The following is a 72,089-nucleotide window of genomic DNA, read 5'->3' on the forward strand; positions in this document are numbered from 1 at the left end:
GGACAAAACGCGATCGGATTGAATCTGGCCCCAAGGCTTCACAACAAGCACACCATTCACTGAGGTAAAAGGTATGAGACTTCATGAGTTGAATACTTAAACCCAAGACACTTTAAAAATAATTGTGACAGTCACAGCACATAGATACCAGTAGCAGAACTATTGAGAGGTCTATTGAAAGTTGACTTACAGTTTGACTAATTCCCATGAAGAGTGGAGGAATTAAACAGATTAGACAACTCTTGATAGTAAAAATGGGGTAAATAACTTATTTTTTCCATCATCAGTTGAACATAGCCAAGTATACCATACCACAGCAGATAGTCTTCAATTGAACCTACAGATGAAGAACCACAAAAGGCCAACGTGCATTTTATGAAATCTAGATAAACATGCATCATTACATCATTATTAAAAATGAATTAAACAAATATGTTAGTGTAATAATTGGCAACTATCTTTCAACTATGCTGATGGGGTATACAAAAATGGAACAATATGCACATTGGCCTTATATGGTTCTTCGCTGCAAGGATTCAATTAGGCAACATGAATTATAGCTTCAAACTATCTTCTTTCTCGTGACCTTCGACACCACAAAAATCACCAACGGTACTCACCGTGACATCAAAGTAAAAACAGAGGGTGCTCAAAACCTGCTAATATAAAATCAAAGACCATAAAATCAAACTTTATATAAAATAATGTCACAGTGACAGCATCCATAGCGCTTCCAAAATCTCAGAATCTTCATTTCCGGTCATCTAAAGAATTTAACCAGAAATCCATTTCATCCACTCAGGCACACGATCCAACGAAAAGACAGCCGAAAGTTGCCTCGGGACGTAGATCCAGGTATCCGGCCCAAAGGACCACGCCGGCACCCCAGTTAGCATTGTAAGTTAAGAGAATGAAACATTTAAGATGCGGTTTGTGCACGTTTCCAGAGGGGCTGGAGGCTGGGGTTTTGGGGTTAGAGGTTGGAGTGAGCTGAGGGGGTCTTATGAAGTCTGGCACTGACCCCGCCAGCAGACGGGTAGTCATCCTCCTCCATGTAGTGGTATTGGCTGCGTCTTACTCTGGCCGGGTCACAGTCCTCCAGGTCGGGCGAGATGTAGAGGTCGTCGTCCATGCTCTCGGGCTGCTCCACCTCCCTCTTGGCAGGAAGGTAGTGCTCTAGCTCCTTCAGCTTGTGCTTGGGGAGGAAGTTGGCCTCTGGGAATACCACCTTTCGCAAAAAACAAAACGAAAAAGCACTTATTTCTACACCCTACATTTTTTCTTTAAATGTCATATGAAATTAAGAACCAACTGAAACAGTAATAAAGCAAACACATTACGAAAGTTACACAGGCTACAAAGTGCAGACTTGTGTCAATTACATAATCACAATAAACGTGCTACTACAAAATGGCCACTGGTCATATGGTTGGTATTTGGTATGGTTGACTTTGTAAGTCTCCAGTAGTTTTCCAGTGGTTTAATAAAACATAAATACTGTCTGCAGCAGTAGTTAGTCAATCAATTTAATACAACATTTAAACTGAGGGAATGACTTAGGACACTATTTACTTTTCTTATATATTTTTAAGCTTACGGCACCTGGTATTCCCAGGCGGTCTCCTATCCCAGTCCTCTGTAGCTCAGCTGGTAGAGCACGGCGCTTGTAACGCTAAGGTAGTGGGTTCGATCCCCGGGACCACCCATACACAAAAAAAATGTATGCACGCATGACTGTAAGTCGCTTTGGATAAAAGCGTCTGCAAATGGCATATATTATTATTATTATTACTAACCAGGCCCGACCCTGAACAGGCGTGTTCAGGGTGGTATGGCCATAAGCTTTTTTTTTCTTTTTCTGTTTTCTTCCTGAATTAGGTCCCTTGGCTCATCTCTGCAACGGGCTTGGGAGAGGCGAATGTCGAGTCAAGCATCCTCTGAAATATGTCCCGCCGGCCGCCACTTATCACACTGCTCGCTTGACCCGATTGTCAGCCACACCAATGTGTCGGAGGAAACACTGTTCGACTGAAGACTGACCGAAGTCAGCTTGCAGGCGCCCGGCCCTGTCACAAGGAGTTGCTAGAGCACGGTGAGCCAAGGAAAGAAAGCCCCACCAGCCAAACCCTCCCCTACCCCGGACGCGCTGGGCCAATTGTGCGCCATCCTGTGGGGGTCACGGCTGAATTAGGACACAATTTCAATAAGATAAAAACCCAATGAATACGCCGCACAAAAATATTAACGCAACAAGCAACAATTTAAACGATCTTACTGAATTACAGTTCATAGGAAATCAGTCAATTAAAATAAATATGGATTTTACATGACTGTCACGGATACCAAAAAAAAAAAAAAAAGTAGGGCCGTGGATCAGAAAACCAGTCAGTATCTGGTGTCACCACTTGCTTCATGTCGCACGACACATCTCCTTCGCATAGAGTTGATCAGGCTGTTGATTGTGGCTTGTGGAATGTAGTCCCACTCTTCAATGGCTGTGCGAAGTTGCTGGATATTGGCAAGAACTGGAACATGCTGTCGTACACGTCGATTCAGAGCATCCAAACATGCTCAATGGGTGACATGTCTGGTGAGTATGCAGGCCATGGAAGAACTGGGACATTTTCAGCTTACAGGAATTGTGTACAGATCCTTGCGACATGGGGGCCGTGCATTATCATGCTGAAACATGAGGTGATGGCAGCAGATGAATGGCATGACAATGAGCCTCAGGATCTTCCATTCCATAACCCTACCGCCACCATGGGGCACTATGTTCACAACGTTGACATCAGCAAACCGCACGCCCACACACGCTGTCTGCCATCTGCCCGGTACAGTTGAAACCGGATTCATCTGTGAAAAGCACACTTCTCCAGCGTGCCAGTGGTGATCGAAGGTGAGCATTTGCCCACTTAAGTCGGTTACGACGTCGAACTGCAGTCAGGTCAAAACCCTGGTGAGGACGACGAGCACGCAGATGAGCTTCCCTGAGATGGTTTCTGACAGTTTGTGCAGAAATTCTTCGTTGGCACAGTTTCATCAGCTGTCCGGGTGGCCCGCCTCAGACAATCCCACATGTGAAGAAGAGATGTGGAAGTCATGGGCTGGCGGGGTTACACCTGGTCTGCGATTGAGGCCAGTTGGAAGTACTGCCCCATTCTCTAAAACGATGTTGGAGGTGGATTATGGTAGAGAAATGAACATTAAATTATTTGGCAACAGCTATGGTGGACATTCCTGCAGTCACCATGCCAATTGCACACTCCCTCAAAACTTGAGACAAATGTGGCATTGTGTGACAAAACTGCATATTTTAGAGCGGCCTTATATATTGTCCCCAGCACAAGGTACACCGTGTAATGATCATGCTTCTTGATATGCCACACCTGTCAGGTGGATGGATTATCATGGGAAATGCCCACTAACAGGAATGTAAACAGATTTGTGCACAAAATTTGAGAGAAATTAGTTTTGTGCGTATGGAACATTTCTGGGAACTTTTATTTCAGCTCATGAAACATGGGACCAACACTTTATAGTTATGTTTATATTTTTGTTTAGAATAAATACAAATATAGTTAACATCTACAGTAATCTACAGTATCACGTCCTGAATGGTGGAACACATTGAATGGTGTGTGTGTTTTTTACAGAACATACCGAAAAGAGGATAATGAGGTGTCCCTTTTTCAAACGCCGGGGTGCATGGGCATCCCCCCATTCAGGAACATTGTCGCCAGGTTTGATCAATTCCCCTGCCAAGGTAAAAATGCAACTGTAAAACACGATCAACCAGCGCTGTCACGATACCAACATTTTACTAAGCCAAGTATACGATCTCATGGTATCGCGACACTACTCGGGTAAAGAAAATCTAGTGGCCTAGCGCCCTGTTCGCCCCCAGACACTTGTTCCCTTTCTAAACATTATGCGCATGTGCTACCCAAAAACCCTGTCACTGATATTCACAATTATACTTAATAAACACATATTGAATTAACTTCACACTGTATAATAGAATATTGCGAGACTTATTTGCTCATATTTGCAAAGGCCTACCTCTAATTTGGCTGGAGCAATGGAAGGAAGGAATATACTGTACATGCATAATGATCTGCATGTCATTGTGGCAGTAAGGGGAAAACACTGCATGAAACCTCTCCCCCCCCCCCGCCGCTCTCCCAAACACATATGCACACTGCTTCCAACTTTAAAAACATTAGGCACCAAGTCTCCTTTTAGGGGAGGTTCCGGTACCGACCAATATTTTCGCTTAAAATCGGGACACCATAGATCGAAATGGCTTGCATTGAGCGCTCTTTCGACACAGGAAGCTAGAGCTCGGAGACGCTCACAGCGATGGGGGCAGATATTTTGATCTTTAGAAAATATGCACATTTTCTAACACTAAATATACAAATATGTATTTGACAGTTATAAGGAAGGAGAAATCTTATAGTTGGTATTTTATAAATTGATTATACTATATTTAGAAAGAATATAATTTCAAGCATTATTATATAGTTTTGTCGAATAGGAACCAAATTTATTTTTATTTTTGTAAATATTTTAAATATTTCATATTTTCATACTTATCATTTGTACTTGAGCTTGTGTCCTCAAGTACTACACCTCAGCAATTTATAGATTTTTTTTACAGAAAGGTGAGATTAACCTTTTTTTGGAGTATGCAGCATTACTAGTTATTGTTTATGGCCCTCTCATGATAAACACTTACTTTTGGGGATTACGAGATTACATTTACTTACATTTGAGGTTAATGAGCACCAGAAATATTGTTTTATATAGTTTAGGCTTACATTATGAATCCTACCTTTTGAAGCACGTGATTAGCATCATGATTAGCAGAGCCTTTTCCTTTCTTCCTGCGCCAAGCAAATTTGCCCAGACCTACTGTCAACATGAGCAGGTTGTTAGCTAGCTAGGTAACATGACTGAACGTTGTTTGTATCAAACCAATAAGTAACGTCGGATTAGTTTAAAAGCCCGCAACATGGTTGAGAAATTATTCCAAATGCGCGCAAATTGACACAGGAAGAAAAAAAAAAAAAAAACGAGCTCGGGTCATTTCTTTTTAACCATTTGAGGTAGAGACACACCGTTTTTTTGCTGTAATGCTCCAAAAATGCCTGTCATGAAGCGGTGCATTTCCTCTGTCACTCAGAGGCTGCTTGACCGCAAACTTGCAATTGCAAAGTCTACTTAGACTGACCTGTGCTCTTGGTTATACCAGGCAATAAAATGCTCCAATGTATGAACTTTGCTCGCTCTGCTCCAATGTATCAAATGTAACAGAAGATTCATCAGGGTCTGCGTCCCCGCTCGCCATTACCGAAAATTCTATTTTTTAAAACTGATGGAGGAATAGATGTGCAGGAAGAGTGGACAGAGAGAAGCAGGTAATGGCTGGTTGATCACAGCTGCCACACGTGAGATGCGCTTGAAAGTGAAGTGGACATTATTGGACTAGCGCATACAAGAGACTAGTTGCTGTTGTTAATTTTTTTACTGATTTTATAAAACAGGCGCCAGCAGGTTCTTTAGATTGGTAGGGCTGACAAATTGGGTAGCATCATATGAAACGGTCCTACAGGATTCTGAAATGTTGGTATAAGTATCAGGATGTTTTGGTACCGTTATATTACAATGGTACCGGTATACCTGCAACACTACGATCAACAAAAAAATAAAATGCATAAAAAAAAATTTACAAATTGCCCAGTGTTGTTGTAAAAGGTTTCTGTTAAATGAAATAATCTAGGAAGTGTACCTGGGTGGCAGGTGATGAGGAGGCTTCGGTTGTCCAGAGTTTGAACAGGCTTGGAAACCACACAGGGCTCCACCAGCTGCAGCTCCATAGTCATGGTCAGATTTTCCCCTTGTCTGTAGAATAGAGCACAGTCAATACCAATCAAAGCCAACAAGGCTGCGATTGATTGCATTTCAAGCCAAGAAGTGAAAATCAAGAACTGAGAAGTGATTGGCTCTCAATGGCGATTTTTTTGTTGTTGAAGAAAATGAATTTAAATTAAGTTCTTGAATGGCCAAATTTTTGTTTTGCTAGATATATAGACCTTTTTCCAGTACATGACACACTGACGCCACACACAGATGCGTGCGACCTTAGCGGCAGTAAGAAAGCAATCGCCATCTGTGCCTTTTTTCAACATAGAAGTAATAACTTAAATCTAGGCTAAACAAAATAACTGTTTTAGGTTCTCATACGCTTACAATTATGTTTTGATTCTTGCTTGAACAGCTGCAAAGATTTATTTTTTGCTGCCGTTCTATAAGAACCCCCCTTGTTCTGCCACCAACCTCCACGCACGCCCTCATGTGGCAATGTTTGCAAACACAGAAAGGGGTCTATAGGCTAGTACAGAATACAGACCAATACAATACTGAAGAATATAAAAAGGTCTCGTTTGGAACAATGGAACTGCCAAATTTGTGCACAAACCATTTGTTGGTCCAATCAGACAATGTGATATAGACATAGGGTAGAGGCCGGTAGTGAATAAGGACTGGCATGAGGTTTAATCTTTTACCTGGTGAAGACGGGATGGACTCTCTGATCCAGGACAATGATGATGTCACCAGGCTCTAGTCCTGGCTCCTGATCTCCCTCCCCGTGGAAAACTAGCTTCTGCCCATCCTTCATACCTGCAACAATAATTTAGGATTGATTTAACTCAACTGGCCCGTATTTAACTGCATTAAGACAGATCAGAATTATCTGGCAACGCCATTCACACGCAACCATGCCTTGGGGAACATTTAGGGCACTTCCACATATCCGTAGATGATTTGGATCCTGGAGCGTTTGGTAACCTGATCCATGCTATAAAGCAGATGTGGAAGTGCTAACTAATCCTGGCGCAAAATAATCCTGGTCCTTGGTCCAGGACCAGAGATATTGTAATGCAGTAGTGTTAGTCGCATGAAACTTTGTTACAGAAATTATATCCGGAATCTGTTATTCCATTCTTGTTTTATGGAATTCTCAAAAACGCTCCAGGGTACCAAATTCATATGCGAAAAAGCCCTGTGAGTTGGACCAAACCAACTTTCCCTGACGTTGCCTTGGATAACCAGGCCATAGAGCCAAAGAATAGGGGAACAACCAACCACAACAGGAATCACAGTACACACACACTACAGTTTGCTTCAGTATAGGGATTTCACTATGGTGTCCATTGGATAAATTCACAAAGGCTTTAGTAGCACAACTCAAGGATACACCAAGTGAAATAGCTGAGTGAGCTTTCTTAAAGAAGGGCAATTCCAACCCTTTTGACCTCATTTTGATAATCTCCAGCACAATACCAGTGTCTACATGTGAAAACGGCACATTTCTACATTTTGTAGAGAAAATAAAATACTGTATTTTCCGCACTATAAGGCGCACCGGAGTATAAGCCGCAGCAGCTAAATTGAATGATATTGAATGATGTGTACATATATAAGCCGCACGACTATAAGCCGCATGTGTTTTAATGTTTAATTACCATATGTAAGGGTTCGTGCACAGAGGGGATTGTCGGGAAAGAGATGGCTGCTTGAGGAAGCTCCCATTTATTAACATTTCAACAAACAAGTTGCATATTTGCATAACGTATTCAAGTGTTACCATTTAGTGCAATAGTAGCTACAGAACATATACTGTGCTGTGTAAACTGTACTGTATCACATAGCGTTTCAGACACACAAACTTTTCAACTTTCAAACTTAAACGGTGCGCCTCCCAGCGCACATACCGGCAGTGATCTACAGCAGTGGTTTTCAACCAGTGGTCCTTGAGGGAGTGCTAGGGGTTCCCAGCAAAATTAGTTAATAGCGCACAATCATTTAACCACTTAACTTTAGTTATTTTTGAAAAACCTTGAAAAAGTGTGCGATCTTTGAATATTTATCTACATTATAGCCTACAGTAGTACCATAACAAAAAACAAAGCTTACAGCGCTTGACGGCAATATCTGCTTAAAATATACGGTAATCAGCCTACCAGAAAAGTTATTAATCCTCGTCTTCATCTTTTTAGGCTAAGGTGCAGTACACGGCTGTAACCAGAAAAGTCAAGTCATTAATCCTCATCTCCGCCTTCTTCCTGCGTACTAAAACCACCAAAGTCCTCATCTTCAGTGTCGGAAACGAACAGGCTCAGGGTGGCTTCGCCAGCCACTCTCCTCTCTCCTTCGGTCGCTCTCAAAACCAACAAACTCCTCTTCGCCACTGTCGGAATCGAACAGCCTCTGAAGGGCCTCAGCTGGCGGCGCCCCTCCTCTTCATCACGCAGCAGTCCAGCCTTTCGGAACCCGTAATGATCGTGGATGTTTTGACAGCCAGATTGACTGCCTTTAACTTAAAAGCTGCATCACATGCATTTCTACGTTTGTTTTCCATAATGAGGGTTTGTGCATGAAAACTTCCTTTGCACAAACTGTCTCGCTGTCGTTCTATCTCTCGTACCACTCTCGGTTCCACTTTTACTTTTGCGCGCTACCTGTCTCACTCTTTTCCGGCCTCCAGCTTTTCCTGCTGGAGCCCGCCGCTTAAAGGTGGGGGGCGCGGACCGGTCATAGAGCCCATAGAGTTAAAGTTGGTGGACTGTAACCTGTAAAATCCATAGATTTAGGAGGTCTTCTAGTGGCCGTTAGCTGTAAAAATCCATAGATTAGCCGCACCGTTATATAAGCCGCAGGGTCGAAAAATTTGAAAAAAGGCGCGGCTTATAGTCCGAAAATTACGGTAGTTTAAAAGTTATACCACATGACAAAGGTTAAAATTGATTTTCAAACAGATTCGTGGGGAGCAAGAAAATAACATTCTCCTGGCTAGAAACTTGTTGCAGGTTTTGAAAATCAACATTTGTATTACTTTTAATCCCACCCTGCAATGTCACAGAAGCATTTTTTGGGACTTTTATCTTTTTAACTACAGATCATAGAAATGCACCGTTTCCACATACAGGTGACTACCAAAATAAAATGGCAACATAAAAAGTGTCTTAATAGGACGTTGGGCCACCCGAGCCGCCAGAACAGCTTCAATGCACGTTGGCATAGATTCTACAAGTGTCTGGAACTCTATTGGAGGGATAGAGTTCCAGACCATTCTTCCATAAAAAATTCCATAATTTGGTGTTTTGTTGATGGTGGTGACAAACGCCGTCTCAGGCACGGCTACAGAATCTCCCATAAGTGTTTAATTGGATTGAGATCTAGTGACTGACACACACACATTAAACCCCCTAGGCTCCTTTGAGACCCGTCTTTTAAAGTCACAGATCTTTTCTCGCCATGGTAGGCAAAAATAACATGCAAGATGGGATGTTTTAATTGTTTAACTAACTCAGGAACAACACCCTGTGGAAGCACCTGCTTTTAATACACTGACTCCCTAATTTAATATAATATAATATACAGGTAACTGCCAAAATAAAATAAACACTTTATTAAGTGGTCCTCTGTAGCTCAAGGAGAGCACGGCGCTTATAACGCCAGGGTAGTGAGTTCGATCCCGGGACCCCATACACAAAAAATGTATGCACGATGACTGTAAGTCGCTTTGGATAAAGCGTCTGCTAAATGGCATATTATTATTATATAATAATATGCCATTTAGCAGACGCTTTTATCAAAAGCGACTTACAGTCATGCGTGCATACATTTTTGTGTATGGGTGGTCCCGGGGATCGAACCCACTACCTTGGCGTTACAAGCGCCGTGCTCTACCAGCTGAGCTACAGAGGACCACTTAATAAAGTGTTCATTTTATTTAGGCAGTTACCTGTATGTAGACACTGATATGGTGCTGGAGATAAATGAATAGGAGGTTGAAAAGTGGCAGAACTGCCCTTTAAGCTGTGTGTGTGTGTACGTACAGTGCATTCTGAAAATAATCAGACCCCTTGACTTTTTCCACATTTTGTTATGTTAAAGCCTTATTCTAAAATGGATTAAATAGTTGTTTCCCCTCATCAATCTACACACAATTCCCCAAAATGACAAAGCAAAAACAGGTTTTTAGATATGTAGAAAAAAATGAAACATCACATTTACATTAGTATTCAGACCCTTTACTCAGTACTTTGTTGAAGCACCCAAGAGTCTTCTTGGGTATGACGCTACAAGCTTGGCACACCTGTATTTGGGGAGTTTCTCCCATTCTTCTCTGCAGATCCTCTCAAGCTCTGTCAGGTTGGATGGGGAGCGTCGCTGAACAGCTATTTTCAGGTCTCTACAGTGATGTTCGATCAGGTTCAAAGCCGGGCTCTGGCTGGGCCACTCAAGGACATTGAAATTTGTCCCGAAGCCACTCCTGCGTTGACTTGGCTGTGTGCTTAGGGTCATCCTGTTGGAAGGTGAACCTTCACCCCAGTCTGAGGTCCTGAGCAGGTTTTCGTCAAGGATCTCTCTGTACTTTGCTCCGTTTATCTTTCCCTCAATGCTGACTAGTCTCCCAGTCCCTGCCACTAAAAAACATCCCCACATCATGATGCTGTCACTACCATGCTTCACTGTAGGGATGGTGCCAGGTTTCCTCCAGACGTGACCCTTGGCATTCAGGCCAAAGAGTTCAATCTCGGTTTCATCAGACCAGAGAATCTTGTTTGTCATGGTCTGAGAGTGCTTAAGTGTCTTTCGGCAAACTACAAGCGGCTGTAATGTGCCTTTTACTGAGGAGTGGCTTCCGTCTGGCCACCTTACCATAAAGGCCTGATTGGTAGAGTGCTGCAGAGAGGGTTATCCTTGTAGAAGGGTCTCCCATCTCCACAGAAGAACTGTCAGCATGACCATTGGGTTCTTGGTCACCTCCTGACCAAGGCCCTTCTCCCCGATTGCTCAGTTTGGTCGGGCAGCCAGCTCTAGGAAGAGACTTGGTGGTTCCAAACTTCTTCCATTTAAGAATGATGGAGGCCACCGTGTTCTTGGGGACCTTCAATGCTGCAGAAATGTTTTGGTACCCATCCCCAGATCTGCGCCTCGACACAATCCTGTCTCTGAGCTCTACGGACAATTCGTTGGACCTCATGGCTTGGTTTTTGCTCTGACATGCACTGTCAACTGTGGGACCTTATATAGACAGGTGTGTGCCTTTCCAAATCATGTCCAATCAATTGAATTTACCATAGGTGGACTCTAATTAAGTTGTAGAAACATCTCCAGGATGATCAATGGAAACAGGATGCACCTGAGCTCAATTTTGAGTCTCATAGCAAAGGGTCTGAATACTTATGTAAATAAGGTTTATGTTTTTTTATTTGTAATACATTTGCAAACATTTCTAAAAACATGTTTTCGCTTTGTCATTGTGGGGTATTGTGTGTAGATTGATTAGGGAAAAAATGTATTTAATACATTTTAGAAGGCTGTAATGTAACAAAATGTTGAAAAAGTGAAGGGGTCTGAATACTTTCCGAATGCACTGTATGTATGCACACAGAGTGGACAAAAAAATTCCATAACAGACTGACCAGGTGAAAACGATGATCCCTTATTGATGTCACTGGTTAAATCCACTTCAAATCAGCGTAGATGAAGGGGATGAGACAGGTTTAAGAAGGATTTTTAAGCCTTGAGATAATTGAGACATGGAGTGTGTGTGTGTGCCATTCAGAGGGTGAATAGGCAAGACAAAATATTTAAGTGGTTTTGAACTGAGTATGCCTGGTGCACCGGTTTGAGTGTCAAGAACTGCAATGCTGTTGGGTTTTTCGTGTGTATCAAGAATGATCCACCACCCAAATGACATCCAACCAACTTGACAACTGTGGGAAGCATTGGAGTCAAATTGGACACCTTGTAGAGTCCATGCCCTGACAAATTGAGGCTGTTCTGAGGGCAAAAGGGGTGCAACTCAATATTAGGAAGGTGTTCCTAATGTTTTGTACACAAGTTGATATGTAGGGTGCATTTTGTCAATTGACTGCCATTCTACACTATAGGGTCAAACTGAGCTGTACTGGGCTGGCCAGGTTACAGATCCTGTAAACGTTTTGGAAAGGACAATGTGAAAAGGAAATAGCAGTATGTTTTGGCCCTGTATAGTGTGAATATGTCACTCACTATGTCATCTTATATCACAATGCTCTTCATTCCTGGTTCCAGAAGACTGCAGTGTGTTGCTTGCCTTTGTCTCTGCCCAGCACTAGAAATACCGATCCAACTAATCATCAAGACTACATTGATCAGGTGTATTAGCCAGGACCAGAAGTGAAGAAAATGTAGGTTGTATCACATAACAGACATCCAAACCTCCTACATCCTCAAAATGGAGGAAGAAAATGTTCACACTTTTACCTTGTAAATTGGCAGTCGCTCTGCTAGCATTCCCATCCACAGGTAGCTTGGTCTGTCAGCTAACGGTGTCAACAGGGCCATGGCGTATCCCGTGTCAACATGCTTAACCCATCCCCCCATCCCACCCGCGTCGCTAGACAAACATACAGTGAACAATTTAGGCAGAGTCTATGCTCTTGACAATTTCTCCTCCACACAAATCAAAGGAGTCAAATAACTGATGGACCTCATAGCAAAAAATAAATAAATAAAAATCCAGGGTAGAACATTTTTTATTTATTGTTCTATATACTAACTATAAATACGTCTATGTAAATTGTGAGCTGTGGAAAGACTTCTCTTGATGGACAACAATTAAATCAACCACCTCACCTTTGTCAATGTGGACCTCCAGGATCTTCTTCTGCCGCAGAATCTTGCGTCCGCCGCAGGCCTTGCAGCGGTCCTTGTGGCTGATGCGCTGGCCCTGGCCCTGGCAGCCCCCGCACACGGCGGACACCTGCTGCACCATGCCTGGCCCCAGCTGGTGGAGGCGCACCTGCATGCCCGTGCCGCGACAGGACATGCACATCTCCACCGCGCCCTTCCTTCCCCCGCGACCTACCCCAAAACACAGCCATATCAGTTCACATCACCCTAGTCGTTTGCAGCAATAACTATTATCACATCACCATTTAAACAGAATGCCTCATGCGGTGTTTGACAGGGCGGTAAATGCTAGTCAACAGATAGCGATTCTGTGGCATAACGATCCGCTGTAAAATGTTACTGTGAGATAAGCAAGAACATTTATGTATGCATTTTATAATCAGAGCAACAAAAAAGGAACCAAACAATAGTTTGGGCCTTGTCCGACGATAATCTCGGAAATGTTTTATCCTAGCAGAGGCATTTACCTCCCTCTAACAGTTAATTGTTTATAATGTGATGTTGGCTTTTACAAGACAATGTAGAATGACATCCAATCCATGCATGATCACACAGGGCTATTCAACCTGATGACTTTAGGGTCACCACACTGGTCATTTTCATCCTTCTCTTTTAATGAGGGACTGATCAAGACCAAGGTTAACCAACAATGTAACATGTGTAGTAATGTAGCACCTTCACATCGCTCGCAAATAACATTCTTCTGGACAGCAAGTTTCCTCGTGGCTCCATTGAAGAGGTCTTCCAAAGAGACTGTGAGCTGATGAACGACATTCTTTCCTAGGTTTGGAGAGCACATTGGGTCAAAGCATTCGCTTAAGAGAAGTTAAGAAGAACCACAGAAGACCAAAGGTCAGAATTTGAAGTCTGACTTCTGTTGAATGTAATATTTGTCTCTGTACTACGTTTTACCTCTCCTCTCCCGGTGCATTCGGCCACCTCCTCCAAAGAACATGTCAAAGATGTCCATGGGGGATCCAAAACCCCCGCCACCTCCACTGCCCCCTCCTTCTTTTATGGCTTTCTCCCCTCCCCGGTCATACACCTCTCTCTTCTGGGAGTCCGACAGCACCTCATATGCCTGAGAGATCTGCTTAAACTGGGAAGAAAAAAACTGAATGATCAATTCTCAGAGCGCAAACTACTAATAGAAATCTCAACTAGTACTTAAAAATATTAAACAACTTACTAAAAATGTCTGACAGAACTGTAGAAACAATTTATGTATTTTCCATATTCATCTCTTAAATTAACCTGGCATAACCGGCGTCAGTGTGCTGGATTAGCATATATCGCTGCCTCCCTGAACTTGCCTCTGACTGGGCTTGAACCAGGGTCCTCTACCTTGCCAACACACGTGACCACCCGCTCTATAACTAGCAAACCGTTTGAGCTATACAAAAGGTACCAATTGGATAGCTCCATCTGCGACATTTCAAGCTAGCTGGGGAGTGAGCTTACTGTACATTCTTAACTCCGCTACACTAGCATGCATAACTTATCTCCACTCAACCAATGGTCATAAATCAGAACCTATTCATAGAAGCAGTCTCACACTGCCTTAATTTTGCCAGACCCCAGGAAGGGTATGGGGATCCATAATAAATACAAATACATGGTTTATAACATACACTGCTCAGCAAAGATAAAGGTGGTACGGCAAAAATTAACTGTGACTGTCACGGATGCAAAGTGGTTTTCTGAATACTTCCACTCACTTTCTCTCCCTCCGTAGGGTTCTTGTCAGGGTGGTACTTCAAGGCCAGCTTACGATAAGCCTTTTTCAACTCATCTGGAGTGGCATTGGGCTTAACACCCAACATGTCATAAAAGCCGGTTTCCTTCACCATGGTTGTTGGTTACAGTCTGCAGAAGAAAACAAATGCTGTTCACACAAGTTTCCATTTCTCTTCCTGTATGTCATATAGTGCTGAGCGATGTGCTTTTTTAGGTCGATTCGGGTTCGATGACTTTTAAAAAAATCACATTTTCTATCTCTCTTTTTTTGGTGGGGGCCTATTCAGTCTTACAAAATCACTATTTTAGTAGTTCTTCAAAAGTAAATATGGCATACTTTTAGGACTGCTGAATACCAACTATCAATCTTAGATGATGTGTTTTCAGGTAGAGATACCTCACAAAGCAATTGCTCTCTATCCCGCGTTCTTGTCTCTGTCTCTGACCGGACAAGTAGGCGCGCAATGGATTATATTCATTGCAGTTAATTACCACGTTTTCTGCTCTAAACTATGTAGAATATTGGCCTGCTGTAAACGTCGCACAGTTCGGGCTTGATCTGATCTAGAGAAACTGCGCATTGCACTCACAGAAAAAGAAAAAAAAATGAACTAAATGGAAAATCTAATAATTGGTCAATTAGTTGTTTATAAAACAAAAAAATAAACATCTGTTATTCGCTCAGCACTAATTACATTCTATTTGCATTTGAAACCAGATAGCAAAACTTGGTGAATAGCAACATTTATTTCAACATGAGGGGATAGCTCCATCTGATCTAACCAATACCACAGAGTTTCTGAACCCAGAAGCGCAACATTGTGAGACTTCTGAGAACGTTTGCGAAACAGACCAGAGGGGTGTCCTACAAAGCAAGCTAGATCTACTCAGGGTTTTCGAAAGCTAACCAGCTTCAGTTAACTTCACATTCCAGCTCAGGCTTCAGTCATCCTACAACTGTATTTATTGCTTGTCCACCTGCCACTAACTCTAGCAGGCTTGTAAGTGCACATGGCTAGTCGAACACCGAACTCTTCATTGAGACAATGCTGAAACAATACACGGGGAAGTCCGTGCCACATTCATTTGTGCCAAAACCAAAATGAAAGAAAATGTCTTGCAAATTCGGCAGGCTATGGTGTGAAATGGAAGTGCAGTCTTTATTTTCTTTCTTATCATTAATGCAGACTTGTGTGCTTTTCAATGCACAACAAGTATCTTTCCCCCCCACTCCTATCGATAAAATAATTGTATTGTCAAACAAAAGTATTACTGTACGTGAAGTTTAAAATGCATTTTCATTGCTAAATGTGTAATGTGATATTTTTTAACACAAACATTTGATTTCTCCCTACAGTTTTCAGCCGTCAGCTTCGCCCATGACTGGCTCATATGAACTACAATCCTGACCGCTGTGTTTTAACATCAATAATCATCGCTTGGGATATGGCTTTCAAAACATATGGCTCTTCTTTTTCATCAGCAAGAAATAATCTTTAAATAAAGAGTTACAAACGTTATGCACTTACAGTAGCAGTTTTGCAAAGATCCATACAGCTATGGTAGGCCAATATTGGACTAAAGGAGCCTAACGTTACTCCTCTGTTTATATGGCGAATTGGCTCTGGAAGACAAAACAAACCAAATAAGCCATCTAAATGTGAATCGATTCTCAATTGCGGTACGGTTCTAGAAACATAAATCCCTTTACTTTCATATCACAACAAAATAATTTCACAAATGCTAAACACAATTACTGTACCCTGTTTTAACCGGTTTTAACACAGTTGCAGAGGACAGTATTTTTCAGTGACACATTTGTGGCGTTTGTCTTCTGTTTACACACAGGTAGGTGTTCTGGGCATCTCCGGCGCGGCTCACTCCTGGATTGCGTCCTACCTGACCGGTCGCTCCTACCAAGTGGCGTGGCGAGAAGCTGTCTCCGCACCACGTGCTCTCACCACTGGTGTCCCCCAGGGCTCAGTTCTAGGCCCTCTCCTTTTCTCCCTATACACCAAGTCACTTGGCTCTGTCATATCCTCACATGGCCTCTCCTATCATTGCTACGCTGACGATACACAACTAATCTTCTCCTTTCCCCCTTCTGATAACCAGGTGGCGAATCGCATCTCTGCATGTCTGGCAGACATATCAGTATGGATGACGGATCACCACCTCAAGCTGAACCCTGGCAAGACGGAGCTGCTCTTCCTCCCGGGGAAGGACTGCCCGTTCCATGATCTAGCCATCACGGTTGACAACTCCGCTGTGTCCTCCTCCCAGAGTGCGAAGAGCCTAGGCGTGACCCTGGACAACACCCTGTCGTTCTCCGCCAACATCAAGGCGGTGACCCGCTCCTGCAGGTTCATGCTCTACAACATTCGGAGAGTACGACCCTGCCTTACACAGGAAGCGGCACAGGTCCTAATCCAGGCACTTGTCATCTCCCGTCTGGACTACTGCAACTCGCTGTTGGCTGGCCTCCCTGCCTGTGCCATTAAACCCCTACAACTCATCCAGAATGCCGCAGCCCGTCTGGTGTTCAACCTTCCCAAGTTCTCTCACGTCACCCCCCTCCTCCGCACACTCCACTGGCTTCCAGTTGAAGCTCGCATCCGCTACAAGACCATGGTGCTTGCCTATGGAGCAGTGAGGGGAACTGTACCTCCGGGCTCTGATCAGTCCCTACACCCAAACGAGGGCATTGCGTTCATCCACCTCTGGCCTGCTGGCTCCCCTTCCTCTGCGGAAGCATAGTTCCCGCTCAGCCCAGTCTAAACTGTTCGCTGCTCTGGCACCCCAATGGTGGAACAAGCTCCCTCACGACGCCAGGACAGCGGAGTCACTCACCACCTTCCGGAGACATTTGAAACCCCACCTCTTTAAGGAATACCTGGGATAGGATAAAGTAATCCTTCTACCCCCCCCCAAAAAAAATTGTAAAGTGGTTATCCCACTGGCTATAGGGTGAACGCACCAATTGGTGAGTCGCTCTGGATAAGAGCGTCTGCTAAATGACGTAAATGTGCCCTTGAGCAAGGCACTTAACCCTAATTGCTCCTGTAAGTCGCTCTGGATAAGAGCGTCTGCTAAATGACTAAAATGTAAATGTAAATGTGTTCAGAGACGCAGATAGCTAATTAGCACAGGTAGTCCACTGGCTTCTGTCTGTAAACAAGCGCTGTAACATGAATATATGGCCGTGTGGGAATCTTAACCCTATAAAAAGGTGTGTATCAATTTAACCTTTTTTTTTTTTTACAATTAGTAAGTCCTTATGCTTCCATAGCAAGCATGCTTCCATCTCAAGCAACGCGTGTTAATGTTCAGACCGAGCGTCGCGGTGCTTAAGAAAACATCCCTGTACAGAAGACTAATTCTTCCAATCTTCATGCTGTAACGTTAACGTTACTGTCTTTGCCAATACTCTAGAAGCGCTAGCTAGCGTCGAACGTTAGCTACATTAATGTTAGCTAGCTAGATTATTACTAAAGGCTTAAAAGGACAGCAGAGACCCATCTAGCTAGCTAGCTACCTACAATGTGGTTAGGTGTTATCTATTAATTTTTACTTACAGACGTTATGCATCTTCTTCACTAGAAAGCACAAAGTAGCTAGCTAGTTACCCGTATCCAACATGATAACGTTAAATTAGCTAGCTAATTTACCTAGGTTTGGTAGCTAGCTAGGCTAATGTTAGCTGGCTAGCTATCCCCGACCTAGCTAACTGATAGTGATAGTAGTAGCTTAGTTAGTAGTTTGTTACCAATTAGGAACATACTTTTTTTGCAGAGTGAAAATACCATTAAATTGTGGTTAACTACCTGTTAAAGTAGACGTCCGTAGAGAGAAATGACCTTTTTAACTTGGAATCCCCCTCCTCTTCCTGGCGATGAACTTCCAGAACCTTCTACTTGCACCGCCTACTTTGATGGTGCTTTCATGACAACTCGGAAATAAACGAGGTCAAACCATGACGTCGGACCTATAGAAAGATTCCGGAGTTTTCGACTTGCTATTCCGAGTTTGATGGCCATTCAAAACGATTTTTTCCAGAGTTCACAGTTGTCGGGAACGCACTGAAGTCGGAGATTTCCCAGTTGTTCTGAACGCGGCATTATTGATAGTGGCGTATATTCATGGCTGCCAAAGGAAGCCAAGCCTCCCAAAAACATTGACCAAGAAAAAAAGATAAAATTGTGTTATTATTTGTGTTTCATAATTTTCCTTAAATTCACAAGAGGCTGAATGTATCTCACCGGAGAAAGCATCCGAGCGAGCGAAACAGCGCCCCTCTGTATGTGTAGGCCATCTATCTGATGCTGTCTGGTCCAAAAGAGCATGACATTGTTGCCAACCCTTGCCCAGCAAGCATTGGCCTTCCTTAAAAAAAATAAAAAATAATAATAGCCAATCAGCGTTGAGCTAAACTGAACGAGCTCAAATGTGAGTCATCCTGGAGCACCAAAAAAAAGTGTCAAGGGAAGCCAGTTTGGATTTGGCCTCACTCCTATCAAATCGCATTGAGACCATACTTAATTGACAGAAACAACTTGAATTGTTGCATCTTGTTGTGTTGTTGTCCTCAGGTGGCTAGCTAGCCAGGTAATGAGTGGTGAACAGGATGGCTTCTTAAAGAAAAACTAACAGGTCTGTGAGAACCGGAATTCTTACTGGTTGGTAGGTGATCAAATACTTATGTCATGCAATAAAATGCTAATTAATTACTTAAAAATCATACAATGTGATTTTCTGGATTTTTGTTTTAGATTACGTCTCTCACAGTTGAAGTGTACCTATGATACAAATTACAGACCGCTACATGCTTTGTAAGTAGGAAAACCTGCAAAATCGGCAGTGTATAAAATACTTGTTCTCCCCACTGTAGGTCCTGGATGGCAAGAAGCTTGACCCCAGTGATGTACTGGGCCGTACGCACTACCCTCTGTAGCGCCTTACAGTCTGATGCTGAGCAGTTGCCATACCAGGCGGTGATGCAACCGGTCAGGATGCTCTCGATGGTGCAGCTATATAACTTTGAGGATCTGGGGACCCATGCCAAATCTTTTCAGTCTCCTGAGGGGGAAAGGTGATGTCGTGCCCTCTCCACAACTATCTTGGTGTGTTTGGACCATGATAGTTAGTGATGTGGACACCAAGGAACTTGAAGCTCTCGACCCGCTCCACTACAGCCCGTCGATGTTAATGGGGGCCTGTTCGGCCCCTCCCTTTCCCATAGTCCACGATCAGCTCCATTGTCTTGCTCACATTGAGGGAGAGGTTGTTGTCCTGGCACCACACTGCCAGGTCTCTGACCTCCTCCCTATAGGCTGTCTCATCGTTGTCGGTGATCAGGCCTATCACTGTTGTGTCGTCAGCAAACGTAATAATGTTGTTGGAGTCGTGCTTGGCCATGCAGTCGTGGGTGAACAGGGAGTACAGGAGGGGACTAAGCACGCAATGCTGAGGGGCCCCCGTGTTGAGGAGCAGCGTGGCAGATGTGTTGTTGCCTACCCTTACAACCTGGGGGCGGCCCGTCAGGAAGTCCAGGATCAAGTTGCGGGAGGTGTTTAGTCCCAGGGTCCTTAGATTAGTGATGAGCTTTGTGGGACTATGGTGTTGAACACTGAGCTGTAGTCAATAAACAGCATTTTCACATAGGTGTTCCTTTTGTCCAGTGGGAAAGGGCAGTGTGGAGTGCGATTGAGATTGCGTCATCTGCAATATGCTTTGTGGACTTCACCGGACAGAGGTTGCTCTCTAGTTTTGTGATGAAACAAAAGGTGTGGTTGAATTTATTCTGCCACTGTGTCTTCTTATTGTCTTAGCCTTTAGGCCTATATATCACAGTCGCAAGCCATATGAACTAACAGGTTATAGAGCAAACACCGCAATTATCACAACACATAGGTTGTAATATGGCTTTTTTCCCTGGCTTCCCCAGTGATTTTGCCCAAGCACTGCTACTGATTATTGACATAATTTGTCGTCATTGTTTAGCTAGCTATCTATCAAAATTATGTTTGAGAAGCGTTCAGCAATATCTAAAACAAGCAAAACATCTGTGCAGCTGGACTGCTTTTTAAATAGTATAGCTAGCAAAGTTCTCAACCTTTGTCCCCTCTGTCTCCATACCTGCCTGTTTCACCCACAGCCTAGTAAAATATATAACTTCTTGGGAAATGTTCGAGTGGAGTTAGTTCTCTGTTCTCTTTTGTACGATATCAAATGTAACTCCAGGAAGCTGGCATTTTGTTCCTTGGCTAATATACGTACCTAGCTAACCAGCTACAGTCATAACGGGATACGTGATTCTCACAGGAGGTTGGTGGCACCTTAATTGGGGAAGACGGGTTCGTGGTAATGGAACAGATTAAGTAGAACGGTATCAAATAAATAAAACAAATGGTTTCAGACCTCACTCAAGGACATTCAGAGACTTGTCCCAAAGGCACTCCTGCGTTGTCTTGGCTGTATGCTTAGGGTCGTTGTGTTGTTGGAAGGTGAATCTTCGCCCCAATCTGAGGTCCTGAGTGCTCTGGAGCAGGTTTTCACCAAGGATCTCTTTGTACTTTTCTCTGTTCATCTTTCTCCCTGCCACTAAAAAACATCCCCACAGCGTGATGCTGCCACCACCATGCTTCACCATAGGGATGGTGCCAGGTTTCCTCCAGACGTGACACTTGGCATTCAGGCCAAAGAGTTCAATCTTGGTTTCATCAGACCAGAGAATCTTGTTTCTCATGGTCAGAGTCCTTTAGGTGCCTTTTGGCAAACTCCAAGCGGGTTGTCATGTGCTTTTACTGAGGAGTGCTGCAGAGATGGTTGTCCTTCTGGAAGGTTCTCCCCATCTCAACAGAGGTATTCTGGAGCTCTGTGAGAGTGACCATCGGGTTCTTAGTCACCTCCCTGATCTAGGCCCTTCTCCCTCAATTGCTCAGTTTGGCCGGGCGGCCTCATGGCTTGGTTTTTGCTCTGACATGCACTGTCAACTGTGGGACCTTATATAGACAGGTGTGTGCCTTTCCAAATCATGTCCAATCAATTGAATTTACCACAGGTGGACTCCAATCAAGTTGTAGAAACATCTCAAAGATGATCCATGGAAACAGGATACACCTGAACTCAATTTCGAGTCTCATAGCAAAGGGTCTGAATACGTATGTGAAGAAGGTATCTGTTTTTTTATATTTAATAATTTTACAAAAATGTCTAAAAACCTGTTTTCGCTTCATCATTAATAATAATAATATAATATGCCATTTAGCAGACGCTTTTATCCAAAGCGACTTACAAGTCATGCGTGCATACATTTTTGTGTATGGGTGGTCCCGGGATTGAACCCACTACCCTGGCGTTACAAGCGCCGTGCTCTACCAGCTGAGCTACAGAGGATTGATGTAGATTGATGTAGATTGATCAGGTGAAAAAATGTCATCAATTTTAGAATAAGGCTGTAATGTAACCCAATGTGGAAATAGTCAAGGGGTCTGCATACTTTCCGAATGCACTAAGGTTTTCTGTTTTTTTATTTTTTTATAAATGTGCAATAAAATAAATCTGTTTTCGCTTTGTCATTATGGGGTATTGTGTGTAGATTGATGAGGAATTTAAAACATGTAATCAATTTTAGAATAAGGCTGTAACTAAACAAAATGTAGAAAAAGTCAAGGGGTCTGAATACTTTCTGAATGCACTGTATAGTAGTTATAGATGTGGATATACAAAATGTTGCCAGAGATTTCAACTAACCTGGAATTGGTAATATTATCTTCGTCCTCGATTTGTGGAAACAGGAGTCTCATAAAATGTCCGTGGTCAGTTAAAGTCTGTTTGAATTTAGAAAATGCTCCTTTATTAAAATATATAAATATTTTGGTCCATGAAGTAATCCTACAATGTGTACATTTACATCATTTAGCAGACGCTCTTATCCAGAGCGACTTACAAATTGTACGCCATCATCTTGTCTCTTTCAAGTCTTCTCTTATTGATCGAGATGGGTGTCTGTCATCATGACATGCGGCACATTGGGGTGGACCCACCTGTATCAATCAATGAGAGAAGATTTGAAAAAGACAAGATGGCTGTGTACACATTGTTGGATTACTTCTTGTACCAAAACATTTATTTATTTTAATAACTGAGCATTTTCTAAATTCAAACGGACCCCTGCAACTGGACACAGCCATTTTATGAGACTGCTGTTTCCACGAATCGAGAACGAAGATAGTATCACCAATACCATGTTAGTTGAAAAATCTCTATAATGGCCCAAAAGGTTTTTGGATAAATCACATTATCGGGTGTTACAATCTGTAGCTAGGCTAGTGTAAAGTTTAGCAAGGAATTTTTCAACTAACCTGTTCTTGCAGATACTTTCTTCATTTTCGTTTCAACTTGTCTGTGTCCAGTTGCAGGTGGTTCTAAAAAATATATAAAATAATCAGAAACATTTTAAATCCACATTTTGTATCAAGTGAGAAATTCCTCTTGCATGTGTGTAGATCTTTGATTTGGTCACACTGTGTGACGCTTTACACATGGCCGCGTCACATAGAAACAACTAGTTCCTGCAAAGATGTTGGGAAGATTTTACGAGGGAGTGTCCCGGATGAAGGTTCAGGAAGATGGAGGAAAGTGAGGTTTTGTTTGAAACTGCTAGTGAGTCGGGTGAAGATAATAGCACAGAGAGTGAGAATGAGTGAGTTACAGTAGCGAAGAAAAAGGGGAACGAGAAGTAAAGTTGTGGTGGAAACCCCTAGATTAGTTTTTAGTCAGGGTGAGGGTGAGGGTTTTGGACCAATGCTACCTGTGAAATCCATTTAACGTCTTGAGGAAAATCTGGAATGTGTTGGAGGAAAGTGTGGAGTCGCTGAGAGTCACAAGAAGTCGTCGTATTATTATTTTATGTGTCTGCTGAGCAGAATACGCTTGTTTTAAGCCTCAAAAAGATATCTGAGTGGAATGTTTCCTGTATGGATTTTCGAAGCAGGGGCGCCTATCAAGGGGGTTATTTCTGGGGTGGCGCAAGAAGTAAAGGCAGATGATATAACTGAAGACATAGATGGAGTGGTTGGTGCACGTCGACTGACCAGTATGGTGGATGGAGCAAAGAAATTCACTTCATCCATACTACTGCTCTTTTGATGAAGAGTCTCTCCCTTTGGAGATCTGAGGGCATGCATTCTGGAGAGAGACGCCCATATCTTCGCCACACACCCCTCCCCCTTCTTCTTGTCTCAACATTTTAAATTATACTTAAGACACATTATCTTGGCACGTTTTAGATGCTTTTCACTGACAGCTGCAACTCAATAATCAGCTAGGCCAATTGTCATTCGCTCTGCCCAAATTGCTGGCTTCCTAAATAGGCATAGGCCTATGCACTTGTGATTTAAAACAAAAAAGAATGATCCTCTGTGGTTAAGTCAAGCTATCTGGTAAAGTATTTTGAATGATTTTATTAGATAGGATATAATTTTGGCAAAACATCATATTACTTTAGGAGAAGCCAGCATCCGAACTGTGCACCCGCCAACTTTCCATAATTCACAAGTTGATGAAACCAGAGATCTGTATATAATGACGAGTTGCTCATGTCTCCGCCCTAACAATGCGAGTCGTTGTCCCAAAGGCGGGAATGAAGGGCTTATTCAGGACAGATTTAGGCGAGAGTGATCCCTCTCGATTCGCCTCTTCCTCTCTGCTAAGAACTAGCGAGCGATACAGCGCCCCTCTGTCTTACTATATGTAGCCCATGTATCTGAAGCTGTCTGGCCATAAAAAGTATGACATGACATAATCCTTTTTTCCAGACAGCATTGTCTACACATACGGAGACAGAGGGGCACTGTTTCGCTCGATTGGATGCTTTATCTAAATTTGATGCGTCTTTCTCTCGGCGAGTGTCAGTATTTTATTTGGACAGGCAAGGAGGTACGGTAGGGCAGGCAGAGCATGCGACCTGCTGAGTTGAGACAATGTTGCATTTCATTAGCGATGGCTCAAGCAGTGTTGCCAACTTAGCATTCATACACCTCTAGCGACACATTTTCAAAAAAGCGACTAGCGACAAATCTAGCGACTTTTTCTGGTGTTATAGGAGACTTCTGGAGACTCTGACATGAAAGCACGTATCGTTCTTACTCTTCTCAACGAGCAGCGGGTGCTGCCGTGGGCCCCACCCCCGTCCCCGTCCCAAAGCACTCATAGGCGGCCCAGTCCTCGCGCAGCAGTCCCTCCCAGCTGCAGTCAGAGCAGGAGATGTTCACCCCTCCGTGTCCAGACTGAAAATGAATCGCGCATAAAACACAAAATAAAATAAAAAACTAAGTAACTCCGCCAGAGTGTCTCTTTTGAGTCACTTTTGCCGGTCACAAGCCCCAGATAAAGGAGGGGGGGTTGTAATTGTGACATAAAAAAAACAAGATTCGACAGAAGAAAGTTCATTTGTAGTTCTAAACATATTTAGGGTGTTTTTACTCACGTTTTGTCTCTCCCATGACATTATTCCTCTCTCCTACAGCGTCCATCACAATTACATGCACATGGCCAATTATGCAAATTAGGTGATGACGTCATTTAGCAACTTCTAGCGACTTTTAGGACAGCCAATAGCTACTTTCCTTACTGAGGAGTTGGCAACACTGGTCAAGTCGAGACAGATTGAAAAGGTAGTCAAACAGGCGGAGTAGAGAGATTAATGCGATTGAAAGAACCTGAATTTTCATGAGGATATTTTTTACTGTTTGTCGGCCTTAGGCCTGTGTATTTATGACGTAGATGTAATATCTTTCTGAATTTTCAGGTTCTTTTTTTTTACCACCTGCAGCTGGACACGGACATTTATAAGATACATTTTTCATCCGAATCGAGAACAAAGAAATTATTGAGAAGAACGGTTTAGTTGAACAATTCCTTGCTAAACTTTATTCTAGCCAAGCTGTAAATGTGATATGGAGAATCACATATCCCTTTACGACTGTAGCTAGCTAGCTAACATACTAGCTAGCTATGTTGTTGTTCATGTGTACCTAATTTGCATAGCCTACACCAGGGATCATCAACTAGATTCAGCCGTGGGCCGTTTTTTTCTTGAACGGATGGTTGGGGGGCGGAACATAATTACAAATAATTTGTTGACTGCTAATTTACCGCAAGAATCCCAAACAGATATAATGTTTGACTAAAACAATCATTTTAAACCTTGCTTACATTTGTATTTAATTACATTTACATTTACATTTTAGTCATTTAGCAGACGCTCTTATCCAGAGCGACTTACAGGAGCAATTAGGGTTAAGTGCCTTGCTCAAGGGCACATTTACGTCATTTAGCAGACGCTCTTATCCAGAGCGACTCACCAATTGGTGCGTTCACCCTATAGCCAGTGGGATAACCACTTTACAATTTTGGGGGGGGTAGAAGGATTACTTTATCCTATCCCAGGTATTCCTTAAAGAGGTGGGGTTTCAAATGCCTCCGGAAGGTGGTGAGTGACTCGCTGTCCTGGCGTCGTGAGGGAGCTTGTTCCACCATTGGGGTGCCAGAGCAGCGAACAGTTTTGACTGGGCTGAGCGGGAACTATGCTTCCGCAGAGGAAGGGAGCCAGCAGGCCAGAGGTGGATGAACGCAATGCCCTCGTTTGGGTGTAGGGACTGATCAGAGCCCGAAGGTACAGAGGTGCCGTTCCCCTCACTGCTCCATAGGCAAGCACCATGGTCTTGTAGCGGATGCGAGCTTCAACTGGAAGCCAGTGGAGTGTGCGGAGGAGGGGGTGACGTGAGAGAACTTGGGAAGGTTGAACACCAGACGGGCTGCGGCATTCTGGATGAGTTGTAGGGGTTTAATGGCACAGGCAGGGGAGGCCAGCCAACAGCGAGTTGCAGTAGTCAGACGGGAGATGACAAGTGCCTGGATTAGGACCTGTGCCGCTTCCTGTGTAAGGCAGGGTCGTACTCTCCGAATGTTGTGAGCATGAACCTGCAGGAGCGGGTCACCGCCTTGATGTTGGCGAGGAGAACGACAGGGTGTTGTCCAGGGTCACGCCTAGGCTCTTCGCACTCTGGGAGGAGGACACAGCGGAGTTGTCAACCGTGATGGCGAGATCATGGAACGGGCAGTCCTTCCCCGGGAGGAAGAGCAGCTCCGTCTTGCCAGGGGTTCAGCTTGAGGTGGTGATCCGTCATCCATACTGATATGTCTGCCAGACATGCAGAGATGCGATTCGCCACCTGGTTATCAGAAGGGGAAAGGAGAAGATTAGTTGTGTATCGTCAGCGTAGCAATGATAGGAGAGGCCATGTGAGGATATGACAGAGCCAAGTGACTTGGTGTATAGGGAGAAAAGGAGAGGGCCTAGAACTGAGCCCTGGGGGACACCAGTGGTGAGAGCACGTGGTGCGGAGACAGCTTCTCGCCACGCCACTTGGTAGGAGCGACCGGTCAGGTAGGGACGCAATCCAGGAGTGAGCCGCGCCGGAGATGCCCAGCTCGGAGAGGGTGGAGAGGAGGATCTGATGGTTCACAGTATCAAAGGCAGCAGACAGGTCTAGAAGGACAAGAGCAGAGGAGAGAGAGTTAGCTTTAGCAGTGCGGAGAGCCTCTGTGACACATAGAAGAGCAGTCTCAGTTGAATGACCAGTCCTGAAACCTGACTGGTTTGGATCAAGAAGGTCATTCTGAGAGAGATAGCAAGAGAGTTGGCTAAAGACGGCACGCTCAATAGTTTTGGAAAGAAAAGAAAGAAGGGATACTGGTCTGTAGTTGTTGACATCAGTGGGATCGAGTGTTGGTTTCTTGAGAAGGGGAGCAACTCTCGCTCTCTTGAAGACGGAAGGGACATGGCCAGCGGTCAAGGATGAGTTGATCAGCGAGGTGAGGTAGGGGAGAAGGTCACCGGAGATGGTCTGGAGAAGAGAGGAGGGATGGGGTCAAGCGGGCAGGTTGTTGGGCGGCCTGCAGTCACAAGTCGCAGGATTTTATCTGGAGAGAGAGGGAGAAAGAAGTCAAAGCATAGGGTAGGGCAGTGTGAGTAGGACCAGCAGTGTCATTAGACTTAACAAACGAGGATCGAATGTCGTCAACCTTCTTTTCAAAGTGGTTGACGAAGTCATCCACAGAGAGAGAGGAGGGGGGCGGGGGGGAGGATTCAGGAGGGAGGAAAATGTGGCAAAGAGCTTCCTAGGGTTAGAGGCAGATGCTTGGAATTTAGAGTGGTAGAAAGTGGCCTTAGCAGCGGAAACAGATGAAGAAAATGTAGAGAGGAGGGAGTGAAAAGATGCCAGGTCGGCAGGGAGTTTAGTTTTCTTCCATTTCCGCTCCGCTGCCCGGAGCTCTGTTCTGTGAGCTCGCAATGAGTCATCAAGCCACGGAGCTGGAGGGGAGGACCGAGCCGGCCGGGAGGATAGGGGACACAGAGAGTCAAAGGATGCAGAAAGGGAGGAGAGGAGGGTTGAGGAGGCAGAATCAGGAGATTGGAGGGAGAAGGATTGAGCAGAGGGAAGAGATGATAGGATGGAAGAGGAGAGAGTAGTGGGAGAGAGAGAGCGAAGGTTGCGGCGGCGCATTACCATCTGTGTAGGGGCAGAGTGAGTAGTGTGGGAGGAGAGCGAGAGAGAAAAGGAAACAAAGTAGTGGTCGGAGACATGGAGGGGAGTTGCAGTGAGATTAGTAGAAGAGCAGCACCTAGTAAAGATGAGGTCAAGCGTATTGCCTGCCTTGTGAGTGGGGGGGACGTGAGAGGGTGAGGTCAAAAGAGGAGAGAAGTGGAAAGAAGGAGGCAGAGAGAAATGAGTCAAATGTGGACATAGGGAGGTTGAAATCCCCCAAAACTGTGAGGGGTGAGCCATCCTCAGGAAAGGAACTTATCAAGGCGTCAAGCTCATTGATGAACTCTCCAAGGGAACCTGGAGGGCGATAGATGACAAGGATATTAAGCTTAAATGGGCTAGTGACTGTGACAGCATGGAATTCAAATGAGGAGATAGACAGATGGGTTAGGGGAAAAATTGAGAATGTCCACTTGGGAGAGATGAGGATTCCTGTGCCACCACCCCTCTGACCAGATGCTCTCGGAGTATGCGAGAACACATGGTCAGATGAGGAGAGAGCAGTAGGAGTAGCAGTGTTTTCAGTGGTAATCCATGTTTCCGTCAGCGCCAGGAAGTCGAGGGACTGGAGATTAGCATAGGCTGGGATGAAGTCAGCTTTGTTGGCAGCAGAACGGCAGTTCCAGAGGCTGCCTGAGACCTGGAACTCCAGGTGTGTGGTGCGTGTAGGGACCACCAGGTTAGAGAGGCAGCAGCCACGCGGTGTGGGGCGTTTGTGTAGCCTGTGCGGAGAGGAGAGAACAGGGATAGGCAGAGGCATAGTTGACAGGCTGCAACAGATGGCTACAATAATGCAGAGGAGATCGGGATGAAATGCACTGAACATCAGGAAAAGGAGAGTGCAGGCCTCCCTCACCAAAAAATAAATAAATATATAACTCACCCAACTTCCACCTCAGAAACTATGATTGTTTCACTGAACCACCCGAATAAAACTCTCCCAACTTCCACTCTAGAAATTAGAATTGTTGTAAGCTACAGCAGACTGTTATCAGTAGCTGTAATTAAGTACAGCAGCTACCAACCACCTAACGTTAATGCCTCGGATGAGGTTAGAAAAACAGCTGAATGGTAGCAGCTAGCTGGCTCAATCACAGGTACTCTCAAGCATGAAATAACATTGAAACAGCTAACCACAGTTGCTAAAAGTTACCGATAGCTACCCTCTAGCTAGCTAGCTTTGTTGGTCCAGGTAGTGGGCAAGCTAGCCTCGTGCTTCGCCTGGGCTCCCCGAACAAAATCCTTACCTACAATAATAACCTACAATAACTACCGGAGTAAGCTGCCTATAATACCAGACTACAATACCTACCTACAAACTAAATACATGGTTTAAGCTTAACTCAACACCATATAAGAAGCCAAGCTTACCTTTCATAACGCAGCAAAGATTAAACGTTGGGTAGCTAGCACAAAGATATTGTATTTAGCTACCACAGCCTGCTGGTAGTGTTGGCTAGCTAGCAATGGCTACTGTGTTGACTTTGTTTGAAACGGGCGTCGCTATGAGCGAATGTAGCTGGCTAAAAGGATATTGTTTTTAGTTGCTACCGTTGCTAATAGCAACTCGCCAGCTAATCCAGGAGGGGTGAGTTAGCTAGCTAGCTTCGTGCTACATCCGGCACCGCCCGAATACAAAAGTAACCTACAATAACTACACAACAGCTACCGCAACAGCCCACGATGCCTACCTATACTACTTAATAATATACAGCCCACGATGCCTACCTATAGTACTTAACAACAATCTAAATACATAGTTTAAGCCTTACTCGACAAAGCCCAAGCTATGTATAAAGCCAAACTGGCAGACTGCAATCAGTAGCGAAATTAGGTACAGCAGCTACCGACCACCTAACGTTAATGATAATGAGGTTAGAAAAACAGCTGAAGGTGGCAGCTAGCTGGCTCAATTACAGGTACTCTTAAGCATGAAATAACATTGGAAACAGCTAACCACAGTTGCTAAAAGTTACCGATAGCTACCCTCTAGCTAGCTAGCTTTGTTGGTCCAGGTAGTGGGTAAGCTAGCCTCGTGCTCGCCTGGGCTCCGCCGAATAAAATCCTTACCTACAATAATAACCTACAATAATAACCTACAATAACTACCGGAGTAAGCTGCCTATGATACCAGACTACAATACCTACCTACAAACTAAATACATGGTTTAAGCTTAACTCTACACCATAAACGAAGCCAAGCTTACCTCTCCTGCTAGAGAAAAACACAACCTCTGAAATGCCTGATTTAATCACGCGTCTCTCTATTATTTGTGGGAACCGATTTCTTAAATTAAAATAAATTGGAGCTGATTTCCTGGTGTTTTTACAGTCTTATGTCCAACAAAGAATAACAAAAATAATATATATAAAAAAAAAAGTTGGGAACCCTGGCCTACACGCTACAACAGGGTTCTTCAATTCCGGTCCTGGAGGGCCGAAACACTTCTGTTTTTTATTTCTACCTGGTAGTTAATTGCACTCACCTGGTGTCCCAGGTCTGAATTAGAAGGAGAGGATGAAAAACAGAGGTGTTTCGGCCCTCCAGGACCGGAATTGAAGAACCCTGCACTACAGCATCTTCTTTGCCATGTCTTTGTATGTTCAACCTGCATCACTCTTTGTTGAACAGGAGGAACATTTATAATTGGTTATTATTTAACAAAAAATAAATAAAACATTTGCAGTTGAGCTCAAAGCAGATTGCAACAAAGGGTATATCGGTGGGTAAGAATCATGTACTTCCAGCAGCAGCATCTTTTTACAAAAATCTAAAGGTACACTATAATTTCTGTTCGCAGCCAACAACCTGAGGCTGCCACTTTGTTCTGTAGTACAATCCAGCCAGGGGGCGGCCTGTTCAATAGGGCGATATGGGCGACGCACTGCCAAACGGGAAAAGGAAGGGATTTTTTTTTCTAATCAATTATATCACGGCAACAGTAGTTATCAGTGTTGTAATCTAGACGTCTGATCTGCCACAGTGCCACACTGCCACTAAATGTCCAATCAGGCGTGCTTCAAATGGCCACCCCCCCTTTTGGGGCGATTTCAGTCAGGTTGAAAATCGCCCAGAAGTCTGTCATAGACTCCCATGTAAAATCTATTTTTTTCCAATTTCAGAGCTTTCAATACAATCTCTATGGGTGTCTGAGGGCTTGCACTTACTGCGCTTTACGTCATACGTAACGTAACCATGAACGTAACTAAGAAAATAGCGGGTAGCAGCGTCTCTGTTGCGACCTGCAGTGTGTGTGACGTTTGGTGTGGCGTTATCTTATGTTTTTAATCTTATGTTTTTAATTTGTACACTTAGTTTACAAACATTCTGCCAACCATGGATTTCCAGTGGTGGGGTCACGGTGTTGGACTGATCTTGTTGATCGTGTACATACCCGCTACTGAACGGACTAAATAATGAAAACGCTGCTGGCAGCGGAATCCAATACAGCAGGGAGTTTTTACTACAATGCAACTCAAATACGAACCGATGGATATCCCAATGGCCCATCTAATACCTGATTGTCTGCGAGTGGATTACAAACCCAAATGCAAACGTGGAAAACGAGGGGAATCAGACAACGACTTTTAAAAAATTAAGAACAAACTTCCCTTACCCACCACCTTGCTGATTAATGCCCAGTCACTGAGGGGGAAAGCGGATGAGTTGTCAGCGAATCTGCGCTTCCAACACGAATATCGGGAGGCCTGTTTGCTGGCATTTACTGAGACTTGGCTGGATGACAGAGTCCCGGACAGAGAAGTGGAGCCGGCCGGCTTCACCCCTGGTCAGAGCGGACCGCGATCTGACAGTCACAGGAAACTTCACGGCGGGGCGTCTGTCAGGGACCAGTGGTGTAAATCGATCCTGGTAAGAGAGCGACTCTGTACCCCTGACATTGAACTGCTTTCTGTGTCACTGCGACCTTACTATCTGCCCGTGAGTTCCCCCAATTGTTTGTTACCGTTGTGTACATTCAACCAAAAGCTAATATAACAAAGGCATCAGAGATTATTTATAACCTGTCACAGAAACTGGAATCCATCTCCCCGCGCACCCAAATTTATTTTAGGGGATTTTAACAACTGTACCTTGCACAAGTCTTGCGCACATACCATCAGTATGTGAAATGTCACACTAGGAAAAAATAGGACTCTTGATTTGTGCTATGGGACAATACCAAAAGCGTTCTCTGCCACCACCAGACCTCCTCTGGGGACATCAGACCACAATGTGGTCTACCTCAGGCCAATTTACTGTCGCCTCCTGGAGAGGGAGAAACCCCACAGTTAAAACTGTCCAGATCTGGAATGACAACAGTATCACTTGGGGTGTTTTGACTGTACAATGTGGGAGGTATTTGAGGACAGCAGCTCTGATCTGGATGAACTCACAGAGGTTATTTCAGACTATGTAAACTTCTGTGTTGAGTCAGTTGTGCCTACTAAGACCTGTAAAATCTTCCCTAACAACAAGCCTTGGGTATCAAAACATCTAAAATCACTACTTGATAGGAAGAAGGCAGTTTATGCTGGGGGGTGATAGACAGGCTTTAAGAGATGTACAACGTGAGATAAAAAGACAGATACTGGTGGACAAGTTTTGCGGAGTGTTTGAGTTAGCTTTGCGAGGCAAAGATGAAACTGAGGGCTCCACCAACCCTGGTAAGCCAACACTTTTGAGATCAGTCAATAAATGCTTCTGGTATTGACTTATATGCTGCCCCTGTCTTCATGTTGTTGCTGGACATATCTTTTTTAAAATGTGTGTAGGTCACCTAAATCATCAGAAAAATTGCCCCCCTGAGAATTTTTTTCAGGAGCCGCCACTGAATCCAGCCAATTAGTTTATGTAATATTTCTCTGTTATGACAGCTGGGTGCCAACCCCACCATTGTGGACTCTGAAGTAGTGGGTAAAAGCAGGTGACGCTGAGGTCTGGCAAGCAGGTCAAGAGCTGTATCCGTATACCGTGCACTTCTAAGACCATCCCTACTACTCCCAGGCCAGCACAGAAGACGGTGTGGGCACCAAGAAGCCCAGTGGGCCTACCTCAGAGGACGAAGAGCTGCACAGAGAGGCCCATGGACAGAAAGTACCAAGCGAAGCAGAGAATACAAAAATACCTCCCCACATGACAAAGAAAACAGTTGGTGATGACGTTTGCTTGAAGCTTCTTTTGAATTCTTTGGTGGTTTGTATCTTTATGTCCTGTGACCTGTAAGGCTATGACATCGTATTATTATTATTATTTTTATTTATTTGTAACCCTCTCACCAGGCTCGAATTTGACTCTCACAATATTACCTTATTTAGAATATCTGAACAGCATGGGATATTAGGTGAGAAGGACATCTCCAATAAGAATCCCTATTGTAAACTTGCTAGGGTGAATGACAAATAGAGTATTAACTTCAGATAGAATGATTATAGACTTGGTTATTATTATAAGGATATGCTTTCCCATGCATTAAATGAAACTGAAACAGTAAATGACTCCACCAATACAACAGACATAAGGTTCAAGATCTATATTAATCAAATGTTCAATGTATCACATCAAAATAAATAAAAATAATAAACCCCAATGATTTTCCACAACCCATGTCCAAATTATTTGCAAGCGTGCTTAAACCCTGGGCGCGCGTTGGAGCTCATAAAAAAATGACAGGATAATAGCTTTGCCTGGAAATCTTCACCCTCTCTCTCAACTGGAGATGTGACTTGTCGAACTACATGTACAGGCCAGGGACCCAACTCTCCAGGTATCCCAACAACACTTGGCACAGCTATTTCGTTAAGGTTGTTTGATATCTCTACCAAAACATACTGCTTTTTACCAGCTGAAAAGAACAACAACCACGCAGTCTAATTTGACCAAAAGCCTTAACATAAGTCAGCGTTTCCAGCAGAACCTCATCAGACACATCATCTGTAACACTGCTAAGGACAACTGCACGATTAGTAGCTAGCTGTTTCTCTCTACACCAGGTAACAATCTCTTCAACATGCATATTGTAGGTTTATGCCTATACAGCAATGTCAGAAGAAAATCCAAAATTTCAATTCAAAATTGTCAAATGGGGAGTCAAAAATATCCCATCAACAATAACCAAGATCCCGGACGAGCCCCCAAAATGTAACCCTCTCACCAGGCTCGAATTTGACTCTACAATATTACCTTATTTAGAATATCTAAACAGCATGGGATATTAGGTGAGAAGGACATCTCCAATAAGAATCCCTATTGTAAACTTGCTAGGGTGAATGACAAATAGGGTATTAACTTCAGATAGAATGATTATAGACTTGGTTATTATTATAAGGATATGCTTTCCCATGCATTAAATGAAACTGAAACAGTAAATGACTCCACCAATACAACAGACATAAGGTTCAAGATCTATATTAATCAAATGTTCAATGTATCACATCAAAATAAATAAAATAATAAACCCCAATGATTTTCCACAACCCATGTCCAAATGATTTGCAAGCTTGCTTAAACCCTGGGCGCGCGTTGGAGCTCATAAAAAAAATTAAGACATACATAAAGTCCCGAAGTCCACCCCCACATTTGTAGTTACTCACTACTTGTAGATAATGCCTCAGCAAAATATAGTAGTTATGTGCAGGTGTCCTCCACAAGATCCACAGCGAACACAGCTATCAATGCAGCCAGTACTCCGTAGCAGCAACAGACATCGGTTGGAAACCCGAACTCGTTGATCGTCACAAGCAATTCTCTCCAAGTCTTGCACGATGCTAGGCTAACCTCTAGGATGTCGAATGTCTCCACAATGCGACGGCAGCTTCAGTCTCCACTAGGTCTTTCTTAACGAAATAATAAACACTCTCTTATAGAGATAAATCAGGATTTCCCTTTAAAAAAAACTGTGTAGGTATGGTTTTGTTTTCTCATTATCGTTTCCTTTGGTCGTTTTTCCTTCAACAACCCCACTAATGTCTCTCCTCTCCCTTCTTTCAACCTTTCCTCTCTTTTCTTTCCCAGCAACCAGTCCACTCTCCCATTGGCCCACAACTTAACAAGTTACCTCATTGGTCAAAACTTTAACGAGATACGTGGGAAACTTAAACTTAAAAGTAAACCAACCTATTCACTTGTAAATTTTTTATAAACATTGCTTCAAAAGAAATGCATTAATGACATTACAAATCAGGAGCTATTCGATCACCTTTTAAATCTAATACCAATGAATTATAACAAATAAACTCTATACTGGTTTTAGCAAGGTATTACATATTTATTTATTTCACCTTTATTTAACCAGGTAAGCCAGTTGAGAACAAGTTCTCATTTACAACTGCGACCTGGCCAAGATAAAGCAAAGCAGTGCGATAAAAACAACACAGAGTTACAAATGGGGTAAGACAAAACAAAGTCAAAAATACAACACAAAATATATATACAGTGTGTGCAAATGTAGCAAGTTATGGAGGTAAGGCAATAAGTAGGCTATAGTGCAAAATAATTACAATTAGTATTAACAATTGGCCCAGCGTCGTCCAGGGTATGGGAGGGAATGGCCGGCAGGGATGTAGCTCAGTTGGTAGAGCATGGCGTTTGCAACGCCAGGGTTGTGGGTTCGATTCCCAAGGGGGGCCAGTATGAAATAAAATAAAATAAAATAAATAATGTATGCACTCACTAACTGTAAGTCGCTCTGGATAAGAGCGTCTGCTAAATGACTAAAATGTAAATGTAAAATTAGGAAGGCCTGCTCGCTAAAGTGTTTTAGAGAGCGTTCGACAGTGAGGTGGTCATTTGACCACGGATGCAGGCAATAAGGCAGTGATCGCTGAGATCCTGGTTGAAGACAGCGGAGGTGTATTTAGAGGGTAAGTTAGTCAGGATGATATCTATGAGGGTACCCATGTTTACGGATTTAGGGTTGTACCTGGTAGGTTCGTTGATCATTTGTGTGAGATTGAGGGCATCTAGTTTGGATTGTAGGATGGCCGGGGTGTTAAGCATTTCCCAATTTAGGTCACCAAGCACTACGAACTCTGAGGATAAATGGTGGGCAATCAATTCACATATGGTATCCAGGGCACAGCTGGGGGCTGAGGGGGTCTGTAGCAAGCGGCAACAGTGAGAGACTTATTTCTGGAAAGGTGGATTTTTAGAAGTAGAAACTCAAACTGTTTGGGCACAGACCTGGATAGTATGATAGAGCTCTGCAGGTTCTCTCTACAAGTAGATTGCAACTCCACCCCCTTTGGCAGTTCTATCTAGACGGAAAATGTTGTAGTTGGGGATGGACATTTCAGAATTTTTGGTGGCCTTCCTAAACCAGGATTCAGACACTGCTAGAACATCAGGGTTGGCGGAGTGTGCTAACGCAGTGAATAACTCAAACTTAGGAAGTAGACTTCTGATGTTAACGTGCAGAAAACCAAGGCTTTTACGGTTACAGAAGTCAACAAGTAATAGCTCCTGGGGAGTAGGAGGTGATACTGGGGGCTGCCGGGCCTGGGTTAGCCTCTGCATCACCAGAGGAACAGAGGACTAGAATAAGGATACGGCTAAAGGCTTTAAGAACTGGTCTTCTAGTGCGTTGGGTACAGAGAATAAAGGGGGCAGATTTCCGGCGTTGTAGAATAGATTCAGGGCATTATGTACAGACAAGGATATGGAAGGATATGAGTACAGTGGGGTAAACCTAAGCGTTAGGTAACAATGAAAGAGATAGCATCACTGGAGGCACCGATTGAGCCGGTCTCGGCGTGTATGGGGGTGGAACAAAGGAACTATTTGAGCAGTTTGAGAGGGACTTGGGGTTCTACAGTGAAATTGTATAATAAGAACTAACTGGAACAGCAATAGGCAAGGCATATTGACATGGGAGAGAGGCATAAAGCAATCACAGGTGTTATTAGAGAGAGCTAAGACAACAACTGGTAATGGAGATAAAGTTTGGGCTGAGGCTAAACAGAATAAACAGGACAGGGTACGTGTAAAGGAACAGTCCAGCAGGCATCAGCTGTGCAGCTGAGTGCAGCTGAGTGCAGCTGAGTGATCCAGTGAACGGCAATATGTGAGTCGAGAGCAGTTCAAATTGGTGCTTCGCGCAGCGAGCAGGAAGCACGGTTGTAGTTTGCGTGTGCTAGTGGGCCGGGGCTAGCAGATGGATCTTCGTGGTCGTCGCAGCGGGAAGCCTATTGAAACTACAGGCGTACACCGGCAGACCAGTCGTGATGGATCGGCAGGGCCGTGTCGACCCTAGGAGGTCACGTCCGGTTGACAAGAGGTGATAGCCGGGAGATGTGCTTGACTCAAGGCTAGCTCAAGGCTGATTAGCCAACAACAACGTTCATATGGTTGCAGCTAGCTAGTTGCGATTATCCAGTGTTAAAGGTCCAGTGATTCAGTGATTCCGGCAGAAAATCCGATAGATTCTGGGTCGATAACTCGCTGTGCAGACAGTGCAGACTGGCGATAATAGTCCAGACTAGAGATGGCTGGTAGGTGTGCAAGCCATGGACAATGGCAGCTAACGGTGGCTAGCAAGTAGCTAGTTAGCTGGTTAGCTGGCTACTCCAAACAAATACTTGATGCTCATGAGGCAATTATTTTGAAAAAACAAGGGTCTATGGAAACAACATTGTCCATTTCCCAACCTGTAAGTTAACTTTATTTCCAAAATGTGCATGAATACTGTGCAACATGAATACTTTGCAGCAAGTAAATATTTTAGTACAACAGACACATTTCACTTCAGTGGCAAATAAGATGGGTCATATTCATTAGTGCACACCGTAAATGCTTTGCAATGGAAAACCAAAACACACGTTTTCTAATTGGACAAGTAGCCCCTCCTTGTTTCCAGTCTGTTTTCTTCCTTTTTGGTGCCTAGTGAATAAGACCCTGGTCTATTAAGTAGTTGGTCATATGGTTTTGCATTTACCAATCTGTGATGGAAGCTGATTGCTTCAAAAATAAAAACATACAAAATCGCATAATAACAAATGACCACTAAAACTGTGGTGCTTGATTTGGGAACCTGGTGCCTTAAAGCTGGACTACAGGTACCCCAGGCCCTCTTGTGAAATATCAATCTCAATGGAGTCGGAACCCTGCAGGAATTCAACCAATTGTGAAGGAATTGTGCAGGTGTCCTGCAGGAATCCTGCAGGAAGGTCCCTGATGCTCCTGCAGGAGTATGACTTGTCCTGCAGAAATGTTGAAAATCCTGCACAAAAATGACAATTCCTACAGGATCCTGCTGGACCGAAACCTGCAGGATTTTGATATTCCTGCAGGATATAGCTATTCCTGCAGGACATGGCAATTCCTGCAGGATCAAGCAAATCCCAGTATGAATCCTGCAGAACCAAATCCTATAGGATTTTGATATTTCTTCAGGATATGGCAATTCCTGCAAGACCAATTCCAGCACGAATCCTGCAGGATTCTGATATTCCTAGGGTCATATCAGATAGTCAAACTGCTGGAGGAGATAAAGTGTGTGTGGAGGTGAGTATACATCATTTTGTATATAGCTAGCTAGTTTTTGATAAAAAAAAAAAAAAGTGTTTTAAACTCTCCTTTACAATTGACAACAAGATAACGGAACGTTGACAGTTGAGGTAATGGTTGCCAGGCAGTTTAGCTAGCTAGTTCAAGTACTGCTAATATTATTATCTTTACAGGTAAGGAGTCAGAGAAACATATTAAAACTACAACAAATGTTAATATGAACATGTTAGGGGGTAGCATCGTTTTTTAAAATGTATTGTGTTTGCAGAATATTTGTTATGAGTAAATTAGCTAGCATGTTCTCTACCGCTAGCTAGCTAGCTAGCTAGCTTAGACAACAACAACAAAAAACATTTGAAACTTTTGCTTTAATGGAAAGTGACAAATGAGTTTTGATATCTCTCTTGCTATGTCTCTTTAGTACTGTAGTCACATGTGATGCTATAATTTAAGTGTTTTGAGACAGATGGTGATCGATTAGATTTTTTTGAATGAATAGGCTAATGGCTTCTTGGCTAGCGCTTGATGACGGTAACCAAGTCACATGACCAATCATGACACGTAAATAAGTAAGTGATTGTATTTAAATAGTAACGAGATGTTTAAAATATTGGTTGTGTTCCAAACTTGCACTTTCAATGGTGATCTTCCAAGAACACTTGAGAGCGCAAACCGTCTAGTATAGGAGAACGCAGAGCGCTTAAAATCAGCTAAATTTGAAACATACTTCGACGTGACCTCTAACCTAAATAGGAAACTGCATCATCACGCAGCCGGCGTCAACAAAGCCAACTTTTATGCTAGCAAGCTACGTCTGTTAACATTGTAGCAGTGTGAGCAACTAACATTAGTGCTGGCAATTCGGTGAACAACTATCCTAAATAAGTAACAGAATCGATTTTCTCAGTACCTGTTGAATTGAGAGATTTAAGCTGATATCGACCAGAATACTTTTACGTGGGCTCCTCCTCTTGCAAATTGCTTGGTCTGCTGCTACATCATTGTGGACGTTTGACATGTTAGAAATTGCGTAATTCAAATCTGGTATTGGAATAAGAATCAAGAGATCTTCAATCCAAGCTTAATTTATTATATGCAAAATGTATGTATGATAAGTATGAAGGTTCGTATATACGGGTCCACTGAAATACCTCACGCAGGGCACTCAGAGAACTAAACCATTGTTTACAGGTACTTTCTCAAATACTCTGACAGAGAGTTCCCACCTCTTCTGTTGGCCAATCAGAGTAAAGGACTGAGTGTGGTTTAGACTTTACTCAGCCAATCCGTTGGCGCACGGGTTAGTCCCACCCCTTGCCGCTCCACCGTTCCCAGGCATAAGTTGCTATCATAATAACCTGTAGAGTCAGCACCCAAAAGACTGTACGTTGCTACATCCAAGGACGGTTCACAGACAACGGTTCACAGACAACAAAGAGGCAGTGTTCGTATCTGTAAGAAATACAAGTCTTATCTGTCCTTCCCCCTAACGTTCCACACATGAATCACAGCCTGTTATGTGAAACAATTTATATCAGTATAGTACAAACCTATGCTTATCATTAATGCATTCCTTCTAAGTTATTCATCACATACAGATCCAATTATGAGAAAAATAGAACCCAACAGACAGGTAAGCTTTCATGCATTGTACAGAGCCTTTTGTACCCCCAAAAAAATGGCGAAAGAAGCCATTTTGCTTACTGTTTAAGAATGATAAATAGTCTGAATAGTTGTGTTAAACTGTGAAGCTAATATTGTATTGCATTAGGACTGCTTTATTTCCAATGAGCAGGTTTGCATTGTGATAAATTCATACAACTATAACACCCATGCATATTATTCATTTAAACTGATGTTCATGATACCTTGTTTTTATATTCACCTTATGCATTGATAACTAAATGATAGGTGATATGATGAAATACAACTAGATTAGAAGGCCTAGACTACTTCATCCTAATGTAAGCTAAATGCATTGGATACAAAACAAACACTGACATGTTATTAAGGGCAATGTCCAATTTAATTATATGAATGCATATCAAAAGGAATATATTCAATTAAATGAATACACCATTGTAATATTATTAATGCCTTTCTCTCTCCCTGCAGGGGATTAGTCAGATGAACTGCAGCACCCAGATGCCCAAGTGTCAAGGGGTGCTGAAGGTGGGTGTGGTGCAGGAATCAAGCGCAGGACGCAGAAGCTAAGTCCAAAAGACTTTAGTGAAATATTCACGTAGTAAACGAGTACAATAAGCCCGGAGGCGAAATACAGGCGCACACAGGTGTCAAACAAACGGCGCACTAACATGTGCGAAAACCTCTCAAAACAACGGAGGGAAGTACGTAGCTCAAACACCAAAACAGAAGAGCAATCACACACAACACCAAACACACACAACGAGAACTAAATAGGACACTAACGAGGACTAATTAGACACAGGTGTACAACATCAAGACAAAAACCAAACGAACATGAAACATAGATCGGTGGCAGCTAGTACTCGGGGGACGACGACCACCGAACCAGGAGGAGGAGCAGCCTCGGCCGAAACCGTGACAGTACCCCGACGCGCGGCTCCAGCCGGGACGACCAGGAGGACGCGGAGCAGGGCGCGCGGGATGGTCCGGTGGAACTCCGGCAGGAGAGCTGGGTCTAGGATGTCCCTCCGCGGCACCCAGCACCGCTCCTCCGGGCCGTACCCCTCCCACTCCACGAGATACTGGAGACCCCCATCCGGCGTCTTGAGTCCAAGATGGACCGAACGGTGTACGCCGGAGCCCCCTCGATGTCCAGTGGGGGGCGGAGGAGTCTCTCCTATCTCACCTTCATGGAGTGGACCAGCTACCACCGGCCTGAGAAGAGACACATGGAACGCAGGGGTTAATATTCTTATATTCAACAGGCAGATGTAACCTATAACACACCTCGTTCAATCTTCTCAGGACTTTAAAAGGCCCCCACAAACCGCCGACCCAGCTTCCGGCAGGGCAGGCGGAGGGGTAGGTTTCTGGTAGAGAGCCAGACTCGATCTCCGGGTGCGTACACTGGCCCCTCACTGCGGTGGAGATCGGCGCTCGCCTTGTGACGACGGATGGCCTGCAGCAGGTGGACGTGGGCAGCGTTCCCACGTCTCCTCCGAGCGCCTCATCCAATCATCCACCGCAGGGCCTCGATCTGGCTCTTCTGCCAAGGTGCCAGAACCGGCTGGTAACCTAACACACATTGGAAGGGGGTTAGGTTGGTAGAGGAGTGGCGGAGAGAGTTCTGGGCCATCTCGGCCCAGGGAATGTACCGAGCCCACTCCTCAGGCCGGTCCTGGCAATACGACCTCAGAAACCTACCCACATCCTGGTTGACACATCCTACCTGCCCGTTACTCTCCGGGTGGTACCCTGAGGTAAGGCTAACCGAGACCCCCAAACGCTCCATGAACGCTCTCCATACTCGGGAGGTAAACTGGGGGCATCGATCAGACACTATATCCTCGGGTACCCCCGTAATGCCGGAAGACGTGGGTAAATAGGGCCTCTGCGGTTTGTAGGGCAGTAGGCAGACCGACATAGGGGAGAAGACGACAGGCGGAGACATAAACCCTCACATCCCTGGCTAACGTGGGCCACCAGTATTTAGTGCTAAGACAATGCACTGTCCGGCCAATACCCGGATGTCCAGAGGAGGGTGACGTGTGAGCCCAGTAAATGAGTCGATCCCGAATCTCGAGCGGAACGTACTTCCGACCATCAGGACACTGTGGAGGGCTGGGGTCGGTGCATGCAACGCCGCTCGATTCGGCATCGACCTCCCCACACCACCGGTGCCACAAGACAAGACTCCGGTAGTATGGGGAGTAGGCTCAACGGACCTCTCCTCCGTGTCATACCGCCGGGACAGCGCATCTGCCTTACCATTCTGGGACCCAGGGATGTACGTGATTTTAAATACGAACCTGGTGAGAAACATATTCCATCGAGCCTGGCGAGGGTTCAGTCTCCTCGCTGCCGGATGTACTCCAGGTTCCGATGGTCAGTCAAAATGAGGAAAGGGTGTTGAGCCCCCTCAAGCCAATGCCTCCACACCTTAAGGGCCTGAACTACAGCTAACAGCTCCCTGTCCCCCACGTCATAATTACGCTCCGCCGGGCTGACCTTTTTTGAGTAAAAGCACAGGGGCGGAGTTTAGGTGGCGTGCGGACCGTTGAGAGAACGGCCCCTACCGGCCTCAGACGCATCCACCTCGACCTGAAAGGGGTAATGCGGGATCCGGATGCGCCAGCACCGGAGCCGACGTAAACAGGTCCTTCAGTCTCCTAAAGGCCCTGTCCGCATCAGCTGACCACTGCAGGCGCACCGGACCCCCTTTCAGAAGGGACGTGATGGGAGCTGCCACCTGTCCAAAACCCCGGATAAACCTCCGGTAGTAATTCGCAAAGCCCAAGAACTGCTGCACCTCTTTGACAGTGGTTGGGGTTTACCAATTACGCACAGCGGACACACGATCCACCTCCATTCTCACCCCTGATCGGACAACCGATAACCCAAAAGGAGACCGACTCCTGGAAAAACAGACATTTCTCTGCCTTGACTATAGGTCGTGCTCCAGCAGCCTCCTCAATACACGACGCACCAGGGTTATATGCTCGCTCGGGTAGACGAGTACACCAGAATGTCATCAATGTTACACGACCACCCCTTGCCCTGCATATCCCGGAAAATGTCATCTACGAAGGATTGGAAGACTGATGGAGCATTCATCAACCCATATGGCATGACGAGATACTCGAAATGACCTGACGTGGTACTAAACGCTGTTTTCCATTCGTCGCCCTCCCTAATGCGCACCAAGTTATGCGCTCCTGAGATCCAGTTTTGTGAAAAACCGCGCTCCATGCAATGACTCCGTCATGGTCGCAATCAGAGGGAGTGGATAACTGTATTTCACAGTAATCTGATTGAGACCACGGTAATCGATGTACGGCGCAACCCTCCATCTTTTTATTCACAAAAAAGAAGCTCGAGGAGGCGGGAGAAGTGGAGGGGCCGAATGTATCCCTGTCTCAAAGATTCGGCTATGTAAGTTTCCATAGCTTTTCTCTCCTCTTGAGACAAAGGATACACGTGGCTCCGTGGGAGCGCTGCTCCTGCCTGGAGATCAATCGCACAATCCCCCTGTCTATGAGGAGGCAACTGCGTCGCCCTAGCTTTACTAAACACGAGAGGAGCTAAATCCCCATATTCAGGCGGAATGTGCAGTGCGGGCACTTGGTTTGGACTTTCCACCGAAGTCGCCCCCACGGAAACACCCAGACATCGCCCCTCACACTGAGCAGACCACCCATTGAGAGCCCTCTGTTGCCACGAAATAGCAGGGTTATGGGTGCTTAACCAGGGAATTCCCAGCACCACTGGGTACGCAAGAGAGTCGATCAGATACAGCTGTATAGTCTCTTCATGACCCCCCTGTGCACACATCCTAAGTGGTGCTGTGACCTCCATAATCAACCCCGACCCCAACGGGCGGCTATCTAAGGCATGAACGGGAAAAGGTTTGTCAACAGGTAGGAGAGGGATCCCTAAATCTAAACAAAACTTCCGATCAACAAAATTCCCAGCTGCGCCTGAATCTACTAGCGCCTTATGCTGGGAATGAGGTGCAACCTGTGGGAAACAAACAGGTATACAAAAGTGCGCAACAGAGAGCTCTGGGTAAGTGGGGCGTCTACTCACCTGGGAGGGCTCCCCAGTGCGTGGCCTGTTGTCTCCTCCTCGGGGAACCCTCCCCCAGCACCTGGCCGCAGTGTGCCCTCCACGACCGCACTTGGTGCAGGTGGAGACAGGCCCCCTCGGGCTCCTCCTCCTCCTTTCTCTAGCGCCAGCACCCCCGAGCTCCATAGGGCTCGGCTCGGAGGTGCCGGAGGGTGGAATGGACGGACCCCACTCCGGGACGTCCACGGGTGGCCAGCAGGGTGTCCAGACGGATGGACATATCGACCAACTGGTCGAAGGTAAAATTGGTATCCCTGCAGGCCAACTCACGTTGAACGTCCTCCCGTAGGCTACATCGAAAATGGTCGATGAGGGCCCGTTCATTCCACCCTGCGTCTGCCGCTAGAGTCCGGAACTCCAGCGCGAACGCCTGTGCGCTCCTCCTCCCCCTGTCTCAGGTGGACTAGACGCTCCCCCGCCGCTTTGCCCTCAGGTGGATGGTCGAACACGGCCTTGAAGCGACGGGAGAACTTCGGCGTAGGAGATGGTGGTGGCGTCCATCTTCCTCCACTCAGCGTTGGCCCATTCCAACGCCTTGCCCGTGAGACAGGAGATGAGGGCGGAAACGCTCTCGTGTCCCGAGGGCACCGGGTGTACAGTGGCCAGGTAGAGCTCCACCTGCAGGAGGAACCCCTGACACCCGGCAGCTGTTCCGTCATACGCCCTCGGGAGCGAGAGCCGAATCCCTGGGTTTCCCGGACCTGGGACTGGTGGACCGGCCGATGGGGTGGCAGGGTAGGTGGAGGTGTGGGTACCCCTCTGGACTCCCATCGGTGCAGGGTGTTGATGATGTCCTGTAGAGCGGTCCCCCAGTTGTCGTATCTGGTCATCCTGGCCGCGGACATGCTCCTCCAGCGACTCAGGCGTGGCTGTTGCTCCTGCTGATTCCATTCAAATGGTGTGTGATTCTGTCAAGGGGTGCTGAAGGTGGGTGTGGTGCAGGAATCAAGCGCAGGACGCAGAAGCTAAGTCCAAAAGACTTTAGTGAAATATTCACGTAGTAAACGAGTACAACAAGCCCGGAGGCGAAATACAGGCGCACACAGGCGTCAAACAAACGGCGCACTAACATGTGCGAAAACCTCTCCAAAACAACGGAGGGAAGTACGAGCTCAAACACCAAAACAGAAGAGCAATACACACAACACCAAACACACACAACGAGAACTAAATAGGACACTAACGAGGACTAACTAGGACACAGGTGTACAACATCAAGACAAAACCAAACGAACATGAAACATAGATCGGTGGCAGCTAGTACTCGGGGGACGACGACCGCCGAAACCTGCCCGAACCAGGAGGGAGGAGCAGCCTCGGCCGAAACCGTGACACCAAGCCTCAACCAGAACCGTGGGGAGACATCAACACTTGTCATATCTACAAATATACTGAACCAAAATATAAATGCAACATGAAAAGTGTTGGTCCCATGTTTCATAAGTTGAAAAAAATAAATATATATATACATTTTCCATACGCACGAAAAGCTTATCTGGTGCACAGATTTTTTGTATCCCTGTTAGTGAGCATTTCTCATTTGCTAAAATAATCCATCCACTTGACAGGTGTGGCATATCAAGAAGCTGATTAAACAGCATGATCATTACACAGTTGCACCTTGTGCTGGGAACAATAAAATGAGAATTTTTAATGTGCAGTTTTGTCGCACAACACAATGCCACAGATGTCTCAAGTTCTGAGGGAGCGTGCAATTCACATGCTTACTGCAGTAATGTCAATAATATTTTATGCAGTGCTGGTTGTCAACATTGTCAACAGTTCTGGGATATTTTATTTCAGCTCATGAAACATTTTACATGTTACGTTTATATTTTTCTTCAGCATATATTCTGCAGGATTCCTGCATAATTTTTATGCAGGATTCCTGTAGGACTTTTTGGAAGGGTACAAGCAAGGATTGTTAATTGTCGTGACTGATTGGGACACTGTAGAGAGGCATCTTATACAGATTTTTGTCCTTCGGTCTGATCCACCTTTGAGCTCCACCACCAATAGTGCCGAAGTCATGTTTAAGATCTTGCGCACTCTTGCAATGCACATTACCAACCAGTCTGTGCTTTCCATGTTTTCTTATGGCAGGACAACTTGTTAAGTGCTTGAAACGGGTCATGGATCCTGAAACATAATTCCTGATAACAACAGCTACTCAATGCCCAACGAAACCAGTTGATTCGACTACACTGGGCAGAGAGCCTAAACAAACATCTGGCCAATATATGTACCAGTCACCATTTGATGACGCACTGTGAAATGATATCCTGAGGAAATGCTGCTGACATACAAGCATGCTCTCTGTCGACTAGTCTACCTGATGGGAATACAGCCAGACTTGAAAAGGAGTGGTTCCTGTGCCCCAAAGCTTTGTTCCAACCCAGCCTGCTAGGCTCCTGTGGCGTGAACCCAGTTTGCAGACGCTGGTCGTGAACTGTGTTAATAGGTGTGTTATTCAATTGAAGAGCAACCTTCTCCAGAACATTCTGGTGTGTGGTGGGTCCACAATGTTTAACAGTTTCCCTGAAAGACTGCAGAATTAACTTGACAACTTGGTGTTACGCCCCTGAAAAAGGGGAGAAATAATCACGAGAGTGACGCAGTTGTTTCCTCACTGAAAACTTTTTGTATAATGAGCTTTTACAAAAATACCACATTTTACAGAACAACAGATCTACAGGAACCAGAGTTTTGTAGGGTACAAAGCTTATTCAAGTCACAACAGCATAAACTGTAATTCACTAAAACATATACAAATGTTTCAATATAACTGTCAAACACAAAGTAGCTTTAGCTCAGTAACCCATAACTACATTTATCAACCATGTCAACAAAGTATTCGAAACACATTATACAAATAACCCCAAATATATTATTAACAGCGCACATGTTCATTCACAATTAGCATAAAATGGCAGCTACTCTCAATATGAAGCTATTTCGCTGCAACCAAGCAGGTTTCACTCACACACGCACCTAATAACTCTTTTCAACTTAACTCTAACTTACTCAAGATGTTACTAACACATACCTTAAACTCTCTTGACATGTTAGCAAGTTATTACATTCAAATTAACTCGTTTTATATCAATAACGTACCTGAAAAAGGGGAGAAATAATCACGAGAGTGACGCAGTTGTTTCCTCACTGAAAACGTTTGTATAATGAGGAAAAAAGACCGCGATTTCCCCAGAAAGTTGGGTGGAGACCAGAGCAATCGATCTCAGGCTCATAGATTAAGAGCATTTAGTAGATCACAGATTAACACTTTTACCCCTTAAATTAGGCACCACAAAATAAAGTAGTCAATATAACGTTTACACATTCCTCTTACAATAATTTACCCTTTTACACTTGACGGATTTTAACACATTTATGAATTTTATCAATCTCTATGAACTAGTACTGGATGCATGATCTTTTTAACCTTAGATATTTTAAGATCCTTACATACCATGAACTTACTAATACTTTTTAGTGTATAACAGGCTATGAATATGTCCTTTAACCTGTCACACTCTCCCCGACAAAATAAATGTTGTCCCAACATTACCAATATTGTCTTCTTAAACAGTCTATAAGCACTGGACGTAGAAAATCCTCTTCTGTAAGCTAGTCCTTGAGCAGAGGTCAAAGTTCACAGTTCAAATAGAACCAAGAAGTTATATTCACAGTCCATATCTGTTGACCAGCTGTATAAACAGTCCATAATCAGTCTTTTCTCATACTATTGTCAACAGTCCATCAGTTTTAATGATCTATATGCATAGTCTGCTAATTGTCTCGTGAAAGTCTGTGAAATCAGTCAGTAGTCCATGGTCAAACATGTCAACTCTGTAGCCTCAAGTTTGCTGAAGTCCATACATGTAGGGTGGCTGAAGGTAATATCGCTGTAGTGATGGTAGCCATGGAACCAGTCCTGGTGCAGGGTAGACAGGGAACAACTGTGGCTGTGGCTGGATACTGTAGCAGGAAGGGGATACCAAGCTGATCATAGGTGATACGTCTTGGAGGGTGTCTCTCTCTTTGTGGTAGCTGGTAAGCTGGTTCCTCAGGTTCAGCAGCAGCAGTTAATGAAGGAAAGGCACTTAGTGGACGATCATCAGGTACATTTTCAGCAGGCAAGTTCATCTCCTCAGCAGGCAGTTCTTTAACTGTTGTTTTCTCCTCCAGCTGATTTTCAACAAGAGGCTGTGCTGGTAGCGTATCAGGAACTGGCACCGCAACTGTCTGTTTCACTGGTGGGGGCCTGTTTTCCGACTCTCTCGCTGGTTCAGCATACCTCTCAGGTACTGTAGGAGATGTGGGGACCTGTAGCGGCTCATGATGAAGGTCATATTCATCCCCGCTGTCTTCATCAGAATCTAGAGGCTGTGATCCAGGCTGATGTCTCTTTTTCTTACTTTTGTCATCTTTAGTCATTTCTGGTTGTCTCTCAAAAGGTAAGTGGTCACAGGACATGAGCAGGTTTCTGTGCAGGACCCGGGAGCGTCCCCTACCCTTTTCTGGTCTCAACTCATAAATCGGCAGGTCTGAACCCATTTGTCTCACTACTGTGTGAATTTGATCTTCCCAATAGTTACGGAGTTTGCCTGGTCCTCCTCTTGGTGTCAGGTTTTTAATCAGAACTTCGCTCGCCAGGCTGTAGCACTGAACTCCTAACTTTAGTGTCATAGTACTTCTTACTTCTTTCAGCAGCTTTCTGAGCATTTTCATTTGCAATGGCGTATGCTTCTTCCATTCCTTGTTTCCAGTTCTCCACGTAGTCTCGCTGGTTACTGGAACCTGCCTCTGTGCACAATCCAAAGAACATATCAACTGGAAGCCTGGGTGATCTCCCAAACAGAAGATAAAATGGTGAATAGCCAGTCACTTCGCAACGGGTGCAGTTATAGGCATAAACCAGTTTGTTTAGAGACTCCTTCCAGTTTGACTTTTGTGTCTCAGTTAGTGTCTTTAGCATTTGCAACAATGTTCTGTTCATTCGTTCCACTTGACCGTTCCCCATCGGGTGGTAGGGTGTTGTTCTGGACCCCGCCATGCCACTGAGTTTCTTTAACTGATGGAACAACTGATTTTCGAATTCTCCCCCTTGGTCATGGTGGATGCGGGAGGGGAACCCAAACTTCAGGGCAAAGTCATTGAAGATGAGATTTGCAGCAGTTTTTCCTGACTTTGATGTGGTGGCGTAGGCTTGAGTGAAACATGTAAAATGATCAACAATCACGAGGATGTACTCATATCCCCCTTTACATCTGTCGAGATGGAGGAAATCTATACATACCAGTTCAAATGGCTGTGTTGTCACAATGTTTGTCAGAGGAGCTCTTGTTTCATGGCCTGGCTTTTTCTGCTTGACACAGCTACAAGTTTTAGTCACATAGTGCTCGATGTCAGATTGCATATAAGGCCAGAAGAAGCGGTCACGTACTAGTGATACAGTGCGGTCAGTACCTTGGTGTCCCATGTTATTGTGCAACTCTTCCATCACTTTACCTTTGTACTGCTCTGGTAGAACTAACTGCTTGCGGGCTGTAGTGATTCTGTAAAGAATACCATCATTGTCGATTGTCAATTTGTCCCATTCTCTGAATAGGCATTTTGTCTTTGGACTGAATTCCTTTTGATCTTTAACTGGTGGTTTGGAACCAGACAGCTTGAAATCGAGCACAGGACGGATGACCGGATCAGACTCTTGTGCCTCTCTTATTCCCTCTTTTGGGATCGAGCTGATTGTTGCTGTAGTTGTCTCACCTTCAGCTGATACTGACATAGATGCAGCTGAAATTGACCAAGGCACAAAAGGCTCTTTCTGTACCTCTACTGCTTGTATCGTGGCGGCAATGGTGTCTGGTGGAAGCTCCTCAGAACATTCTCTCATCAGTGACTCTACATCCAGTGGCATCCTCGACAAAGCATCTGCATCACTGTTCTCTCTGCCTGGCCTGTACTTTATTGTAAAGTGGAAATCAGCCAATTCTGCAACCCACCTCGAAGTGGTTGCGTTCAGTTTGGCAGTAGACAGAATGTAGCTGAGCGGGTTGTTATCACTGTATACAGTGAAGGTCGGAGCATAGTACAAATAATCATGGAACTTATCAGTGATTGCCCATTTTAGAGCTAGAAATTCTAGCTTGCCAGAGTGGTAGTGATAGTTCTTCTCAGCTGCTGTTAAGGTTCGAGAGCCATAAGCAATGACCCTAAGCTTCCCATCTTGCTCTTGATAAAGAACTGCTCCCAAGCCTTGGTGTGACGCATCAGTGTGTACAACAAATGGCTGAGTGAAGTCAGGGAAACCTAAGACTGGTGGGTGAAGCAGACACTCAATCAGCTGTTCAAGTGCCTGTTGATGCTGGTCAGTCCACAGGATTGGCTTGTTTGAGGGCACCACATTACTTACTTTCTTTGTTCTTGCTTTCCGTGGGTGGTCAGGTAATTTCTCTGAATCTGCTTTCAGGAGGTCATACAGACAGCTGGCCCTCCTAGAAAAGTATTTGATGTACTGTCTGTAGTAAGTGAGTAAACCAAGCATTTTTCTGAGCTGGCCCACAGTCTGTGGTCTGATCTCTTTCAATGCTCTTACTGCTTCAAAATCGGCTGGGTCAACTTTGCTGCCGTCTGCAGACACTATTCTGCCCAAATAACGGACCTGGGGTTTAAGGAGATCACACTTACTTGGCTTGAGTTTGATGCCATACTCTCTGAGACGCTGCAAAACCTTTTGCACATCATTCACATGGCTGTCGAAAGTTTTACTGAAAACTAGCGTGTCGTCCAGATAAGGAATGCAGATGTTGTCCCGGAGCCCTTCCAAACATTCCTCCATACAACGCTGAAAAGCTGCAGGAGCGTTCATGAGGCCGAATGGCATACGTATCCACTCATAGAGTCCCCATGGGGTCACAAATGCTGTCAGTGATCTGCTTTCTTCAGAGATGAACCCTTGGTGATATGCTTTTCCCTGATCTAAAAGGGAGAACCAGGAATTACCACCTAAACTGTCCATGATGTCCTGGACCCGAGGGATGGGCTGGCGGTCGGGATGTGTCTTTCTGTTCAGGTCTCTGTAATCTATACACAACTGGAGGGTCCCGTCCTTCTTCCTAACGCAAACGACAGGTGAAGAATATGAAGAGTTTGACTTCCTAACCCAACCCTGGGCTATGAGGTCATGAAGGTAACCCTTCATCTCCTGATACAGTGGCCTGGGCACTGACATGTATGTGCGCTTGACTGGTTCAGAGTCTTTTAGAGAAATAGTCATTTTCAATCGTTCAATGCAGCCAATGTCATTGTCTGATCTGGAGAAGGAGTGACACTCTTCTCTAAGCATTTTCCTAACAACCTCTGTTCTTCGGTTAGGTGACTTAAACCTACTGGTGGATCCCACTGTTCAGTAGCAGTACATGGGGTTTGAACACTGGTGTGATTCACTGTGGCTGGGGTGACAGCTTTTTCAAAGACTTGGGCAGGTAACACAGTCATAATGGTTTGTACTGTACCGATTATGGTGCGTCCTAGCAGGGCAATGTCGTGGTCAGTGGGGTTAGAGACATCAAGCATGACAACTGGAAAAACACCTTTCTTAACTCTGACTAGTGTGTCAAAGAACTCAAGTTCATCTGGCCACTGCGGGTTCAGGTCTGGCTGGAAAAGCATTGTCATGTCGTCTTTGAAAGGCTGGGAAGCTACACGGCACTCAATCTGAATGCTACTGTGTTTTGGTACAGCAACCTTCTCTTTCTTGGTTTTCACTGCGTATTCATCTGTCTGTTCTGCGCTAACAGCCTGTATAAAAGCCCTCACCTTATTTCTTTTGAGGCTTGGGAAAGCTTTTTTCACTGTACTGTACCGTTTAGTTTTTTCGGTCCTTGTCAGGATGTGCTCAATAACATTGAAACCTATGATGGGATGAGATAGGTGACAGCCTTTCATTACCAGCACTGGGATGATCAGTTCCTTCGTTTGGTCAGTTTCAGAGGCTAGCCGAAAAGTTGTTTCAATCCATCCCAGGTACGGCATTTCAGTCCCATTTGCTGCCGTCAATCTTAGATCATCAGGTGAGTCCAGAATTTCTGAAACATCCCACAGCCTTGCGTTTGGGAGAGATTCCGCTTTCCATCGTTCATCAATGACCGATACCTGAGAGCCTGTGTCCCATAGAGCTTGGAGGTGGTGGCGATTCAGGTGACACTCAACAAGGCACTGTCTACCGACTAGCGAGGTGACCTTATGGGGGTGGCAACCTTGAGCAAGGGATGGTAAAGAGTGGGCATTTTCCTCTGTACAGGAAAGCTTTTCACAGGTAGAGTCAATTTTCAGGTGAGTGCATTTTTCCTTATGTTTAGTCCAATGTTGGTTTTGACATCCTTTGGAACAGTACAGTGTCTCTTTACATGATGAACATTGTTTCAGGTTCTCAAATTAATCTTCTTTGGCACAATTTGCACATTTCTGGGACTTTTTGGTAGCTACGGTTAACACTTGTCCCTCAGCGGTAACCCTTCCCCGTTTAAAGGGGCCTCTTTTGATGGTCTGACTCCCCGGATTTTACATCCAGCTTGAAAATGTTCTCCACTCCCACATCGGAAGCAGTGTGTGCAGCGTGCATCTGTTCTGGCCTGCTGGCAGACAAAACACCTCCTTGGAGCTTGAGCAGAGCGGTTGGTATACAGGTTAGGTGCGTATTGATACTGCGCAGGGTCAGGTGCTTGGGGCTGACTGTAGTTGCTGTAATACTGCTGCTGGGAAACAGGTGGCTGGGGGTCCCTATCTGGCCTCCTAACTGGAAGTGGGGCATGGGCATAAGGCGATGACTGAAACATAGGCTGCTGTAATGTCTCCTGAATCTGAGCAATCTCTGCACTGAGACCTTTTAGGAAGCTACACCTGTCTTAAGTTTAGCTAACTCTGTTAACAGTTCTGCGGGTATCTTAGCTTTGGCTTCCTTCACAGGACACTTTGCAGATGGCGTATCTTCTAACTGGACTACACTTACAGTTGTAGCAGGCTGTGGGGCATTAAAACGCTTTTTGTTTCGTCTTTCTATCTCATTAGCACAAGCAATGTTAAGCTTCTCTAGCAAAACCTCATCTGATGTTTCGCTATCAAGCAGGAGAGGCTGCATGTCTATCCTGATACTGTCACTCTGGAGACCTGTAAGGACTGTGTGTAAACACATGCGCTGGACTAGGGCAGGGTCATACTTAAGCCCTGATTCTGACTCCTGGGAAGCAAATAGTACTTTCTGCCTCAAATCTAAGACGCGCATCAGGAAGCTTTGAGGGGTCTCCTTGCTATGCTGTGCTTCTGAAGCTAGCTGTTTGTAAAGCTCTGTTGCACTCTTCTCTTGGAAGTGGGAACGCAGGATGCATCTAAGTGTGGGAAGAGTTAGCTGGGGTTTACCTTCCAAGTAGCTGCGTAGCTGTGAGCCTGGAGAAATAGCCCTGATTACTGCGTCTACTATTTCTACCTCAGGATAGCCTCTGTTAAGTCCATTCTCAATCTGATGGGCAAGGCTGGAAAAGGTCAGTTTATCTTTCTGGCCCGGTTCACCTATCTGACCAGAAATTTTTAACTCTTTGCGCCAGTATGAGCCGGGCTGTGCACTGGGTGAGAGCTGCATGCTCCTCTGAAGATGGGCAGGGGGTTGGGGCTGGCGCAGAGAATCACTGGCTTGGTCTGCAGTACTCTGCTCAGTTCCCACCCCTTGTTGTGGGGTTACAGTTCTCTGTCCCTCGATTATGTGATGTGTTCTGGCTGTTTCAATATCATGGTCAGTTTGCCCTGTCTTGCTATCTATGCCACTGATCATCTCTGTCATTTTGTCTTTAAGTAACAATAATTCCGACATGCCGCCATCTTCTAACTCTGCAACTTCCTCTCTTTCAAGGAACATCATAATGTGAGTCATCAGTGATATGCGGGATTTGTCTTGAACATCTCTTCTCTGTTCGCCTGATATGTCAAGGAAATCACATACGTCTAGTAACTTGTCTTTAGTCAGGGTGTGCAATTCTCCTACTACCTCTTCCTGTAGTTCTTCCAAGGCGGTTGTCATGTTGACAGGACAGGAGGAACCTTTACTGTGCAGGAGTTGACTCTGAATTAGATGGTCCTTACTGTCTCTGATGGTCTCTCAACGGCCTCAGTTGACACGTACTTAACCACCAACTTCCAGCTCCCCTCGAACAGCAACACTTTCCTCACTGTAGCCTGCCTGGGTTGTTATGTAGGGATTTAGCTGGCTCAGAATTCAGCGACCAGGATGTGGAAGCCGGACATCTGAGCAGCAATCTCAGCGGAGCCTCCAAAATGTTACGCCCCTGAAAAAGGGGAGAAATAATCACGAGAGTGACGCAGTTGTTTCCTCACTGAAAACTTTTGTATAATGAGCTTTTACAAAAATACCACATTTTACAGAACAACAGATCTACAGGAACCAGAGTTTTGTAGGGTACAAAGCTTATTCAAGTCACAACAGCATAAACTGTAATTCACTAAAACATATACAAATGTTTCAATATAACTGTCAAACACAAAGTAGCTTTAGCTCAGTAACCCATAACTACATTTATCAACCATGTCAACAAAGTATTCGAAACACATTATACAAATAACCCCAAATATATTATTAACAGCGCACATGTTCATTCACAATTAGCATAAAATGGCAGCTACTCTCAATATGAAGCTATTTCTGTAACGATCCCGGCAGTCTGAGTCGGGTCCTGTCTGTGGACTAGTTTTTCTGCTCGTGATCTCCAGTTTCCCGAGGGTTCTGGAACGCTCCGGGGAGCTCTCTTGATTTCCGCACCTGCATCCCATCAGCAATCTGCACACCTGGTCCTGATCATCACCCTTCTTAGGCTCTGGCCTAACATCCATTCCCTGCCGGATCGTTAGCCATGAACAGTAGGTTTACCAGAGTATCAGTCTTAGGGCTTCTAGCGTTAGTTTTGTTGTTTTGCACCTTGTTGGTTTGTTGTTTACTTACCTCCGTTTTGTTCCATCTGCAGTCACTCGTCCGGAGCCTTCATCCAACCTCTGCCTGGTGGTCGGCGGCTGCCGAGCCATGATTGGATCAACCACTGCACCCCCAACAACTAATCAACGCCGCCCGCTCTGTTCCCTGGATTATTCAGCATCACTCTTGACTTTGTAAATAAACACTCACCTTCGTTTCAACTTACCTTGTCCTGGTCTGCTTCTGGGTTCTGGCTTTGTAACTCGTGACAATTTCGCTGCAACCAAGCAGGTTTCACTCACACACGCACCTAATAACTCTTTTCAACTTAACTCTAACTTACTCAAGATGTTACTAACACATACCTTAAACTCTCTTGACATGTTAGCAAGTTATTACATTCAAATTAACTCGTTTTATATCAATAACGTACCTGAAAAAGGGGAGAAATAATCACGAGAGTGACGCAGTTGTTTCCTCACTGAAAACGTTTGTATAATGAGGAAAAAAGACCGCGATTTCCCCAGAAAGTTGGGTGGAGACCAGAGCAATCGATCTCAGGCTCATAGATTAAGAGCATTTAGTAGATCACAGATTAACACTTTTACCCTTAAATTAGGCACCACAAAATAAAGTAGTCAATATAACGTTTACACATTCCTCTTACAATAATTTACCCTTTTACACTTGACGGATTTTAACACATTTATGAATTTTATCAATCTCTATGAACTAGTACTGGATGCATGATCTTTTTAACCTTAGATATTTTAAGATCCTTACATACCATGAACTTACTAATACTTTTTAGTGTATAACAGGCTATGAATATGTCCTTTAACCTGTCACACTCTCCCCGACAAAATAAATGTTGTCCCAACATTACCAATATTGTCTTCTTAAACAGTCTATAAGCACTGGACGTAGAAAATCCTCTTCTGTAAGCTAGTCCTTGAGCAGAGGTCAAAGTTCACAGTTCAAATAGAACCAAGAAGTTATATTCACAGTCCATATCTGTTGACCAGCTGTATAAACAGTCCATAATCAGTCTTTTCTCATACTATTGTCAACAGTCCATCAGTTTTAATGATCTATATGCATAGTCTGCTAATTGTCTCGTGAAAGTCTGTGAAATCAGTCAGTAGTCCATGGTCAAACATGTCAACTCTGTAGCCTCAAGTTTGCTGAAGTCCATACATGTAGGGTGGCTGAAGGTAATATCGCTGTAGTGATGGTAGCCATGGAACCAGTCCTGGTGCAGGGTAGACAGGGAACAACTGTGGCTGTGGCTGGATACTGTAGCAGGAAGGGATACCAAGCTGATCATAGGTGATACGTCTTGGAGGGTGTCTCTCTCTTTGTGGTAGCTGGTAAGCTGGTTCCTCAGGTTCAGCAGCAGCAGTTAATGAAGGAAAGGCACTTAGTGGACGATCATCAGGTACATTTTCAGCAGGCAAGTTCATCTCCTCAGCAGGCAGTTCTTTAACTGTTGTTTTCTCCTCCAGCTGATTTTCAACAAGAGGCTGTGCTGGTAGCGTATCAGGAACTGGCACCGCAACTGTCTGTTTCACTGGTGGGGGCCTGTTTTCCGACCTCTCGCTGGTTCAGCATACCTCTCAGGTACTGTAGGAGATGTGGGGACCTGTAGCGGCTCATGATGAAGGTCATATTCATCCCCGCTGTCTTCATCAGAATCTAGAGGCTGTGATCCAGGCTGATGTCTCTTTTTCTTACTTTTGTCATCTTTAGTCATTTCTGGTTGTCTCTCAAAAGGTAAGTGGTCACAGGACATGAGCAGGTTTCTGTGCAGGACCCGGGAGCGTCCCCTACCCTTTTCTGGTCTCAACTCATAAATCGGCAGGTCTGAACCCATTTGTCTCACTACTGTGTGAATTTGATCTTCCCAATAGTTACGGAGTTTGCCTGGTCCTCCTCTTGGTGTCAGGTTTTTAATCAGGAACTCGCTCGCCAGGCTGTAGCACTGAACTCCTAACTTTAGTGTCATAGTACTTCTTACTTCTTTCAGCAGCTTTCTGAGCATTTTCATTTGCAATGGCGTATGCTTCTTCCATTCCTTGTTTCCAGTTCTCCACGTAGTCTCGCTGGTTACTGGAACCTGCCTCTGTGCACAATCCAAAGAACATATCAACTGGAAGCCTGGGTGATCTCCCAAACAGAAGATAAAATGGTGAATAGCCAGTCACTTCGCAACGGGTGCAGTTATAGGCATAAACCAGTTTGTTTAGAGACTCCTTCCAGTTTGACTTTTGTGTCTCAGTTAGTGTCTTTAGCATTTGCAACAATGTTCTGTTCATTCGTTCCACTTGACCGTTCCCCATCGGGTGGTAGGGTGTTGTTCTGGACCCCGCCATGCCACTGAGTTTCTTTAACTGATGGAACAACTGATTTTCGAATTCTCCCCCTTGGTCATGGTGGATGCGGGAGGGGAACCCAAACTTCAGGGCAAAGTCATTGAAGATGAGATTTGCAGCAGTTTTTCCTGACTTTGATGTGGTGGCGTAGGCTTGAGTGAAACGTGTAAAATGATCAACAATCACGAGGATGTACTCATATCCCCCTTTACATCTGTCGAGATGGAGGAAATCTATACATACCAGTTCAAATGGCTGTGTTGTCACAATGTTTGTCAGAGGAGCTCTTGTTTCATGGCCTGGCTTTTTCTGCTTGACACAGCTACAAGTTTTAGTCACATAGTGCTCGATGTCAGATTGCATATAAGGCCAGAAGAAGCGGTCACGTACTAGTGATACAGTGCGGTCAGTACCTTGGTGTCCCATGTTATTGTGCAACTCTTCCATCACTTTACCTTTGTACTGCTCTGGTAGAACTAACTGCTTGCGGGCTGTAGTGATTCTGTAAAGAATACCATCATTGTCGATTGTCAATTTGTCCCATTCTCTGAATAGGCATTTTGTCTTTGGACTGAATTCCTTTTGATCTTTAACTGGTGGTTTGGAACCAGACAGCTTGAAATCGAGCACAGGACGGATGACCGGATCAGACTCTTGTGCCTCTCTTATTCCCTCTTTTGGGATCGAGCTGATTGTTGCTGTAGTTGTCTCACCTTCAGCTGATACTGACATAGATGCAGCTGAAATTGACCAAGGCACAAAAGGCTCTTTCTGTACCTCTACTGCTTGTATCGTGGCGGCAATGGTGTCTGGTGGAAGCTCCTCAGAACATTCTCTCATCAGTGACTCTACATCCAGTGGCATCCTCGACAAAGCATCTGCATCACTGTTCTCTCTGCCTGGCCTGTACTTTATTGTAAAGTGGAAATCAGCCAATTCTGCAACCCACCTCGAAGTGGTTGCGTTCAGTTTGGCAGTAGACAGAATGTAGCTGAGCGGGTTGTTATCACTGTATACAGTGAAGGTCGGAGCATAGTACAAATAATCATGGAACTTATCAGTGATTGCCCATTTTAGAGCTAGAAATTCTAGCTTGCCAGAGTGGTAGTGATAGTTCTTCTCAGCTGCTGTTAAGGTTCGAGAGCCATAAGCAATGACCCTAAGCTTCCCATCTTGCTCTTGATAAAGAACTGCTCCCAAGCCTTGGTGTGACGCATCAGTGTGTACAACAAATGGCTGAGTGAAGTCAGGGAAACCTAAGACTGGTGGGTGAAGCAGACACTCAATCAGCTGTTCAAGTGCCTGTTGATGCTGGTCAGTCCACAGGATTGGCTTGTTTGAGGGCACCACATTACTTACTTTCTTTGTTCTTGCTTTCCGTGGGTGGTCAGGTAATTTCTCTGAATCTGCTTTCAGGAGGTCATACAGACAGCTGGCCCTCCTAGAAAAGTATTTGATGTACTGTCTGTAGTAAGTGAGTAAACCAAGCATTTTTCTGAGCTGGCCCACAGTCTGTGGTCTGATCTCTTTCAATGCTCTTACTGCTTCAAAATCGGCTGGGTCAACTTTGCTGCCGTCTGCAGACACTATTCTGCCCAAATAACGGACCTGGGGTTTAAGGAGATCACACTTACTTGGCTTGAGTTTGATGCCATACTCTCTGAGACGCTGCAAAACCTTTTGCACATCATTCACATGGCTGTCGAAAGTTTTACTGAAAACTAGCGTGTCGTCCAGATAAGGAATGCAGATGTTGTCCCGGAGCCCTTCCAAACATTCCTCCATACAACGCTGAAAAGCTGCAGGAGCGTTCATGAGGCCGAATGGCATACGTATCCACTCATAGAGTCCCCATAGGGTCACAAATGCTGTCAGTGATCTGCTTTCTTCAGAGATGAACCCTTGGTGATATGCTTTTCCCTGATCTAAAAGGGAGAACCAGGAATTACCACCTAAACTGTCCATGATGTCCTGGACCCGAGGGATGGGCTGGCGGTCGGGATGTGTCTTTCTGTTCAGGTCTCTGTAATCTATACACAACTGGAGGGTCCCGTCCTTCTTCCTAACGCAAACGACAGGTGAAGAATATGAAGAGTTTGACTTCCTAACCCAACCCTGGGCTATGAGGTCATGAAGGTAACCCTTCATCTCCTGATACAGTGGCCTGGGCACTGACATGTATGTGCGCTTGACTGGTTCAGAGTCTTTTAGAGAAATAGTCATTTTCAATCGTTCAATGCAGCCAATGTCATTGTCTGATCTGGAGAAGGAGTGACACTCTTCTCTAAGCATTTTCCTAACAACCTCTGTTCTTCGGTTAGGTGACTTAAACCTACTGGTGGATCCCACTGTTCAGTAGCAGTACATGGGGTTTGAACACTGGTGTGATTCACTGTGGCTGGGGTGACAGCTTTTTCAAAGACTTGGGCAGGTAACACAGTCATAATGGTTTGTACTGTACCGATTATGGTGCGTCCTAGCAGGGCAATGTCGTGGTCAGTGGGGTTAGAGACATCAAGCATGACAACTGGAAAAACACCTTTCTTAACTCTGACTAGTGTGTCAAAGAACTCAAGTTCATCTGGCCACTGCGGGTTCAGGTCTGGCTGGAAAAGCATTGTCATGTCGTCTTTGAAAGGCTGGGAAGCTACACGGCACTCAATCTGAATGCTACTGTGTTTTGGTACAGCAACCTTCTCTTTCTTGGTTTTCACTGCGTATTCATCTGTCTGTTCTGGCGCTAACAGCCTGTATAAAAGCCCTCACCTTATTTCTTTTGAGGCTTGGGAAAGCTTTTTTCACTGTACTGTACCGTTTAGTTTTTTCGGTCCTTGTCAGGATGTGCTCAATAACATTGAAACCTATGATGGGATGAGATAGGTGACAGCCTTTCATTACCAGCACTGGGATGATCAGTTCCTTCGTTTGGTCAGTTTCAGAGGCTAGCCGAAAAGTTGTTTCAATCCATCCCAGGTACGGCATTTCAGTCCCATTTGCTGCCGTCAATCTTAGATCATCAGGTGAGTCCAGAATTTCTGAAACATCCCACAGCCTTGCGTTTGGGAGAGATTCCGCTTTCCATCGTTCATCAATGACCGATACCTGAGAGCCTGTGTCCCATAGAGCTTGGAGGTGGTGGCGATTCAGGTGACACTCAACAAGGCACTGTCTACCGACTAGCGAGGTGACCTTATGGGGGTGGCAACCTTGAGCAAGGGATGGTAAAGTGGGCATTTTCCTCTGTACAGGAAAGCTTTTTCACAGGTAGAGTCAATTTTCAGGTGAGTGCATTTTTTCCTTATGTTTAGTCCAATGTTGGTTTTGACATCCTTTGGAACAGTACAGTGTCTCTTTACATGATGAACATTGTTTCAGGTTCTCAAATTAATCTTCTTTGGCACAATTTGCACATTTCTGGGACTTTTTGGTAGCTACGGTTAACACTTGTCCCTCAGCGGTAACCCTTCCCCGTTTAAAGGGGCCTCTTTTGATGGTCTGACTCCCCGGATTTTACATCCAGCTTGAAAATGTTCTCCACTCCCACATCGGAAGCAGTGTGTGCAGCGTGCATCTGTTCTGGCCTGCTGGCAGACAAAACACCTCCTTGGAGCTTGAGCAGAGCGGTTGGTATACAGGTTAGGTGCGTATTGATACTGCGCAGGGTCAGGTGCTTGGGGCTGACTGTAGTTGCTGTAATACTGCTGCTGGGAAACAGGTGGCTGGGGGTCCCTATCTGGCCTCCTAACTGGAAGTGGGGCATGGGCATAAGGCGATGACTGAAACATAGGCTGCTGTAATGTCTCCTGAATCTGAGCAATCTCTGCACTGAGACCTTTTAGGGAAGCTACACCTGTCTTAAGTTTAGCTAACTCTGTTAACAGTTCTGCGGGTATCTTAGCTTTGGCTTCCTTCACAGGACACTTTGCAGATGGCGTATCTTCTAACTGGACTACACTTACAGTTGTAGCAGGCTGTGGGGCATTAAAACGCTTTTTGTTTCGTCTTTCTATCTCATTAGCACAAGCAATGTTAAGCTTCTCTAGCAAAACCTCATCTGATGTTTCGCTATCAAGCAGGAGAGGCTGCATGTCTATCCTGATACTGTCACTCTGGAGACCTGTAAGGACTGTGTGTAAACACATGCGCTGGACTAGGGCAGGGTCATACTTAAGCCCTGATTCTGACTCCTGGGAAGCAAATAGTACTTTCTGCCTCAAATCTAAGACGCGCATCAGGAAGCTTTGAGGGGTCTCCTTGCTATGCTGTGCTTCTGAAGCTAGCTGTTTGTAAAGCTCTGTTGCACTCTTCTCTTGGAAGTGGGAACGCAGGATGCATCTAAGTGTGGGAAGAGTTAGCTGGGGTTTACCTTCCAAGTAGCTGCGTAGCTGTGAGCCTGGAGAAATAGCCCTGATTACTGCGTCTACTATTTCTACCTCAGGATAGCCTCTGTTAAGTCCATTCTCAATCTGATGGGCAAGGCTGGAAAAGGTCAGTTTATCTTTCTGGCCCGGTTCACCTATCTGACCAGAAATTTTTAACTCTTTGCGCCAGTATGAGCCGGGCTGTGCACTGGGTGAGAGCTGCATGCTCCTCTGAAGATGGGCAGGGGGTTGGGGCTGGCGCAGAGAATCACTGGCTTGGTCTGCAGTACTCTGCTCAGTTCCCACCCCTTGTTGTGGGGTTACAGTTCTCTGTCCCTCGATTATGTGATGTGTTCTGGCTGTTTCAATATCATGGTCAGTTTGCCCTGTCTTGCTATCTATGCCACTGATCATCTCTGTCATTTTGTCTTTAAGTAACAATAATTCCGACATGCCGCCATCTTCTAACTCTGCAACTTCCTCTCTTTCAAGGAACATCATAATGTGAGTCATCAGTGATATGCGGGATTTGTCTTGAACATCTCTTCTCTGTTCGCCTGATATGTCAAGGAAATCACATACGTCTAGTAACTTGTCTTTAGTCAGGGTGTGCAATTCTCCTACTACCTCTTCCTGTAGTTCTTCCAAGGCGGTTGTCATGTTGACAGGACAGGAGGAACCTTTACTGTGCAGGAGTTGACTCTGAATTAGATGGTCCTTACTGTCTCTGATGGTCTCTCAACGGCCTCAGTTGACACGTACTTAACCACCAACTTCCAGCTCCCCTCGAACAGCAACACTTTCCTCACTGTAGCCTGCCTGGGTTGTTATGTAGGGATTTAGCTGGCTCAGAATTCAGCGACCAGGATGTGGAAGCCGGACATCTGAGCAGCAATCTCAGCGGAGCCTCCAAAATGTTACGCCCCTGAAAAAGGGGAGATATAATCACGAGAGTGACGCAGTTGTTTCCTCACTGAAAACTTTTGTATAATGAGCTTTTACAAAAATACCACATTTTACAGAACAACAGATCTACAGGAACCAGAGTTTTGTAGGGTACAAAGCTTATTCAAGTCACAACAGCATAAACTGTAATTCACTAAAACATATACAAATGTTTCAATATAACTGTCAAACACAAAGTAGCTTTAGCTCAGTAACCCATAACTACATTTATCAACCATGTCAACAAAGTATTCGAAACACATTATACAAATAACCCCAAATATATTATTAACAGCGCACATGTTCATTCACAATTAGCATAAAATGGCAGCTACTCTCAATATGAAGCTATTTCGCTGCAACCAAGCAGGTTTCACTCACACACGCACCTAATAACTCTTTTCAACTTAACTCTAACTTACTCAAGATGTTACTAACACATACCTTAAACTCTCTTGACATGTTAGCAAGTTATTACATTCAAATTAACTCGTTTTATATCAATAACGTACCTGAAAAAAGGGGAGAAATAATCACGAGAGTGACGCAGTTGTTTCCTCACTGAAAACGTTTGTATAATGAGGAAAAAAGACCGCGATTTCCCCAGAAAGTTGGGTGGAGACCAGAGCAATCGATCTCAGGCTCATAGATTAAGAGCATTTAGTAGATCACAGATTAACACTTTTACCCTTAAATTAGGCACCACAAAATAAAGTAGTCAATATAACGTTTACACATTCCTCTTACAATAATTTACCCTTTTACACTTGGACGGATTTTAACACATTTATGAATTTTATCAATCTCTATGAACTAGTACTGGATGCATGATCTTTTTAACCTTAGATATTTTAAGATCCTTACATACCATGAACTTACTAATACTTTTTTAGTGTATAACAGGCTATGAATATGTCCTTTAACCTGTCACATTGGCACCTATAATAAGTGAAGCCACTTTGGTGGCGAAAGCAGAGCGGCAAAATGCTGTATGGGTTGGAGGGTCCATCTCAGCTTCACTCCATTATTTTCAATCTCTGTGGGTTCAGAAAAAGGAACATGAGGAAAGAAATTTGTGTTTAATCTTTCTGAAGTGTTTCTGAAATTGATAGATATTTTTTTTATACTGTCTGAGCAAAGAGGAATAATATAAATTACTTATGTATAAACACTGGCATTATCTTATTGAATTAGATCATGTTTTTTTAAACACAAGGTGTCAGGGTTTTGAAAATAAATATCTTAGTGCATATACTGTATCAGTGAGAAAACAGAGTGAAACAGGGAGTGACAACCTAAACTTTTGCTTTCCATTGTAAAATGTTTTGCTACGTTGTGCCCTGCTCAACACGAACCAGGACTTTTGCTGCCTGCAACTCAGACTTAAACCACCCCCACAATGTGCAAAGCCTTCTGAATGGTCCCAATAATGTTGTCTTTCAAAGGGGACAATACTATTCCAAACAATTAAAATAGTTGGTTACTGAATACTGTTAATCTGGGCTTTCTGAGTGTTGGAGGAATTTGTGGATGTGAAAGAGTCCTTTGATTGACTACTGAGTTGAGTTGGTTGTCAGAGATAAGTGATGGTAATTAGGGAAATTAGGTACAGTTATGAAAGTGTGCTGGAAAAGCTAGGTCAAATATTGTGTGCGAGTACATTGAGTGTTTTTTTTATTTTGTATCATAAAGAATGCAGTAGTCCTACAGCTATATTTATGACTGGGATACCCTCACAGAAAATACAATTAAACCCCAAAATATAACAGAAAAGGATCCGTTACAACCCTGCATAGGAACCTGCATAAAAGCATCATAAATATTTTTCTGAGAACAATTGTTTGTATTAAATCACTTTAAAAGCAGTACAATCAATAAGAAATAATACAGTTTAAAACCATCACAAATCGGTGTTATTGTCTTGTGTTTACAGTGTTGCTTGCAGCACTGGGTTAAAAAATACTACTAAAATACTACTAATTTCAAATACTTTAGCTGGGCTTGGTTGAGCTTGCCTGGCTCAATGAAGTAAATTGGTTCCATTGGTTTTAACCCATACCACGGTAAGGGCTTGTGAGTGAAATTACGTATTTACCTGATTTGTTTGATAATAATAGTTAAATTATATACTTAACAAATAGTAAGACATTTCTGTTCTACTAATGCTGTGTTTTTGTAAAGGGATGGTCTCCACTCTAGCTCCCTGCAGCTAATCTGGGCGTATGGTCACTAGAGATAGCTTGAGCTGACAATTGACTGAGCCTCAGTGGCGGCTCCTGAAAAAATTCTCAGGGGGGGCAATTTTTCTGATGATTTAGGTGACCTACACACATTTAAAAAAAGATATGTCCAGCAACAACATGAAGACAGGGGCAGCATATAAGTCAATACCAGAAGCATTTATTGACTGATCTCAAAAGTGTTGGCTTACCAGGGTTGGTGGAGCCCTCAGTTTCATCTTTGCCTCGCAAAGCTAACTCAAACACTCCGCAAAACTTGTCCACCAGTATCTGTCTTTTTATCTCACGTTGTACATCTCTTAAAGCCTGTCTATCACCCCCAGCATAAACTGCCTTCTTCCTATCAAGTAGTGATTTTAGATGTTTTGATACCCAAGGCTTGTTGTTAGGGAAGATCTTAGTAGGCACAACTGACTCAACACAGAAGTTTACATAGTCTGAAATAACCTCTGTGAGTTCATCCAGATCAGAGCTGCTGTCCTCAAATACCTCCCACATTGTACAGTCAAAACACCCCAAGTGATACTGTTGTCATTCCAGATCTGGACAGTTTTAACTGTGGGTTTCTCCCTCTCCAGGAGGCGACAGTAAATTGGCCTGAGGTAGACCACATTGTGGTCTGATGTCCCCAGTGGAGGTCTGGTGGTGGCAGAGAACGCCTTTGGTATTGTCCCATAGCACAAATCAAGAGTCCTATTTTTCCTAGTGTGACATTTCACATACTGATGGTATGTGCGCAATACTTTGTGCAAGGTACAGTTGTTAAAATCCCCTAAAATAAATTTGGGTGCGTCGGGGGAGATGGATTCCAGTTTCTGTGACAGATTATAAATAATCTCTGATGCCTTTGTTATATTAGCTTTTGGTTGAATGTACACAACGGTAATAAACAATTGGGGGAACTCACGGGGCAGATAGTAAGGTCGCAGTGACACAGAAAGCAGTTCAATGTCGGGGGTACAGAGTCGCTCTCTTACCAGGATCGATTTACACCACTGGTCCCTGACAGACGCCCCCGCCGTGAAGTTTCCCTGTGACTGTCAGATCGCGGTCCGCTCTGACCAGGGTGAAGCCGGCCGGCTCCACTTTCTGTCCGGGACTCTGTCATCCAGCCAAGTCTCAGTAAATGCCAGCAAACAGGCCTCCCGATATTCGTGTTGGAAGCGCAGATTCGCTGACAACTCATCCGCTTCCCCCCTCAGTGACTGGGCATTAATCAGCAAGGTGGTGGGTAAGGGAAGTTTGTTCTTAATTTTTTTAAGTCGTTGTCTGATTCCCCCGCGTTTTCCACGTTTGCATTTGGGTTTGTAATCCACTCGCAGACAATCAGGTATTAGATGGGCCATTGGGATATCCATCGCGTTCGTATTTGAGTTGCATTGTAGTAAAAACTCCCTGCTGTATTGGATTCCGCTGCCAGCAGCGTTTTCATTATTTAGTCCGTTCGTAGCGGGTATGTACACGATCAACAAGATCAGTCCAACACCGTGACCCCACCACTGGAAATCCATGGTTGGCAGAATGTTTGTAAACTAAGTGTACAAATTAAAAACATAAAATAACGCCACTAAGTGTACAAATTAAAAACATAAGATTAAAAACATAAGATAACGCCACACCAAACGTCACACACACTGCAGGTCGCAACAGAGACGCTGCTACCCGCTATTTTCTTAGTTACGTTCATGGTTACGTTACGTATGACGAAAGCGTAAGTGCAAGCCCTCAGACACCCATAGAGATTGTATTGAAAGCTCTGAAATTGGAAAAAAATAGATTTTACATGGGAGTCTATGACAGACTTCTGGGCGATTTTCAACCTGACTGAAATCGCCCCCAAAAAGGGGGTGGCCATTTGAAGCACGCCTGATTGGACATTTAGTGGCAGTGTGGCACTGTGGCAGATCAGACGTCTAGATTACAACACTGATAACTACTGTTGCCGTGATATAATTGATTAGAAAAAAAATCCCTTCCTTTTCCCGTTTGGCAGTGCGTCGCCCATATCGCCCTATTGAACAGGCCGCCCCTGCTGAGCCTGCATTCCATAGACAAGATGTGGTGTGTGTAACCGAGATAGGGATGGCCTGGAGGAGCAGAACGAAAATCCTCATTGTTCCGAATCATCTTGCCATCTGGAAAACTAAGCCGGAGGTAGAACAACACCCAGTGCAAATAACTAACAGATGAACCCAAAGTGGCTTATGATGTCCCGGACTGCATGGGAAGGGTGGAACCAGCCATGACTAAGCGTTTTTAGATCTACTATATAAAGAACTCTGCATTTTCTGTTTGTCAGAGCCCTCGGCCCAACACTCAAGAGTGTTGGGTCGACCAGCCTCACGTACTACCTTATTAATACGTTTTGAATAAAGTAATATCCTGATTGGTGATTGACCTCGACAGGCTATACAGACTTTTCTGACGTGCAAACCGACTAGCCAAAATATAAAACTGAGCCTTACCTTAGCCCTAACCTTAAACTTGAACCCTAACCTAATTTCAACAAATTATAAAATGAAATATTGGTTTGCACATCAAAAAAGTTTGTATAGCCCTTTCCAGTTACCACAGGAGGATTAAGGTGGTTCAATTCGCTGTGCCTTAACTCCATCTAGTGGATTTAAAAAATATTAAATAAAAATGTCTCATTAACTATTTGCTGCCTCCTACTTTGCTAAATCTGTGAAAATGTAAGATTAATGTAAGTTTGAAAGGAAACTGTTAGGAAATAATAGCTTAAGATAATATATTTACAAAAACATGTTCAAAATACTGGTTGGTATGTAACACGCATGTAGGTGTACATCAGTGGTGGTCTGTGCCGTTTTTTTATGATCAAGGCCTTATTTCTTTTACAGCATATTGGATGACTGTCATTCATATTCCATTCACCCAGTTCAATGTAACAGTGATAGGTTTAGGCTACTACATGATACTGGAATTTTCCCTAAACCCATCATGAGGTTGCTACAACCTAGCCTATGAATGAATGTTTACAACGTAGGTGAACACATGTTGAGAGAAATTTTTTAGGTGACAGATAGTAACACATGGACAGACAGTGACTCATTCAATACCGCCTTGCACACTCTTGCCTGCAATCTAGCTAATCTAGGGTGTAATCATTAGTCTAACAGTTGCAAATGAGAGTTTATATTGGACAAATTCATGTTTATCCCCGTTTCGTTCCGTTTGCTTCAGTTTAAGAAGCTTTTTTCAACAGAATCGGTGGAATGAATACACCCCTGATCGCACGTAAACACAGTTCACTTTCATAGCAGCCACGTCGTATTCCTTCTCGCATTCATGCTCACTCCTCTCACCTTTTCCCTTCGCTTGTGGACTTCAATGCACAACACATTAGCTGTATGTGAACAGGCGAAAAAAAAACGTGCCAAACCATATCATAACCGCTACACACAGCCTATATTGGTGTCACCATATTAGCTAAAGTAACGTCAGTCAACATAGCTAATAGAACTAACGCATTAGTAAACCTGCTACAAGCAGTTTAGCACTAACACCGCCGGGCCCCGGTGTCAATAAATTAGTCAAACCAAAAGCTTACCTTGACTTGGAAGTTCCAGTGTTGTGTTGTATAGTCATAGCCAGCTAGCAAACATAGTATCCCTTTGTTTGAGCAGGGTGTTTGAGTAGGCTAAACTAACTAGCTGCATTTGTTAGCTTAGTGACACTGAAAGTGAAAAAAATTGTGGAAGAAGTCGTCAGAGTCAAATACTCACCACATTTTATGCACTGCAATGCTAGCTAGCTGTAGCTTTTGCTTTCAGCGCTAGATTCATTCTCTGATCCTTTGATTGGGTGGACAACATGTCAGTTCATGCTGCAAGAGCTCTGACTGGTGGGAGGACGTTTTCCGGAAGTTGTCATAATTACTGTGTAAGTCTATTCTAGGTTTTGTATTGAAGTCAATGTACCCAGAGGAGGACGGAAGGTAGCTGTCCTTCGGCTACACCATGGTGCTACCCTACAGAGTGCTGTTGAGGCTACTGTAGATCTTGATTGCAAAACAGTGTTTTTATCAATTATTTGGTGATATTAATATATTTAATATAGTTTTATGGTTAACTTTTTAAATGTTTTAAAATTTTTATGAAATTCACTCAGGATGGTCCTCCCGTTCCTCCTCTGAGGAGCCTCCACTGCTGTACATTTGTACTGGTTTCGTCTATCTAACCACTATAGGGAATAGAGGGTTCTTCGGCTTGTCCCAATAGAGGAACCCATTATGTTTGTAAATGTAGTCCCGTGTAGCTCAGTTGGAGAGCCTGGCGTTTGCAACGCCAGGGTTGTGGGTTTGTTTCCCACGGGGGACCAGTATGAAAAAATAAAATAAAATGTATGCACTCACTAACTGTAAGACGCTCTGGATAAGAGCGTCTGCTAAATGACTAAAATGTAAATGTAACCCTCTGGAAAGGGTTCTAAATAGAAATGTTTATAAAGGGTTCTATCAAATGGACTATACAGCCACAAGTAGTAAGTGGAATTACAATATACTAAACAAGGTAATGATTCAAGTGTCATGTTCAGTGAGAAAACTATACTAAAGTTAAATGTCTTACCTGTGATGAAATGTTTTCCACACACATAGCTAAGTGTAGGCGACTACTTGGACACCGGGTCTCCATATTTCCCACTCTCCCACACTGAATAGCCTAAAGCCCCAGGGCTCTTCTCGCAGGCATATTTCCCTACGTGGGAGCATTGCAATCGGTAGGTTGGGATTTTTGACCTGGTTACATTTGACATTTACATTTGACTAATTTAGCGGATGCTCTTACGTGTACATTGAACAACACAGCAGCTTTCCGGCATGTTTTGTTATTCCTGTATAACAAACAATGTACGACGAAGTTGGCTCTTTTACAGTGGGGGTGAATGGGAACGAGTGTTTGTTTTCCCCAATTTGTGGGCATGGTCGAGGGAATTTCTTATTACAGGAATATCTTATTCTTCTTGTTCTTTGGAGTTTAGGGCGGTTGGCATCCAATATGTTGCATTACCACCCCCAACTGGACTATAATATACAGTGGGGAAAAAAGTATTTAGTCAGCCACCAATTGTGCAAGTTCTCCCACTTAAAAAGATGAGAGAGGCCTGTAATTTTCATCATAGGTACACGTCAGCTATGACAGACAAATTGAGAGAAAAAAAATCCAGAAAATCACATTGTAGGATTTTTAATGAATTTATTTGCAAATTATAGTGGAAAATAAGTATTTGGTCACCTACAAACAAGCAAGATTTCTGTCTCTCACAGACCTGTAACTTCTTCTTTAAGAGGCTCCTCTGTCCTCCACTCGTTACCTGTATTAATGGCACCTGTTTGAACTTGTTATCAGTATAAAGACACCTGTCCACAAACTCAAACAGTCACACTCCAAACTCCACTATGGCCAAGACCAAAGAGCTGTCAAAGGACACCAGAAACAAAATTGTAGACCTGCACCAGGCTGGGAAGACTGAATCTGCAATAGGTAAGCAATAGGACCTAGTGAATGACCTGCAGAGAGCTGGGACCAAAGTAACAAAGCCTACCATCAGTAACACACTACGCCGCCAGGGACTCAAATCCTGCAGTGCCAGACGTGTCCCCCTGCTTAAGCTAGTACATGTCCAGGCCCGTCTGAAGTTTGCTAGAGTGCATTTGGACGATCCAGAAGAGGATTGGGAGAATGTCATATGGTCAGATGAAACCAAAATATAACTTTTTGGTAAAAACTCAACTTGTCGTGTTTGGAGGACAAAGAATGCTGAGTTGCATCCAAAGAACACCATACCTACTGTGAAGCATGGGGGTGGAAACATCATGCTTTGGGGCTGTTTTTCTGCAAAGGGACCAGGACGACTGATCCGTGTAAAGGAAAGAATGAATGGGGCCATGTATCGTGAGATTTTGAGTGAAAACCTCCTTCCATCAGCAAGGGCATTGAAGATGAAACGTGGCTGGGTCTTTCAGCATGACAATGATCCCAAACACACTGCCCGGGCAACAAAGGAGTGGCTTCGTAAGAAGCATTTCAAGGTCCTGGAGTGCCCTAGCCAGTCTCCAGATCTCAACCCCATAGAAAATCTTTGGAGGGAGTTGAAAGTCTGTGTTGCCCAGCGACAGCCCCAAAACATCACTGCTCTAGAGGAGATCTGCATGGAGGAATTGGCCAAAATACCAGCAACAGTGTGTGAAAACCTTGTGAAGACTTACAGAAAACGTTTGACCTGTGTCATTGCCAACAAAGGGTATATAACAAAGTATTGAGAAACGTTTGTTATTTACCAAATACTTATTTTCCACCATAATTTGCAAATAAATTCATAAAAAATCCTACAATGTGATTTTCTGGATTTTTCTTTCTCATTTTGTCTGTCATAGTTGACGTGTACCTATGATGACATTTACATTTACATTTACGTCATTTAGCAGACGCTCTTATCCAGAGCGACTTACAAATTGGTGCATTCACCCTATAGCCAGTGAATAACCACTTTACAATATGTTTTATTTTTTATTTTTATTTTATTTATTTTTAGGGGGTGGGGGTAGAAGGATTACTTTATCCTATCCCAGGTATTCATTAAAGAGGTGGGGTTTCAAATGTCTCCGGAAGGTGGTGAGTGACTCCGCTGTCCTGGCGTCGTGAGGGGAGCTTGTTCCACCATTGGGGTGCCAGAGCAGCGAACAGTTTTGACTGGGCTGAGCGGGAACTATGCTTCCGCAGAGGAAGGGGAGCCAGCAGGCCAGAGGTGGATGAACGCAATGCCCTCATTTGGGTGTAGGGACTGATCA

At 44.3% G+C, this 72,089-nt stretch overlaps 1 protein-coding gene across 1 annotated transcript; it reads right to left on the reverse strand.

Annotated features, from left to right (window-relative positions):
* Positions 1-973: 973 nt before the first annotated feature.
* Positions 974-18,379, reverse strand: LOC123484445 (dnaJ homolog subfamily A member 1-like). The gene is made up of 9 exons (XM_045214807.1): positions 18,318-18,379; positions 14,475-14,622; positions 13,669-13,855; positions 13,432-13,536; positions 12,700-12,927; positions 6,573-6,687; positions 5,795-5,907; positions 3,664-3,758; positions 974-1,228 (listed from the first exon to the last, which is right to left on the reverse strand). The coding sequence occupies exons 2-9, from the start codon at positions 14,604-14,606 to the stop codon at positions 974-976; spliced, it is 1,230 nt and encodes a 409-aa protein (XP_045070742.1). The 5' UTR covers positions 14,607-14,622; positions 18,318-18,379.
* Positions 18,380-72,089: the final 53,710 nt, after the last annotated feature.

Source organism: Coregonus clupeaformis, unplaced genomic scaffold (genome assembly GCF_020615455.1).
Source record: "Coregonus clupeaformis isolate EN_2021a unplaced genomic scaffold, ASM2061545v1 scaf0319, whole genome shotgun sequence".
Lineage (NCBI taxonomy): Eukaryota > Metazoa > Chordata > Actinopteri > Salmoniformes > Salmonidae > Coregonus > Coregonus clupeaformis.

Bases quoted from the DNA above. Each gene is read 5' to 3' on its own strand.
- LOC123484445 (XM_045214807.1), bottom strand. From the start codon at position 14,606: ATGGTGAAGGAAACCGGCTTTTATGACATGTTGGGTGTTAAGCCCAAT. The intron at 3,759-5,794 runs GTACACTTCCTA...TTACCTTGGCAG, and splicing joins CCTCATCACCTGCCACCCAG to GGGAATTGATCAAACCTGGC. The intron at 1,229-3,663 runs GTATGTTCTGTA...TTTTTGCGAAAG, and splicing joins ACCTCATTATCCTCTTTTCG to GTGGTATTCCCAGAGGCCAA.